The following is a 72089-nucleotide window of genomic DNA, read 5'->3' as shown; positions in this document are numbered from 1 at the left end:
TGTCAACTGTGGTGGCAGTTAAGTTGCAGTTGTTGTATTTGCTACTGCATTACAGGTAGGGACCTAGTTGATGGGGAATAGTTTGTGCAAAACAAGTGCCTGGATGTGGATTCAGGGTAGTGTCCTTCCCACCTGTCACTGGTTTCCCTTGGCTCTCTTGTTGTAATTACAGGATGTCCCCGTGGGACTGTAGTGGTGCCAGTATTTTGTCGTGCCCCGGCTATGGTCAGTACTGGCCATTCCCCCCTGCCGTGCCCCTTTCCCCATGCCACTTCATATATGTGCTAAGTTACATGCATTGTGTAGTAGGTATCCCCCCCTGCTTACAGTCCCCATTATTGCATTGTAATTCCCCATGCGACTTACCCTGCATGTGCGTAGTGTCGTGGTAGTCTGCGCTGTCCAGTCCTTGTATCCCTGTGACGATCTCCTCCGGGATGACGGCTGCGACCATCTCCTCCATGTAGTCCAGAGCCTCCTGTTGTGCTGGACTCCCCCCTCCAGTCTGCATTGCTGCCTTCCTGTTCCTGGCCATTTTCTCTTTGGTCCTACGTTTACAGTCATGCCAGCGTTTCTTACACTCGGTGACTGTCCGGCGTTCTTCAGCCACACTGTTTATCTTGTCCACAATTTCTTTCCAGATGGCCTCTCTCCTACTGAGTGGCAATTTTGAGGATATGAAAAGTTGGTGCTGGTGTTCCGTCACCTCTTTCACCAGGATTTCCTGCTCCTCTGAACTGAAGCGACACTTTCTTTTTTTCTTTAACATGTCCTGGTTCCTGTATGCTTCCTCCTGGCTGGGTCCTGGTCTGCTCTCATCCTCCTGGGGTCTGTTGGTGCATCTGGGATCCATTTTGGGTCTCCTCTCCTGTAAGTGCAGTTTTCGCGCTAAAATGTCACGCAATAGCGTGAAAAAAAACGGCGTTTTCACGATTGCGCTGTCGTAAATCGACCCACAGTGATTTGCGTCCCTTTTACGTGGGTTTCCCTTACGACAGACCGACGCTGTTTGCGTCACAAAATAATGACTCCCACCTGTTGGTTGCGCCGCCGTACGTCAAAGTATAAATTTGACGCCCGAATGGCGCATCCAAATGGCGTTAGACGCCGCAAATTTTTTTTCCGCAAAACTGCGATAGCGCAGTTTTGCGTCAAAAAGTATAAATATGGGCCAATATGTCTATTGATTCCAAACTTTGGAACAAATTTGCTAAAAAAAACATTAAACTTTAAACTGTCGGATGAATCCAAATGCATCTGTGTTCATATAGTAGTTCCCTCGTTGTTCTTAGTGTTAGTTTTAATAGCTTAGAAGTGGTTACATTTTCGTTGTATGCTTTAAATTTTTTCTCATTCATACTGCTATGTTTGAGATGCTGTCGAAGCGTTTCCCTCTTTCACTGTCTCTCCTCTTATTCCCTACACTCCACTCCTGCCCTGGTGGAAATCCCATCTTCACGTGCTGGAATCGAGTTTTGTCCCCCAACTATGTTTTCTGAAAACGCAAACCAGGCTGCAGGTGTACACATTATAGACATTTGAGGCAAAAATAATATCAGTGAACAGTTAAACAGAACTTTAACAAACGTAGGCATTTCATATTTGCAGCACAATAAAGAAAAGAAAGCATCTTTGGTATGGTTAGCTAGATGGCATGAATCATGTTCTTGTTAAGAAAGTGAACTTTAAGAACCTTGTTGAAAACCGGGATAAGGGAGCTGTGAAGTTCTGGGCTCTAGGCCCCCATGGGGGAATGAATGACCACACAGACACTGGTAGGTAGGGTAGAGAACTGGCCACGAGAACGTGAGCTCCGGCCCTTTTATTGAGAGGGTCACCTGATCGGTGACACCTGTGTTGGATGGGTGTAGAGGCCTCGGGAGTGTCTGACAGGACACTACAGGTGCCAGTTCCAATTACATCTGTTGGCTTCATTTGGTAATTTTGTGTACCTACACGAATGTATGTGTTTTCATGTAGCTCATTGTCCAAACCCTCATATGTTGCAACTAGATCCAGTGAAAACTACTTGTACTTGGTAAACTGCAGTTTTCACCAGGGCGAGCACGCAACCGACTGCATGCAGGCTGGCTGCATTTGACACAGGAAAGATTGGGATGATAGGAAGCAGTAAACACAATTTGAGGAAGAGAAGAGGGCAAACACAGATAGACGAGGGTAGGGAGCAGTAATGTAGCTAAGGTGCAATGGGCCTAACACAAGCAAGGAATATTGGCCCATACACGCTGTTTTGGTAGTAAAAACAGCAATATTTTGGGCTAATTGGGCCCATTACACCCTTGGACCCCGGTGTCACTGCACCTGCTGAACTATTGGTAGCTCTGCCCCTGTTATGGAGGGAAAATAGGTCCACTGCGTGGAAAGAAAACACCAGCTGACCCTTGCTGAGAGTTTTTGCTTCGAGCAATTACAAACAGAGCCAGCTGCTTGGTACAGCTTGTGTTGGCCTTGAGACTTTCCAATCGCTTCACAGCTCTATATTTTGTACACATTTTACAGTAAAACTGTGTAAACTGTGCGCATTGTGCGCTGAAACTAGCATGTGACTAGGCGTGGGGGTGTCTACAGTTACAGCCTTTCTCCAGCGGAACTGCCGCAAAACGTTGCTTAAAACTTTCACTTTAAGGGACGTTTCAACTTTTTATCAGCGAGGTCATTTATCTCAGCAATAGCAGCAGATTTTCCATCGTATTTAAATTGTTGTTTCATCTTCATTGTGTGGCCTTCTTTTGCTTCTAATTTTTGCAAATAGTGTGTCCACTGTCTCCTTCTGCTGCTGTGTCCTTGAAACTTTTCTTGTTGAAGAACCTCTTGAAGTGCAGATTTTGTGTTTATTTCTCCAGACAAGTTACCTTAAAAAAAAATTCACTTTGAAAAGGGGGGCTGGACTTCGATGGACGGGGCTTGTGCTGAGACCTGACAAAGAGTCATTTCTCCTCTCTACTGAAGTGTTGGGGGCCCTAGGCCCTCATGCTACCGAAATAGGGTGACACGGATACCTAGTGTGGGTTCACATAACTGGCCCTGGGAACTTGCGCCCAGACCTTTTTAGTAGCAGGGTCACCTGACTGGTGACGCCTGTGATGGATGGGTGTGGGGTGAGTGTGGAAACCAGCCCTCAACAGTGTGGCTGGTAGAAACACTAGAACGTGTCCAGCAGGGCACTACACCTACCACAACATCTTCACTGCTCAAAAAAAATTACAAATGCTTGCTAAGGGTGCTACCGATGTCTTATGGGTTTTTAAAAATCCTGTAATGGACATCCATAGATGAACTGGAAACCCACTTAGTGCAGGGTTTTCCAGCTTGCCTTCCCTTCCACCTACTGATATGTCTCTTCACAGGGTGACCATGTGAAGGGAGAAGATTTTGTGTGAAATTTAGTGGCACAGTGTGAGTTGGTAGGTCTGTTTCTGTATTTGACGACAGCATTCATTGGTCCTCTCTGCTGCCTGCATCCTTCTGGCCAAACTCACCATATCAGCAGTAGCAGGTATGAGCTGTGCATTCTCCACATACAGCGGTAAACCTGGAAATGTTTTTAAGGCATGGGCAAAGTGAGAAATCGCCCATGACCCCCAAGTCCCATGCGACTTTTCTCTCTATTTTAGCTCTGTCCATTCCATGTCTCTACAGGGAGTGCAGAATTATTAGGCAAATGAGTATTTTGACCACATCATCCTCTTTATGCATGTTGTCTTACTCCAAGCTGTATAGGCTCGAAAGCCTACTACCAATTAAGCATATTAGGTAATGTGCATCTCTGTAATGAGAAGGGGTGTGGTCTAATGACATCAACACCCTATATCAGGTGTGCATAATTATTAGGCAACTTCCTTTCCTTTGGCAAAATGGGTCAAAAGAAGAACTTGACAGGCTCAGAAAAGTAAAAAATAGTGAGATATCTTGCAGAGGGATGCAGCACTCTTAAAATTGCAAAGCTTCTGAAGCGTGATCATCGAACAATCAAGCGTTTCATTCAAAATAGTCAACAGGGTCGCAAGAAGCGTGTGGAAAACCCAAGGCGCAAAATAACTGCCCATGAACTGAGAAAAGTCAAGCTTGCAGCTGCCACGATGCCACTTGCCACCAGTTTGGCCATATTTCAGAGCTGCAACATCACTGGAGTGCCCAAAAGCACAAGGTGTGCAATACTCAGAGACATGGCCAAGGTAAGAAAGGCTGAAAGACGACCACCACTGAACAAGACACACAAGCTGAAACGTCAAGACTGGGCCAAGAAATATCTCAAGACTGATTTTTCTAAGGTTTTATGGACTGATGAAATGAGAGTGAGTCTTGATGGGCCAGATGGATGGGCCCGTGGCTGGATTGGTAAAGGGCAGAGAGCTCCAGTCCGACTCAGACGCCAGCAAGGTGGAGGTGGAGTACTGGTTTGGGCTGGTATCATCAAAGATGAGCTTGTGGGGCCTTTTCGGGTTGAGGATGGAGTCAAGCTCAACTCCCAGTCCTACTGCCAGTTCCTGGAAGACACCTTCTTCAAGCAGTGGTACAGGAAGAAGTCTGCATCCTTCAAGAAAAACATGATTTTCATGCAGGACAATGCTCCATCACACGCGTCCAAGTACTCCACAGCGTGGCTGGCAAGAAAGGGTATAAAAGAAGGAAATCTAATGACATGGCCTCCTTGTTCACCTGATCTGAACCCCATTGAGAACCTGTGGTCCATCATCAAATGTGAGATTTACAAGGAGGGAAAACAGTACACCTCTCTGAACAGTGTCTGGGAGGCTGTGGTTGCTGCTGCACGCAATGTTGATGGTGAACAGATCAAAACACTGACAGAATCCATGGATGGCAGGCTTTTGAGTGTCCTTGCAAAGAAAGGTGGCTATATTGGTCACTGATTTGTTTTTGTTTTGTTTTTGAATGTCAGAAATGTATATTTGTGAATGTTGAGATGTTATATTGGTTTCACTGGTAATAATAAATAATTGAAATGGGTATATATTTATTTTTGTTAAGTTGCCTAATAATTATGCACAGTAATAGTCACCTGCACACACAGATATCCCCCTAACATAGCTAAAACTAAAAACAAACTAAAAACTACTTCCAAAAATATTCAGCTTTGATATTAATGAGTTTTTTGGGTTCATTGAGAACATGGTTGTTGTTCAATAATAAAATTAATCCTCAAAAATACAACTTGCCTAATAATTCTGCACTCCCTGTATTTGAATCTCTGTCCCTCTGGGGCTACCTCTAACTCTCAATATGTCTTTCTACTCTGTGTCATTTTATTAATTTCAGGGGTCCTGAGTAAGGCATATTTCAACTGTTTTTGTGTGACCCTGTTAAAGTTTACCAAATAATTTAGTAATGATTTCCGTCACACTGGCTTAAATTAGCAGGAAATGGGCAATACAATTTGAATTCATTCCTTACAGGGACTCCCAAATATTCCTTGCCCGGGGCCCCTAAAACCCTTAAAATGACACTGGGGAAAGTCTGCAATGCTGAGCAAGGTTTGTATACCAGTGGCTGTGCTAGACTGACAAATATACAGCTGTCAGTGCCTAGTCCAAACAAAACTACGGGCCCTTAAGCCTTCAATGACTGTATTTTCCAGGATGGGAAGAAATTGCTCTCACATTTAGAGGTCCACCTCCCACACTGCAGACATCATAGCCAACTCCATTTGTGAGCTATCATTTCCATTAGGGGTGAGTGGGAGCTCTGCTGGCAAAGCTAAAAGAGTTTTTGGAACTCTGTGCTCTGCGTGGAGTGCAGAGTTATCCAAAAAACTCCATCAGCCTCACCAGCGGAACGGAGTTCAGCCGGTGCATGTTGCAGCCGAGTATGGGCTTCACAGCACAAGTGCACCACCGTTGCGTCTTTATTTTTGATTCAACGGTGGTGCAAACAGCGCTTTACACAGCTCCACATTTAGAAACTGACGCATTTGGCCCAATGCGTCAGTTTGTAAAGCCTTGTGTAACATTATACCTGCAAAGTAGGTGTTCCCTCATGAAAAGCCATGCAGACGTGACGCAGTGAAATTGACATTTCACTGCCTCATTCTGCGACTTCACTGCGTCACAATTGTAATGCCTGCTCAGAGCAGGCATTAAACTGACACAGGGCTTTTCTATATGAGAGCCTTCCTCGCATTGCTGGAGTAGCGTGATTTGTTTTATGCTAATCTGGCAATGCATCAGTTTAGCGCCACAGATGTTTCAGAATTTCTGATGCATCAGTTTAAATTTGCGCCAGGGAGCTGTTTATTGTACATAAAGCGCATGCAGGGTGTCATGAGGGGGTCGTAGGGCACCACAACAAATCTGGTGCTTCAGAGCCGAGGCGTCAGATTATTGTAAATTAGACCTTAAATGTTGGAAGGAGGGTCGGGAACAGAGTTGGGAGAGGCTGCAGGCCAATAGTGCTAGTGCCTAAATGTTGCTTTCTGACCTGCCAACTTGAGACTCCTCAATGTCCAGAATACGAGATTGTAAACCACCAGGTGCAGCTTATTTGTCCTTAAGAACAAAGATTAACACGGTTACATGGACTACAATTAGGTATAGCCAGAGATAAAAAGCATTCAGTATGCCTGCCTCTGTCCTTTTTACTATAACAATTCAGTAGCAGGAACAGAGTAGGCAATGTTTTACTTTCTGTAGTTTACACTCATTGCCCTACCTTATTGTAGACCTTATCACTGTGCCCCTATTCTGTTGGTTATAAGTGTATATGATGGCCTCTGGGAGGACACTATAGGCTGCTCATCAAAAAGAGGTTGTGGGTGCCTTTGCCCGCATATCTGCCTAGAAGAGAGGCTGTGTCTGCTTTTGAATTATCTGTGACAGCCCATGATTCCAATTGCCCTTCTCAGTGCTCCTGCTTAGGTGTATCTCAACCTTGCACAATGTACGCGGCAGCAGTCATAACAGGAGAGCAATTGGGACTGTCTCTCTTCAAATTTTAATCTGATCTTGCAGGGTTTATGGACACTGTAGGAAAGTACCATCTTGCCTGGCATGCTACCCCCATCTTTACATGTATGTAACTTTGTTTTTTCCTGCCTCACTGGGATCCTGCTAGCCAGCATCCCAATGTTCATAGTTTGTGGGCTGAATGTGTGTACCTGTGTAGTGACTAACTGTGTCACTGAGGCTCTGCTAATCAGAACCTCAGTTCTTATGCTCTCTCTGCCTTTAAAATTGTCACTATAGGCTAGTGACCATTTTTACCAATTCTAATTGGCACACTGGAACACCCTTATAATTCCCTAGTATATGGTACCTAGGGACCCAGGGTATTGGGGTTCCAGGAGATCCCTATGGGCTGCAGCATTTCTTTTGCCACCCATAGGGAGCTCAGACAAATCTTACACAGGACTGCCACTGCAGCCTGAGTGAAATAATGCACATGTTATTTCACAGCCATTGTCACTGCACTTAAGTAACTTATAAGTCACCTATATGTCTAGCCTTCACTTGCTGAATGTTAGGTGCAAGGTTACTAAGTGTGAGGGCACCCTTGCACTAGCAAAGTTCAGGGCAATTTCCCTGGACTTTGTGAATGCGGAGACACCGTTACACGCGTGCACTACATATAGGTCAATACCTATATTTAGCTTCACAATGGTAACTCCGAATATGGCCATGTAACATGTCTAAGATCATGGAATTGTTCCCCCATGCCAAATCTGGTATTGGGGTGCCAATCCCATGCATCCCCAGGGCTCCACTATGGACCCCGGGTACTGCCAAACCAGCTCTCTGGGGTTTTCTCTGCAGCTACCGCTGCTGCCACCCCACAGACAGGGTTCTGCCCTCCTGGGGTCTGGGCAGCCCAGTCCCTGGAAGGCAGAACAAAGGATTTCCTCTGAGAGAGGGTGTTACACCCTCTCCCTTTGGAAATAGGTGTTAAAAGGCTGGGTAGGGGTAGCCTCTCCAAGCCTCTGGAAATGCTTTGAAGGGTACAGATGGTGCCCTCCTTGCATAATCCGGTTTGTGGAATCACCAGTCCCTGCTCTGGCACAAAACTTGACAAAGGAAAGGGGAGTGACCACTCCCCTGTCCATCACCACCCCAGGGGTGGTGCCAGGAGCTCCTCCAGTGTGTTCCAGACCTCTGCCATCTTGAATCCAGAGGTGTGAGGGCAATCTGGAGGCCTCTAAGTGCCCAGTGCCAGCAGGTGACGTCAGGGCCCCTCTGATAGGTGCTTACCTGACTAGGTGGCCAATCCTCCTCTGAGGACTATTTAGGGTCTTTCCAGTGGCCTTTTCCTCAGATAACGACTTGCAAGAATTCACCAGAGTTCCTCTGCACCTCTCTCTTCGACTTCTGCCAAGGATCGACTGCTGACTGCTCCAGGACACCTGCAAAACTGCAACAAAGTAGCAAGAAGACTACCAGCGACATTGTAGCACCTAATCCTGCCAGCTTTCTCAACTGTTTCCTCGTGGTGCATGCTTTGGAGGCTGCCTGCCTTCATCCTGCACTGGATGCCACAAAGAAATCTCCTGTGGGTAGATGGAATCTTCCCCCTGCTCCAGCAGGCAGCAAACTTCAGCGTCACCAGTACACTAGGACCCCTCTCATCCTGACGAGCATGGCCCCTGGAACACAGGTGGTGGACATAAGTGGCCCAGACTGTCCAGTGGTCCAACTGTCCAAATTTGGAGGAGGTGAGTCCTTGCCTTCCCTCTCCAGACAGTAATCCTGTACACCATGTGAACTCCAGCTACTAGGGCTTCTGTGCACCTTTCCAAGGAATCCTTTGTGCACAGCCAAGCTCAGGTCCCCAGCACTCTGTCCTGCATTGCTCAACTCCCTGAGTTGACCTCTGGCTTTGTGGTACCCTCTTTTGTAGTGTTGAGATGACAGCTGTGCTCAGTTTTCTTGAACCCATGTTCAAGGACTTCTGCGGGTGCTACCTGCTTGTACGTGGGTTTCTACATTGCTGAGGGTCCCCTCTGTCTCCTCTACCAAGTGATGACACTCTCGTCCTTCCAGGTCCGGGCAGCACCCTTTTTCTTCAACATGACTCTTGCAGCTAGCAAGGCTTGTTTGCAGTCTTTTGCCAAAGAAACAACTCTGCTTCCTCCAGCACTCTGTAGGACATCTTCTGCATGAAGGAGAAGTTCCTAGAACCTTTCGTTGTTGCAGAATCTTCAGCTTCTTCCATGCGGAGGCAGCCATTTTGCACTTTCATCCGGGGTTTAGTGGGCTCCTGCCCCCCCTGGACACTTTCACAACTCTTGGACTTGGTCCCCTTCCTTTGCAGGTCCTCAGGTCCAGGAATCCGTCTTCAGTGCTTTGCAGTCTGGTGTGGTCTTTGCAAAATCCACTATCACAAGTTTAGTGTGCTTCTGGGGAAATAGTAGTACTTTACTCCTACTTTCCAGGGTCTTGGGGTGGGGTATCTTGGACACCCTTAGTGTTTTCTTACACTCCCAGTGACCTTCTACACACAACACTAGCCTAGGGGTCCATTCGTGGTTCACATTCCACTTTCTTAGTATATTATTTGTGTTGCCCCTAGGCCTATTGCATCCTATTGTATTCTAGTGTGTGCACTATTTTCTAACTGTTTTACTTACCTGATTTTGGTTTGTGTGTATATTATGTGTATTTTACTTACCTCCTAAGGGAGTATATCCTCTAAGATATTTTTGGCACATTGTCACTAAAATAAAGTACCTTTATTTTTAGTAACCCTAAGTATTGTCTTTCTTATGATGTAGTACCTATATGATATAAGTGGTATAGTAGGAGCTTTGCATGTCTACTAGTTCAGCCTAAGCTGCTCTGCTATAGCTACCTCTATCAGCCTAAGCTGCTAGAACACCACTAATCTACTAATAAGGGGTAACTGGACCTGGCACAAGATGAAAATACCATCAGGTACCCACTATAAGCCAGGCCAGCCTCCTACAGACACACAGGAGTAATGTGTGCCTCTTCTGTGTGCACAATTGGCGTATACACTATCGGGCAGCCCCAGACAGAATGCACTAAGTGTACTGTTGTTTACCCTTTGTAGCTCTGGATTGTCACGCCTTATGTCATGCTGGATCATGTTTCCTTGAACCAGGCTCTTATGATCTGAAGGCTTAATTGCTATAATGTATTATTCCTAGGCTTATTTTACAATCCCTTCTGGAATCCGCATGTGGAATAGATCTAGGAGGCAAATGTGCATTGATAAGTTATTGGTATTTGTATATTGCCCAATCTTCCTTTGGTATGGTAGTACAACACTTTCAGTATTATATGGTTTACCTTTCAGTACTTTTGGGGTTACCTATGCAGATCATCACCTGTGTTGGCTTGTGAGGAATGTCTTTTCTGCAGTGTGAATTGGTGTATTATTGCGTGATGGCTTCAATTAGTTGTGATTGAATAGTGATTTTCCATGGGTGGCCTGTACCACATCGCTTATGCATCCTCAAAAAATTGCTGCCATGCCTATTGTCTGGCAGAAATATGTAAGTCAGACAGCAACAACAAGAGCTCCAAGAAGCCATTAAACACATCTGGGTTATGTTTATTTACTCTTTGTTTTGGGGGGATTTATAAAGTGCAAATCTATCCCCAGTGGGAGCTGATATAGCAACAGAATTAGTAGCCAACATGTAAGGTATGGAGCAATGTAGGTACAAGCACTCAGGCAACATGTGTAAACATATAGATCAAGCACAGGAACTGAGTGGAGTGAGAAGCAGGGAGAAGGGATACAGTCTGCAATGGTAATCCTTCTGAACGGAGCAAGTATTAGGTGCAAAGGGAGGTAATTTCAGAGCCTCAGTGCATAGGCCAACAATTCAAATTAGTGTATGTGCTCTTCGTGAGTGTTTTATATTTCAAGCTTAGACAAGATGTATTACCAGTGGCGCACGTACCATCATATATGTTGACTATAGATACAAGACACTTAAAGAGCGTTTCATAGAACAGAAAAAACTAACTTTGAATTTGATTTTTCTCAGTAATGTAATCTGGAACTGTGCTGTTTGTGATGGTTCTGGAAAGACACAGATCACTCTATGCGAAAAAACTGAGATTTAGCAGAGATGAAGGGTGAGGGGAGAAGTAATCTAAACTCATATGGTTTAGCCGTTCTTGAGTGAGGGTCTTAGGCCCATATTTATACTTTTTTAGCGCCGCATTTGCTCCGTTTTTTTACGGTAAAGCAGCACAAACTTACAAAATACAATTGTATTTTGTAAGTTGGAGCCGCTTTTGCGTCAAAAAATGACGCAAATGCGGCGCTACAAAGTATAAATATGGGCCCTATTGTCTCTTTCGTTTGAGCACAAGCTCAGTCAGTGCTAGAGTTTCAAGAACACTGCAAACACCCATTCACCTGGAAACAAAGAGAAAAGGGCTCTGTGCTTACCCATAAGAAATGTATGGGATCTTGGTATTTTACTAACATAATTAAGTTACACACTTCAGAATTACAGAGGAGAAGGGAGTCCCACAGCACTATTGTTTTAATTAAATGTGATTTCTAGTCGCTAGCAATTTCCAACCTACCTAATTAATATTTATGTGATAGATAGAATTGCAAGCCACTAGGAATCTTTTTTCGAACCTCTTATTAATTCATAGGTCAGTTCACAAACTAAAACACTGGAAGAAAAAACACTTGTCACAAATTGCAACTAGTATTTTGCTACTAGTTCTACATACATCTGTCCGAATGTTTGTGAAAATGAAAGTTTTAAGCAACTTGGTGTGGCAGTTCCACTGGAGAAAGGATTCAGTCACGTGTTGGTTTCAGTGCGCAATGCACACAGTTTACACAACTGCTACTGTAAAATGTATACAAAATATGGAACTATGAAGCGTTTGGAAAGTGTCAAGGCCAAGCTGTACCAAGCACCCGCCACAGTGTGAAATGGCTTGCCTCAGCAGCTCGCAGCAAGGGCAGCTGGTATTTTTATTTCCATACAGGGAGGATATTTGACCTCCCTATCCTCTTCTATTTGTGTTTGCTCTACTCTCTTTTTCAAATGTTGTTTTCTGCCCTCACATCCTTCCAACCCGTTCAGCGTAAAATTGCAGCCAGCCTGCGTGCTCGCACTGGTGAAAATTGTAGTTTACCAGCTACAAGGACTTTCAACTAGATTTAGACATCACACGTGGAAAAGAAAGAAGTTCTTGTAGCTACATAAAATTACAAAATGAAGCCAGCATATTTACTTGGAACTGGCACCATCATCCCGGTATTCAAAAGGCCATTTGTATCTACCCAGCCAAAATATATCCTTTCCTAGCGTAGTACCAGTTTTGTCACTCGATTCAACTGCACACTGGAAACCCTAGTGACCTATGTGTATGTATTTGTTTTAAAGCTTTGAGTTATGCGTACTATGTTCTTTTCATTCTAGCAATGTCTCATTCAAGTTTTCCTCTTTCTATCAAATACGCAAAAATAAAAATGGAAAGGTGAATTAAAAAAATATACTTCACTTTATTTGGTATAGAGAAAGATGTAAAGTTATTTGTAACACAATAGCGACCCTTTCTATTTTACCATAATTTTGTATTAAAAGCTGTGCCTTTTTACTCTAACATTCCGAACTATTCCGCAGTCCAATGGCTGCTCATGGAAAGTTCAAGTTGGATAAATATTTCAATGGTGTGCTATGAGTAGCTGGCGCCTTAATGTGAAATCTGAAATAAGGTACTCTCTAAAACAATCTCAAGATAAATAACCCAATGACAGGGCCTGATGTACTAATTACTGGTAGCTAAGGGCCAGATGTAGCAAGCTTTTTGCACGTAGCTAATGCCAGAAAGGAAATATAAGAAAACACTCTCCTAAGAGTCTTGATCATCCAGAAACAGGTGAAAACATGATTAACTTGAAAGCCAAGTGATAGGTTTTTGTCAATCAGTACTCCAAGGTTCTTTGTAGAATCTGTTTGAGTGGGTAATGTGCCTAACATGTCTGACCACCAAAAATGGGTCCAAATGGATGTTTCACTGCAAAAGATCAAGACCTCCATCTTGTCACCATTAAGTCTAAGATAGTTTTTTCTCATCCAGCTGACCACTGCCTGCATGCAGTTATTAAATTTGGTGACAGTTTCCTCCATGTCCTTAGAGGTAGAAACAATTATTTGTGTGTCATTGGCATAGGACAAAGCGTGAAACCCAAAAGACCTTATAAGTTTTGTCAGTGGGAAACAATATGTAAAAAATGAAGGACTCAATGAAGTGCCCTGAGGAACCCCACATGGTAGAATGATGGAATCCAAACAGAACTGGTCCACAACAACTGCCTGAGATTCATCACTCAAAAAGTATGCCAAGAGCCTCAGTGCTGACTCTGTGACCCTCAAATCCTGCAGACACTCAACCAGCAGGGTTGGAAATATGTTATCAAAGGCTACAGACAGATCCAGAAGGATCAAAGCCTCAGCCTGCCTTGCATCTAACATGGATCTAATGTCATTGACTTCTACTACCAATGCAGTCTCGGTCCCATGGTTGCTTCTGAACCAAAGCTGATAGGGATCCAACAATTTATGTTGTTCTAGATAAGCCATCAGCTGGGCATTGAGAGTGTTTTTCCAAAGATTTTGAGGGCAGCAGGGAGATAGATTGATAGTTTTTCAAATCGGAGGGGTCCTGATTAGGTTTTTTAAGAAAAGGAACAACAGTTTTTTTCCAAGGTTAAGAGTAACAACCAGAGATAATAACCTTATTCAAGGTTACTGTAAGATGTGGGACAATTATGTTTGCTCCTAACTGCAGAATTTTGGGAGAACAATGTTCAACAGAGGAGCCTGATTTCACACTGAGGCGATAACGCTCCATCAAATTATGTGTAAGAGGGGTAAAATTAAGGAGTAGAGCTGTGGGACACTTTCTAGCAATCATAGCCTCTGATAGAGATTAAGGACCAGATGTATGACCCTCAGGTTTTGCGACTTTCAATTTGCGATTTGCAGCGACTCGAAAATTGTGAACCACCATCATTAATGTACACAAGTGTCTGAGACACTGTTTGCGATTCTCAAATGAGTCGCAGGGGACCTGCCTCTTTAATGTTTATGAGGCGGCTGAGGCAGGCCACAATTTGTGGCCCATTGGGAATGGCGGGTACACACAGGGATGGTGCCTGCTGGGGTCAGCAGACCACCATGTCCATGACAGCTTTTTAAATAAAGCAGTTATTTTCCTAAATGCATCCAGTTTTCTCTAAAAGAAAACGGGATGCAATTGAAAAATAAAAATGACATTTTTCTTTTCATTTTTTTAGAGTGAGCAATGGTCCGTAGGACTACTACTTGCTCTGAAAAAATGTTGGCGCACCCATTCACAAAAAGGAAGGAGTGTACCAACATTTTTTCAGAGCAGGTAGTGGTCCTTAGGGACCCCTTCCTGGTTACGAATGGATTACCACCTCCTTCACGGAATCAGTAAAGTATGAATGTTTTTCAACTACATTCCTGGTCACAAAACATTCCTACATAGCAGTGCGACGTGTTATCAAGAAGGGACGCCCATTCAAGCCACTTCCTAATAGTCAGTAATAGGCTTACTGACTCACAAAATAGGGTTGGTATATAGGAAAAGTGCATTTTACCAGCTGCACAACTGCTGTGATAAAAATGTATGTATATTGTTTTAACTCATTTTTATGGTCTAGCAAAACTCTTGTGGAATTGTGAATGGTAAAAAGGAGTAGATGAGTTCTGAATATACTCGATTAGTAGGAATGCATATTGTGGTCATTGTTTTTGAGAGGAAGTGCGGAACAGATAGGTACTGTGGTGAGTAGATGCTTAATTCTTATTTTCAAAGAAATGTTACCATCTCATGAGACTCTTTCAGTAGAAGGGTGTAGGAGATCTTTGAATACACTTTAGGATGCACAATTGATACCGTAGAAATGAGTATTGCTAGAGATGATATCTATCAGAGTGTGCTTACTCCCATCAACTTTGTAAGAGTTGTGAGCAGAGTATAGTCTCTTTCCATCCTCTATTATGCACACCCTTCATCAGAGAGAGAGGGGTGTTAGCAGGGAGGAGAGTCCCTGGACAGAGCATACAGTGTACACCTGTCATCCAACAGGAAGGTCTCAGCAGAGAGGCTTCTGAAACAGAGTTGTGACAGAAGTGGCCAGTCCATGTACCCAGCCCAATATACACACCTGTCATCTGAGAGAGGTCTGATATGAGAGGCTAGTCCAGGTACATGTCCTACTACGCACAGCCATTATCTGAGACAGAGGTCTGATGGAGGAGGCCAGTCCATGTACACACCCTTCTACACACACCCATTATCTGAGACAGAGGTCTCACTGGAGAGGCCAGTTTCTCTTCACACACCCTACTATGCACACCCATCAACTGAAAGGAAGGTCAGGAAGGAGAGGCTACTCCATGTACACACCCTAATCCCCACACCCACCATCTGAGAGAGAGGTCTAACAGGAGAGGGCAATCCATGTAAACATTCTAATTTGCACATCTGTCCTCTCAGAGAGATGTCTGAGCAGAAAGGCTAGTCTCTCTTCCCACATCTTTCTCCTGAAAGGGAAATCGGATAGGAGAGCAAGCCAAACATGTCTACTATCACCAAAATCCAATAGTGAAATTAAGCAAAAATTATGTAATCTTCTTCTTCTAAAAAGACATCCATATGAACCAAGCAGAATCCTTATTTAGGGTGTGCTTCCCATCCTGGACCTCTCATAAGTGTCTCACAGGCGTCTTGCAAGACTGTAAAAATAGTTCCTTTATATGTTCTATAGGACTGTACACAATTTAGTTTTCTATCTCAAACAACATGTCTAATGTTCTATTTTGTTCAAAATTAAAGTAAAGCACTGTAATTAACTTAATTCTAAATGTACGATATGATCTCATGAGTGAGTTGCGAGAGCCAAACAAGAATACAGCCCTCTCAGAGTCTATGCAGGAGATTGTGCTTCCAGGTCTTGCAAGCGTCGCGTAAGAGCCATCACTTTAAAAAAAAAATATATATGTCCAACCATGTTTTATTCACTACTCTATAACAGATTAGCATTAAATAAATTAAATTACTAGTGTCAGAAGGGGGGCGTGGCCACGGACGTCAAGATGGCGGTCGCACTCTAAGAGTGCTTAGGACCCCTCCGTCATCCGTCCGGAACCGGCCACCTCAGCTAATCCTTCGAGTCCCCGGTCGTGGTGTGGGGGCTGCCTGGGTGCTTCCCGGCTCCCGTTGGTCCGACTCCGAGGCTCGGGGAGGCCGAGGCGGCGCCGGAGGAGAGGCGGCCCCGGGCGCCGGATCGCACCTCGTAGGGGGGCCGCCCGGCGCTTCAGGCTGGGGCGGATCTCCTGCGGCTGCGGAGGTCGCGGCGGGGGGTGCCTTCCCCCCTTGGCGCGCCTGGAGAAGCCGCAGCTGTTTGCGGCCGCGCGGGGAGGAGTGAGGCTGGGACCGCGAGGGTCTGCGGCCGGCACACAAGAGGATGAGCGAGGTCCCGGGGCCCGGACCGCGGGGTGCCCGTGGACCGGATTAAAAAGGACATCGCCCGGAGCAGTGCTGCCTGACGAAGGGGAGAAAGAAGTGGTCGCACCCCTGAGGCCGGAGCCCCTGGGGTCCCACAAGGACCTTGCTGCACGGCGCCGCCGGCCTGGCCGGGCACGGACCGGGATGAGAGATGCCCGCTCGGCGGGAGGCGCTACCAGACCGGCGCCTGGAGTACAGAGCGCCCGGGTCCGGCTCACCACAACGCTGCAGGCGAACATAAAGAACTGCCTAAACACATGGATGAGGAAGAAAGTAAGGGGTGGAAGGGAGATTACACTGTTCTAAGACCAAGAGAGACTCTGCCCCAGCCCGATTAAAGTGAGAATGCTAGAGAGGAGCGGGGAGTCGCAGGAGACCGAGGTGACCGGGGCACGGGCACTGGAGGGGGCTGCCTGGTGATTTGCGCCCAACGAGGCACCGGTTACCCCAGACTGGCCTCGAGGCGGTGCCCACCGAGGGTGCAGAGACAATAGTGGGGACATCTAAGGAGGGACCGAGGCGCCTGAGAGGCCCAACGGCTCACCAACCCACCCTGGCCTGCAACTGGAGGAGGGGGAGGCCTCCCGCCGACCATCTTGGTCTTGGAGCCGCCGTGTGATAGCACGATTAACTCCAATCCTCTTGTGGACTGGCTGGAGACCCTGGTGCCCCCCCCGGGGGGGTCACCCAGCCGGGGGACCGGGTTCCGCCCCCGGGGGTGATCAACAAGACTCGGAGCTGCCTCAGACAGAAGGGACGCGAGATCCTAGCCGGGACCGGGCCTCACCCTCGCGGGGGGGTAGCTGTGCCTGCTCTGCAACGCTGACAACATGGGAAAGGACAGAGCCCCCAAACAAACACAACCATCCCAGCAGAAAATTGACCAGTTCACCACTCCGACGGCTCCCCGAACCGGAGGCGATGCCCCACCCACTGATCAGGCAGCAGAAGGGGTCAACACCATCCTGCTTGCAATTCAAACCTCACAACGTGCTGTGGAATCCAAAATTGGACAGGTGAGAGAAGAGATGGGCTGAGGCAAGACCTCAGAAATGCGGTGGGCCGAATCACAGAGATGGAGACCCGTGTCTCGCAAACCGAGGATGACCTGGCCGATCTAAGATCCAAGGTGGCCCAGCTGCAAACGCGGACCGGAGAACTCCATCGTAGAGCGGAGGATGCTGAGAACCGCTCCAGGCGCAACAACCTGCGCGTCGTTGGCGTGCCGGAGGGAGCTGAGGATGGCAGGGCCGCTGAATTCCTGGAAAAATGGATTAAATCCTGGATGCCAGAGAACTCTCTTCACCATGGTTTGCGATAGAGCGAGCGCACAGGGCCCTGGTCCGAGGCCCCCACCGGGGGGCCCCGGCGACCCCTGATTGCATGCTTCCTCAACTTTAGAGACCGTGATGCCATCCTCAGGGAAGCCAGACGCTCCCCCACCCTCCTTTGGGACAGTCAGAAGATCTTAATTTTCCCAGACTACACACGTGAAGTCCAAACTAAACGTCGATCGTACGAACAAGTGAAACAGAAGCTGAGAGCGATGCAACTCTCATATATGCTCCTCTTCCCGGCACGCCTGAAGGTGATCCTGGCTGATAAAGCACATTTCTTCGACTCGCCAGAGGAGGCATAGGACTGGCTGACGGAAGAGGGTCTGGGAAATCGCAAAGGCCCGACTGGTCCGCCCAAGGACTCCAAGGGGACGCGTCCGAGTGTGCAAGTGGACGCGAGGAGGGGTCGGAAACGTACCAGATCCAGGCGTGGTAGACCCAGAAGTCCCAGCATCCGAACAGAAGGGGAAGCATGCGTGACCCAGGATCCCCCGCCGGTGGGGGGTCCGACCGACTGCCCGGGAGACCGGGCCACGAGAGAGGAGAGGACAGATGGTCGTCTGAGCCAGTCCCCGACCTTGGTTGATGGAGATCCCAAGCATACTGAACTCCAGCTCACTGGGACCTGCCGGCGGTGCCAGGTGGCGCCCCGCCCCGGTAGAACAGAGGTATGCAGGGGTCGCTACTCTGTTGTACACCCCGTGACTTTATTAAGGGTGTGGGTTTCCTGCTAATTTAATTGCAATTGATCCGACATACAGGAGGGGTCCACCACTCCACTCAGTGGCAGCCTACATGGCTGTATTGCCCCGGTTGGGCTCTAGGGCGACAGATGCTTCAAGGGTAGAAGTATGGGGTGGGGGGAAGTTGGGATGTTTAAAGCTCACGTTAGGGCTTAGTGTAGTGGTTAGGATAAATTACCGTAACAGCACCGACACATATAGTTTAGATCCTTCTCAATCAGTATGTCCATCACTGGATCCCAGTTCGAGTCCTTGTTTCCCAACACGCAGATATGGCACGGGTGGATTCCCCACTGACACAGATTCTATCTTGGAACGTTAATGGACTCCTAGATAAAATCAAAAGATCCGCAGTGTTTAGCACGCTGCGCAGATACGCCCCCACAGTCGTCCTTCTGCAGGAGACCCACCTACTTGGAACCAAATGCCCCATCCTGGCTCGTGGAGGTTTTGACAAGGTCTTTCACGCAGGCTTCGCAAGGGGCTCTAGGGGGGTGGCCATCCTATTCCACCGCTCACTGCCAATAGTAGTTGCCTCCACCACTTCGGACCCACAGGGTAGATTCGTAACAGTGACCGGTACGTTACACGGTTCAACGGTTAACTTTGTATGTGCATACGCTCCCCCAACCGGCTTCGACACTTTCTTACTAAATCTACGCCGGACGCTCATTGCCCTCCCGCAGGGACTCGCACTCATAGGGGGAGATTTTAATTCGGTCTTAGATCCCAAACTAGATGTGTCCGGACCTGTCTCCTCCGCCCGAGCGGGGAGAGCATCCGTCATGGGCGGGTGGATGATAAAGATTGTGTGAGGTGTGGAGGACATGGCACCCCAGGGCACGACAGTACACCCACACCTCAGCGACCCACCACTCACAGGCAAGAATTGACCTGGTGTTTATGCCTGCTTTGGACATCTCTAGAGTCACCAGCTCTGAGATACTGGCCCGAGGAGTCTCAGACCACTCTCCAATACGCATCCAATTGGGGAGCGTAACCCCCAATCAGCAGCCTACGTGGCGCATGAATGCATGGTATTTACAGGATGATGACTACACCCGGGAAATAAGGGACCACCTAACCCAATATTTTGACCATAACCTGGGGTCAGTACAGTCTCCGGGCACGATCTGGGCAGCATGTAAGGCCACACTTAGAGGCTACGCGAAGCATCGCATTCGCGCCCGAGAGAGAGCTTGGGACCGACAGGTGACAGCCCTCGAGGCCAGAGCCCTTGCACTGGAGCGCTCTATGACCACTGCTGCATCAGTTTCAGTTCTGAGGCGCCTAACGGTAATTAGGGAGGAAATAAAGCAACTGGTACTCGAGGCCGCAAAGCATGCTTGGAGGGCATCGGCGGCTCGCGTGTATGGATGGGGTGATAAAAACAGCAAGCTCCTTCACTGGTTGGCCACGCGCCCACTAGCCAACAGAGTTATCCCCGAGGTAGTGGATGAGGCAGGCCTGGTCGTGAGAACCCCCAGTGGAATTGCGGGGAGCTTTGCTTCCTACTATGCTCATTTATACGCAGTACGTCACCGCCCGCTAGTTGAAAGGGAGTCCCCTCTCCTGGACGACATTACACTCCCTAGCATCCCGCATACTACTAGGGTGACCCTGGATGAAGCCATAAACCTGATCGAAATTACAGCAGCCATAGCTGATCTGACGTCAGGTAAAACACCCGGACCGGACGGGTTTCCGGCTGAGCTCTACAAAAGATGTGGGGACATCTTATGCCCCCACCTACTTAACATGTTCAACGAGGCAGAGAAGACCAGCCGCTTCCGCGCTGGGATGGACCAAGCCACAATAGTGGTGATCCCAAAGACTCAGCCACCCTCACACGAACTTTCAGCCTATAGACCAATCTCCCTGCTGAACGCAGAGATTAAGGTACTATCAACGCTACTTGCTACAAGACTGAAAGCGGTGCTCCCCACACTGATACACCCAGATCAATGTGGTTTTATGCCCTCCCGCAGCACCAGGCATTGCATTAGGAGACTACAGGTCGCACTGGCTCAGCGAGACACTCTGGCTGAATCCCCCCTCGCTCTACTCTTAATAGATTTTGAAAAAGCCTTCGACACAGTGGACTGGTCATATCTAGAACAAGTCTTAAGAGGGAACGGATTCGGACCCAAATTTCGAGGCCTTGTAAAATTGCTCTACTCCAACCCAACCGCCCATATTCAGGTAAACGGGGTGACCTCCGATCCGTTCCCTATCTGTCGCAGGACCCATCAGGGATGTCCGTTGTCGCCGCTGCTCTTCGCCCTCGCGATTGAGCCGCTGGCCAAACTATTGAGAGAGGGCCCACTGGTAACGGGCTGGATGTGGCCCACGGGCCCGGAAGACCGAGTAGCATTGTACGCAGATGACGTCCTCCTTTACCTTTCTAACCCAGCGAAGAGTGGCCCTTGTGTCTTAGAACTTCTGGACCTCTTCTCGCAAGCCTCGGGTCTAACCCTAAATCCCAGTAAATCCCTGCTGATCCCCTTACACCCATCTAGAGACTGCATAAACTGGCAGGAAAACATCCCAATCCGTCGTAACAGTTTTAAATATCTAGGAGTCCACATAATTCTGCTCCCCGAACTGACATGGGAACTCAACATCACACCGCTTCCTAGGAAGGCTAAAAAAGACCTTCAGCGCTGGCGAGATTTACCACTCAACACACTGGGTAGAGTTGCACTATACAAGATGATGATACTCCCCAGCTTCCTATACCAGTTGCAAAATTTCCCACACCCAATCCCCCGGAAGTGGTTTAACGAAATCGAGTCGACTGCACGCCAATTTCTATGGCACGGCTCCCGATCTAAATTATCCCTTGCTACATGTCAAAGGGACATTAGTGAAGGGGGTATGGGAATGTCCAATATTTATTTCTACTATTTGGTCATGTGCCTACTGGTGATTAACGACTGGCTGTCGGGAGACTGGACGGACCCCGCGTATAGACTGGAGCTCCAGTCGCTGGGATACAACGGGTTTTCGATGCTCTGTACGGAGGAGCGATTCCACATACCATCCCTGAGATTACTAGGCTGGTATTGTCGGGGTGGCGAGCGGCACAGAAGACCACGGGGTGGTGGCCTCGACTAACTCAGCTGACACCTCTTTGGCAGGGGAGATGGCTGAGGGAAGTTTCCACGCTGGAGGGGTTCCGGAGATGGGACATTATAGGAATATCCACACTGGGTGACATTTGGGGGGAATCACAAATCCGGTCCTTCGAGGAGCTTCAGAAAACACACTCTCTAAATAAGACCCAATTTCATAAGTATTTGCAACTTAGGCATGCCTTATTAGTACACCTACATCCCGGGGTTAGCATCCCAGAACACAGCCCACTCGAGGCGAAGATTATGATGGGACACCTAAACAAAGGAGGGATCTCTCAGATATACCGAACTATCCTTGCAAATACAACCCCCCCCTTGAGAAGCTTCACCAGAAATGGGAGGGCTGGGTGGGCCCCATAGAAGACCTAGATTGGAGAGAAGCACTAATAGCCCCCCGGAACCTGGCCATATCCACACGATTTCAGCTCCTACAAACCCTCTACCTACACTCAGCTTACCTCACCCCTAAAAGGCTCCACCAAGCTAACCTCCACCCCACAGACGAATGCCCCCGTTGCTTTCAACCAGGAGCCGACTTCTTCCACATGATTTGGTCCTGCCCAATTATAGAGTCATACTGGGGGGCAGTCTTGGAGGAGATCTCCGAGGTCCTACAGACTGAGATAGAGATATCCCTGATTCCAATTTTGTTAGGAGCCATGGGCGAGACGGGGCTAAGCAGAGCGAATCGAACCTTCCTGGGGGTGGCCTGCTTGGTGGCGAAGAGAGACATCATGTCAGACTGGAAGGCCGTAAAAGCTCCGACCCTCGCCAAATGGAGACGAGGAATGGACTGGTGTGCAAGATGTGAAAAACTTGTATATGAGGTGAGGGGGTGCCCAGACAAGTACAACAGAGTATGGGGGAACTGGGACAGTTTACTGGCCACCTGATTAACCTATGAGAATAGATCTCTTCAGAAACTCTCGGAGACACCCCATGGCTGGTGGGAAGTGGCGTAACTATCTAGCTGCAATCTCTGCCTTGTGATGAGGGAAGGACCAAGCCCACTAAGGGCGGTGTGAAGACGAAGCCGAACTTTATTGATCAATGTGATAGTGGGGACTGCAGAACCTGTGCTCTGGAGATGGGATCATGCCCAGACTCTAACCCCTATCCCAACTACATGGAACTCATGAGGGCCTACAAGATCATTAGGACAAAAACGAACAAGTCGGATGTGACAGGAGTTGTATCCCAAAGATAGTGTCGAGTTGTCGGTATTTGTATTTGTACCTATTGTTATAATGTGTTTTTATTGTTTCTTTTAACCAAAATAAATAAAAAATCTTCATCAACATTTTTTTTTTACTAGAAATTCACTGAAAAAAACAAAGTTTAAAGTAAATTTACAGTTAGGTGTTTTGATTGAAAAAAAAAAACCTTAGAAATTCTTTGAAAAAAACAAAGGTGAAAGTGATGTTATTGTTAGGTGAATTCCTCAGTGACGATAATGTTTTGAACTAAAAAAAAAAAACAGAAATTCATGAGCTTTAGTTAGCAACACTAACTGTAACGTGCGCCCCTCCATGCACTGCTTATGAGCTCATATATGACATAATTCAAGACATGTCCTATGATATCAGTTACAACATCAATGATGACATCTCAAATTACATCATTGATTACATCACTAATGACATCACTGATGACATATTCAAACTTTCTTTTCCTGAATACAGGTGTCCAAATTACTATAGCATTACAAGTCTGATGGAAAGTATAAAATAGCTCAGGACAAGGTCAGGTATCATTTTTACAAACACAGAAACAGATCCCTTAGTTGTTGAAAGCAGTCATTATGTGTAACATTGACCTTATGTCATAAACGTTACACGAAGGATACTATTATCATATTAACAATCAACCACAAATATATAAGAAACCCTCATTACACAAGTGGTTCAATATGTATACAACTGGTTAAAGATAGCTAAAATAGTTGTTAGAAATGGGGTCTTTGGTTGACAGTCAGGTTATCCCCTGTTCAAGCGAGGACCCTCACTCTAGTCAGGGTAAAAGAGAATCACCCTCAGCTAACCCCGGCTTACCCCCTTGGTAGCTTGGCAGAGCAGTAGGCTTAACTTCAGAGTGCTAGGTGTAAAGTATTTGTACCAACACACACACAGTAACTTAATGAAAACACTACAAAATTACACAGGTTTTGAAAAATAGGAAATATTTATCTAAACAAAACAAGACCAAAATGACAAAACTCCACGATACACAAGTCAAGTTATTAATAAAAATGCAAAAAGAGTCTTTAAGTAGTTTTAAACACACACTAACGCTGTTAGCGTGAAAAAGTACCTTGGGCGCGTCAAAAATAACCCCGCACGGGCGAATGCGCGTTGATTTCACTCACAAGCGGGTCTGTGTTTCATTTCTCTTTTCGCCGGGTTGGTGCGCGTCGTTTCATCTCTCCGCAAGAGAGCGATGCATCGATCCAGTCAGCACTCTCGGTTCCGGGCAGGCCTTGCATTGTTTTTCCACGTACAGCAGTAGTTGAGTCGGAAATCCAGCCCCACGATGATCCGAAAACCCTGCACCGATGGTTGTGATTTTCCAGCCTCCGTCAGCGAAGCTGCGCGCCATTTCTTCTGCTCCGTGCGTCAATTCTTCAGTCGCATTCCCTGCGAGCGTCGTTTCTCAGCTGCGGAGCCGGCGGCGCGTCGTTTCTTCAGCCGCAGATCGGAGTGGCTCATCAAAAGCATTGCGTAACAACCACTGTGTCATGAGACACTCATCAAGAACATCATCAGATTTATGTCCACAGAAAGTACATTTTGAGAAGCAAGACACACTTCCTATGGGTATGCGACAAGGCACTAAAAGTAGAGGAAAATAGTTTGTGCACAGCTGAAAATTGGTCTGAATGACAGTGACCAATTCTTGTCCAGTTTCTCCAATACTGATTGTCCAAAGTATTGCATCATTTGTTCACGACACAGTTGGACTGGTGGGAGCTCCATCAGTTCTTTTTGTTGAGATGGGGCAGCCATTTTTGATCAGAAATAGCAACACGAAATACCACCAATTAATGCCAAAACTATCGGGAATCCCTCAAGAACACTTGAGTAAAGTGAGTGCATGGCAGAAATTATAACTCCAAATATAGGGGGTTATTCCAACTTTGGAGGAAGTGGTAATCCGTCCCAAAAGTGACAGTAAAGTGGCGGATATACCACCAGCCGTATTACGAGTCCATTATATCCTATGGAACTCGTAATACGGCTGGTGGTAAATCCGTCACATTTGGGACGGATTACCACCTCCTCCAAATTTGGAATAACCCCCATAGTCTGAAAGGTAGACACAAATCGTGAACCTATAGCCTAAAAAAAAGTGTAAAATACCAGCGGTGTTGGACTCAATGAAAATGCAACTGAACAATTCACCAACATGTTTTGGAAAGTTTGTATTTGAAAAGGACTGTATCTCTGCAGGTGACATTGCTACTTGTGGGTCATAGATATCAAGGACTAATGTGAGCACCACCTGTTTTTTAAACAATTTTGCTTCAAGTCTGCTCAGCTTGTCGAAACGGACATTACAAGAAGCAATGTGAGGCCACAAATCTGCTACTTTTATCTCATACATAGGTGAAAAGAGAACTTTCCCACAACAAGTCACAATTTGAGAAACAGAAATCACATAAACGACACCTGGTCTCATCCCACAGCAACCTTGATCACTCAGCATCAAGTAACTCCCTTTCAAAAGTAACTAAAACACTGGGTAAATCAAAGGGATGGAAAAACGCTTCAAATAGCAAGCTAAATTTGCAACTGACACGTTACATGCTCTGTGTAAGGCCATCTCTTTACAAATCATGGAATGGCTTACAGAAGTTTTACATTTACTTTCGTTAAGAAAAACCTCTTTGTCGCCATTCAGGCATTTGTAGTCAAAGGGCAACTCCCACACCTCATGGATGTAACTGTCGCCTAACTGCTCAACAGGAACATTTTTAAACACAAAGTGAATTGAATATCAACATTCCAACAAAGTGAATTGGAATGTTGATATTGGCAAATTCATCACTCTATATATTACCCACACTAACAATGGTATTTCAGCTACAGTGAAGGCATTTTTTCTAATTTCTCAATGTTAAGCATGATGTAACTAGCTTATTCCTTAGCCATTATCTATTGTCTTTGTGTAAGATTAAATGCGGCAAATAACTCCTTAAGGTTAATGTGCCTCCAAGACATGCAGCCGTTTTTCAGAACTTGTAATGTCCAACCAAACTGCATAATGGATCTAAGCTGAATCTGTCCATGGTGTAAAAGTGATATATCATTTTCATTAATGTCAAAAGCAGAAGATACATTGTTGTTTAATGTAAATGCAGTTAGAAAATGTATTCATACCATTCTCGTCAATGGCTAAAGCTTTCAATAAGTTCTCTTTATCTGCTTGCCTCCAACGTGCAGCAATGTCCCTTTCTGAAAACTTCCATATTTTATGATATATTGTACATATTGTACATAAGAAATGTTTTGAGCATGGTTTTCTGGGACCTAGCAAGAAATCCTTTAAGTTAACATCTTCAGAAAAGAGCAAAAGGTATTCTTTTACAGCTATTAAGGAGGATGTTTGTAACCATTGCTGACAAAATTTACCTGCTCTGTATGTAGTAGCAATACATGTGTGCTGTGTGATGACATATCGAGGGTCCAGTCTGCTTACTCTAAAACTGCACTCCACGTAGAGTTAATAAAATGTGCATGACAACCATTTGTGTCCACTGGCCACAATAACCACCCTTTGGGACCTGAAGGTGATGAATTAAAGGTACTATACCAAAGCCAACCATTGAGCTGTTCTTCAATATCTGGCAATTTTCAATTTAGCTGATGAGGGAATACAGGGCACATTAATTTCCTTTACTTTTGCTAACCCTAGGCAAGTTGTCTGCGTACGGTTTCTTTAAAAACATAATTGGGGATGTGGCCAAGATAGCGGGTGGCTGGGACATTTTTCCCTGGGCTCTGTCCTGGCAGCCACATTGATCCCCCTCGATCCTCCTACCGAGGCTGGTGACAGACCATCCCAGCATCCCATATGCCACAACTCCATCGTGGGGCCCCCTTGGAAGCTAGCCGAAGCTAATACCTGTGGCAAGACACTCTATGGCACTGCATGGTCGCCTCCTGAGCAAGATGGCAGATGCGGATTGCTGGGACAGGGCTGCTTGGTCACGAGAGGCCACTGCCTGAGCTGCGCCCACTGCCCCGGAGACATACTTCCGCACTGTCTTCTATGCAGCCCGTGCATTGCAGCTTCAAGGAGGGCGGTGACCTCGTGGACCATGTTGTGCAGATCCCCTGGCATTGTGGGCCCAGCCAGAAAGCTCTCCCACCTACTGCTGCCTCCTGCAGCGGGGTGGCTGAACAGTGAGAGGCCCGCGGGGGCAGATCAAGACCTACTCGGCATCGGCTGGCCTGCAACACAGCTGACCTGCACCCCCGGGCAGAAACCCTAGATGGTGCACAACCTCACCAGATGGTGACGGTTCTGCCTCAAAACAGGAACCTGCAGGCCCACTTCTGGGGAGGCCTTGACCAGAGTGACCACCTGAAAGAGGCCTTGAGATGTTCTCCCCATGAGGACTGAAAGGTAGGCCTTGCACAGCGCACCCTCATGCTAGCCCTGGCAGATGCAGGGCCCCCCGATTGGAACAGAAGAGTTCCCCCAAACCAGTCACCAGGATGTGGTCCACAAGGGACCTGGAAGAGCAGGTCTGTGCACCCCCTGCTGGCTATGACGACTGCTTGTGCCCTCCTCTTGGTGGCAGGGGAGTTGGCCCCAGTGGAGCCGCACACACCTAAGCTCAAAGGACAATCATCTGCCTCCTGGGATACAGAAGTGGGCTAAAGCATATTAAGGGCCCTTCACAAGGTTCGTAGCTCTGACCTCTGTGAGGCTCCAGAAGGTGAAGGGGGAGCCACACCTGGGAACTCAGCAGGTCGGCACTCCCAGAACAGCTCAGTTCCCGCATGAGCCCTGACTGAGGGTCCCAGATGGGCAAGACAACACTCAGCAGCAGGGATCACATAACCCCTCCTGTATTGATTTTGCTGGAGCCTGGGTGCCATCGCTGGAGGCTGACGTCCTTGTGGGGGTCGCTGCTTTAACCACGCTGCCAGGTATCATACTTGGAGCCTAGGAGAAGGGAGTCCCTCAGTGGTCTGCATCCAGGACAACTACGAGGCCACTGCTGCGGGCACGATGCGATTCAAGTAGCCACCTCCCCTATGGAGAAGGCCAGAAGTGAGACAGGGAGGAAACTGAGGACCCCTCAGACTGAGAAGTAGGCCCAGCTTTCACCTCTCGGGGGCTCATCAGATCTTTGCTGTGCATGGCCTGGGAGCACCCTGGACTGCTCACGGCCCTACACCCCACTGGAAGAACAGAGTTGCACAGGGGAGACTACCGATGGTGGCAGCAAGGGCCAAGAAGGACCGTTCCCTCAAGAAGATGCTCATTAGGCCTGTTGGAAAAGTGGCAGACGTCCACTCCTCACAGGCCATTCAGGACCCACTGACAGGGAACGATGACGGAGAGGGTCATGTAACTCACTCATTCCTCGAAGCTCTCTTGGCTTCCCTCAAATGGTCAAAAGAGACCTCTCCCAGGACCTGAAGTCGGTCCGTTCTGATCTAGCTGAGATGGCTGACAGCATTTCTACACTACAGAATAATGCAACCAGCTGAGATGAAGAGATTGACCAACTCCAGCAAGAGATTATCTGCCTAAAAGAATAGTATATTGACCTCCAAGCGCACAAAGAGGATCTCAAGAACAGATTTAGAAGCAGTAACATCCACATAAGGGGGCGCCAATTGCTGCGGAAGGAATTGATCTGAGAGCCTACATCAACGCCCTTTGTGCCTAGACACTCAAATCCCCAGACATGCATATTCAGCTCATTAGAGCCCACAGGGTGGGTCTACCTCACCCAGCAAACTCTCAGCCAGCTGATATCCTGGTGTGTGTCTATGATTTTCAACTAAAAGAGCAAATCATATGCAAAGCCCAAGGGCAACACCTTAATTCTGTATCAGGACCTCTCAACACTTAACCCCCAAAAGAGAAGTGTTTTTCATCTCGTCACAGATCATCTCCAAGAAAAGGGTGACTCCTATTCCTGGGGCCATCCATTTCAAATCATATTTCACTGGGAGGGCAGACTTCACAAGATCCGCTCTGTGTCTGCCACATGTAAACTCTTGGGACTTGATCACGACTAAATGCTACGGATCACCCCAGCTCCACAAACCGTAGAACATCCAGATGCTTCAGATGGCAGAGGAACTCACTGCTGCCAAGGGATCATCTACTGGACCCTGAGACTATCACACAAGAATGTTGTGCGGTACTGGAGATACTTACCAGTGACACAGATAAGATGGAGATAGCCTGAAGCAGTGGAACTGGATGATTAATGCCTGCGAGGCGATAGGGGGTCCACTGTAGGAGTGTGTGAGTGGGGGGACCAGAAGACTGGCTCTGCCCACAGAGTCTGACGTTGAGAACCCACTGGAGGAGTGACAGCTTACAATTGGGCTACTACCCACCTAGGGACATTGCTGTTGTTTATATTTTTTATGTTGTTGAGGGGGTTACTCACGAAGGATAGAGGGTCACTACTCACATTTCAGGATCATACGTGACAGGTTCACACAGTCCAAAAGCACATAGAGGGTACTGATGATGCCGATTAGGATAACACTCACCACATTTAGCACAAATTCCTACCACCATGCCTGATACATTACGGATCATCACCCTTAACGTGAAGGGCCTAAATACCTGGACAAGAGACAAACTCCTACCTCGAATACACTAGAGCAGATACTTGCTTATTACAGTAGAAATATTTGGTTTCAGGTGACTGGCACCATCTTAAGTCCAGAGCCTTCCTGCAGCAGTTTCACTCCTTGATGGCCACTAAGACTACCAGGGTAGCTATTGTGATCTCTAGATCATTTGAGGGAAGATTAAACACAAACTTACTGAAATTAAGAGTAGGCTGCTGGTCGATCAAGAAGATGTCAGTGAGTACTCCACTGTCCTGGAATCTCTATATGCTCCTAACGAGGGCCGGGGGCCCTTCCTCTGTATACCATAGCCCAAGCCATGACTCCTGGGGAAAGATTGATTCTACTGGGGGAATGTAAACTTGGGGTTCCAAAATAGCATGGATCGTTTTGCCCTTCACCATGGGGGGATGGGCAGATCTCTGGTGTGGGTATTCAGTGGTTGTGGAACTTGGGGCTACACGATCCCTGGAGAGCCTCTCACCCGCTGTCTCTGGACTATACATTTTATTCCCATGCACACAAAACCTACGCCTACCTGGAACATTTCCTAGGGTCTACTGATTTAATGGGTATGTTAGCTGCAGTAGATATAGAGCCACACTCCCTATCATATTATGCAGTGGTGACCCTTAACCTGGCATATCCCTCCAAAACCCAGACATACCAACCATGGCGCTTGCAGGTGACCCTCCTTCAGAGACCTGAGGTGGTTAAGAAAATTGAGATGGCCATACACGATTACATGATAAGCAACACAACGGACACTCCCATTTCACTACATTGGGATGCCTGTAAGGCGGAAGCGGTCGGGAGGAGTGGCAGCATCTCCAAAAGCAGGCTCTGAATTCCGCGGTGCCCATACTAGCATGTGAATTACAGGGTATTTCTCAAATAGACTTCTTTTTTACACACTGTCTTGTATTTGGAAGGAAAACGTTTAGAGAAAGACAAAGGGCAATAACACTTGTTATGCTATTCTGTGTTCTCCCAAGTCTCCTGATAAAAATGGTACCTCACTTGTGTGGGTAGGCCTAATGCTTGCGACAGGAAACGCCACATGGACACATTTACATGGAAATCTAACATGTTCTTTGCGGACTCCCTAGCTGTAGATTTTGGCGTCTAGCTCAGCCAGCACCTAGGGAAACCTACCAAACCCATGCATTTTTTAAAACTAGACATCTAGGGGAATCCAGGATGGGGTGACTTGTGGGTCTCTCACCAGGTTCTGTTACCCAGAATCCTTTGCAAACCTCAAAATGTGGCCAAAACAAACACCTTTTCATCACATTTTGGTGACAGAAAGCTCTGGAATCATAGAGGAGCCACAAATGTCCTTCCACCCAGCGTTCCCCCAAGTATCCTGATAAAAATGGTACCTCACTTGTGTGGGTATGCTTAGCCCCCGCCACAGGAAATGCCCCAAAACACAACGTGGACACATCACATTTTCCTAAAGAAAACAACTGTTTTTTGGAAAGTGCCTAGCTGTGGATTTTAGCCTCTAGCTCAGCCGACACCTAAGGAAACCTACCAAACCTGTGCATTTTTTAAAACTAGACATCTAGGGGAATCCAAGATGGGGTGACTTGTGGGTCTCTCACCAGGTTCTGTTACCCAGAATCCTTTGCAAACCTCAAAATTTGGCCCCCAAAAAAACTTTGCCTCAAATTTTGGTGACAGAAAGTTCTGGAATGTGAAAGGAGCCACAAATTTCCTTCCACCCAGCGTTCCCCCAAGTATCCTGATAAAAATGGTACCTCACTTGTGTGGGTAGGCTTAGCGCCCGCCACAGGAAATGCCCCAAAACACAACATGGATACATCACATTTTCCCAAAGAAAACAACTGTTTTTTGGAAAGTGCATAGCTGTGGATTTCAGCCTCTAGCTCAGCCGACACCTAAGGAAACCTACCACACATGTGCAATTTTTAAACCTAGACACCTAGGGGAATCCAAGATGGGGTGACTTGTGGGTCTCTCACCAGGTTCTGTTACCCAGAATCCTTTGCAAACCTCAAAATTTGGCCCCAAAAAAACTTTTCCCCTTACATTTCCGTGACAGAAAGTTCTGGAATGTGAGAGGAGCCACAAATTTCCACTCACCCAGCGTTCCCCCAGGTCTCCCAATAAAAATGGTACCTCACTTGTGTGGGTAGGCCTAGTGCACATGACAGGAAATGCCCCTAAACACAACATAAACACATCACATTTTCCCAAAGAAAATAGAGCTGTTTTTTGCAAAGCGCCAAACTGTGGATTTTGGCCTCTAGCTCAGCCGGCACCTAAGGAAACCTACCAAACCTGTGCATTTTTTAAAACTAGACACCTCGGGGAATCCAAGATGGGGTGACTTGTGGGGCTCTCATCAGGTTCTGTTTCCCAGAATCCTTTGCAAACCTCAAAATGTGGCCCCAAAAAACTTTTTCCTCACATTCTGGTGACCGAAAGTTCTGGAATCTGAGAGGAGCCACAAATTTTCATCCGCCCAGAGTTCCCCCAAGTCTTCCGATAAAAATGATACCTCACTTGTGTGGGTAGGCCTAGCGCCTGCAACAGGAAATGTCCCAAAACACAATGTGGACACATCACATTTTCCCAAAGAAAACAGAGCTGTTTTTTGGAAAGTGCCTAGCTGTGGATTTTGGTCTCTAGCTCAGCCGACACCTAGGGAAACCTACCCAACCTGTGCATTTTTTAAAACTAGACTCCTAGGGGAATCCAAGTGGGGTGACCTGTGGGGCTCTGACTAGGTTCTGCTACCCAGAATCCTTTGCAAACGTAAAAATTTGGCCAAAAAACAAATTTTCCTCACATTTCGGTGACAGAAAGTTCCGGAATGTGAAAGGAGCCACAAATTTCCTTCCACCCAGCATTCCCCCAAATATCCTGATAAAAATGGTACCTCACTTGTGTGGGTAGGCTTAGCGCCTGCAACAGGAAATGTCCCAAAACACAATGTGGACACATCACATTTTCCCAAAGAAAGCAGAGCTGTTTTTTGGAAAGTGCCCAGCTGTGGATTTTAGACTCTAGCTCAGCCGACACCTAAGGAAACCTACCAAACCTGTGCATTTTTTAAAACTAGACACCTAAGGGAATCCAAGATGGGGTGACTTATGGGTCTCTCGCCAGGTTCTGTTACCCAGAATCCTTAGCAAACCTCAAAATTTGGCCCAAAAAAACTTTTCCCTTACATTTCGGTGACAGAAAGTTCTGGAATGTGAGAGGAGCCACAAGTTTCCTTTCACCCAGCGTTCCCCCAGGTCTCCCACTAAAAATGGTACCTCACTTGTGTGGGTAGGCCTATTTCTCGTGACAGGAAATGCCCCAAAACACAACATGGACACATCACATTTTCCCAAAGAAAATAGAGCTGTTTTTTGCAAAGCGCCAAACTGTGGATTTTGGCCTTTAGCTCAGCCGTCACCTAAGGAAACCTACCAAACCTGTGCATTTTTTAAAACTAGACACCTCGGGGAATCCAAGATGGGATGACTTGTGGGGCTCTCATCAGGTTCTGTTACCCAGAATCCTTTGCAAACCTCAAGATGTGGCCAAAAAAACGCTTTTTCCTCACATTCCGGTGACAGAAAGTTCTTAAATCTTCGAGGAGCCACAAATTTTCCTCCACCCAGAGTTCCCCCAAGTCTTCCGATAAAAATTATACCTCACTTGTGTGGGTAGGCCTAGCGCCTGCAACAGGAAATGTCCCACGACACAATGTGGACATATCACATTTTCACAAAGAAAACAGAGCTGTTTTTTGGAAAGTGCCTAGCTGTGGATTTTGGTCTCTAGCTCAGCCGACACCTAGGGAAACCTACCCAACCTGTGCATTTTTTAAAACTAGACTCCAAGGGGAATCCAAGTGGGGTGACCTGTGGGGCTCTGATTAGGTTCTGATACCCAGAATCCTTTGCAAACGTAAAAATTTGGCCAAAAAACAAATTTTCCTCACATTTCGGTGACAGAAAGTTCCGGAATGTGAAAGGAGCCACAAATTTCCTTCCACCCAGCATTCCCCCAAATATCCTGATAAAAATGGTACCTCACTTGTGTGGGTAGGCTTAGCGCCTGCAACAGGAAATGTCCCAAAACACAATGTGGACACATCACATTTTCCCAAAGAAAGCAGAGCTGTTTTTTGGAAAGTGCCCAGCTGTGGATTTTAGACTCTAGCTCAGCCGACACCTAAGGAAACCTACCAAACCTGTGCATTTTTTAAAACTAGACACCTAAGGGAATCCAAGATGGGGTGACTTATGGGTCTCTCGCCAGGTTCTGTTACCCAGAATCCTTAGCAAACCTCAAAATTTGGCCCAAAAAAACTTTTCCCTTACATTTCGGTGACAGAAAGTTCTGGAATGTGAGAGGAGCCACAAGTTTCCTTTCACCCAGCGTTCCCCCAGGTCTCCCACTAAAAATGGTACCTCACTTGTGTGGGTAGGCCTATTTCTCGTGACAGGAAATGCCCCAAAACACAACATGGACACATCACATTTTCCCAAAGAAAATAGAGCTGTTTTTTGCAAAGCGCCAAACTGTGGATTTTGGCCTTTAGCTCAGCCGTCACCTAAGGAAACCTACCAAACCTGTGCATTTTTTAAAACTAGACACCTCGGGGAATCCAAGATGGGATGACTTGTGGGGCTCTCATCAGGTTCTGTTACCCAGAATCCTTTGCAAACCTCAAGATGTGGCCAAAAAAACGCTTTTTCCTCACATTCCGGTGACAGAAAGTTCTTAAATCTTCGAGGAGCCACAAATTTTCCTCCACCCAGAGTTCCCCCAAGTCTTCCGATAAAAATTATACCTCACTTGTGTGGGTAGGCCTAGCGCCTGCAACAGGAAATGTCCCACGACACAATGTGGACATATCACATTTTCACAAAGAAAACAGAGCTGTTTTTTGGAAAGTGCCTAGCTGTGGATTTTGGTCTCTAGCTCAGCCGACACCTAGGGAAACCTACCAAACCTGTGCATTTTTTAAAACTAGACTCCTAGGGGAATCCAAGTGGGGTGACCTGTGGGGCTCTGACTAGGTTCTGCTACCCAGAATCCTTTGCAAACGTCAAAATTTGGCCAAAAAACAAATTTTCCTCACATTTCGGTGACAGAAAGTTCCGGAATGTGAAAGGAGCCACAAATTTCCTTCCACCCAGCATTCCCCCAAATATCCTGATAAAAATGGTACCTCACTTGTGTGGGTAGGCTTAGCGCCTGCAACAGGAAATGTCCCAAAACACAATGTGGACACATCACATTTTCCCAAAGAAAACAGAGCTGTTTTTTGGAAAGTGCCCAGATGTGGATTTTAGCCTCTAGCTCAGCCAACACCTAAGGAAACCTACCAAACCTGTGCCTTTTTTAAAACTAGACACCTAGTGGAATCCAAGATGGGGTGACTTATGGGTCTCTCGCCAGGTTCTGTTACCCAGAATCCTTAGCAAACCTCAAAATTTGGCCCAAAAAAACTTTTCCCTTACATTTCGGTGACAGAAAGTTCTGGAATGTGAGAGGAGCCACAAGTTTCCTTTCACCCAGTGTTCCCCCAGGTCTCCCAATAAAAATGGTACCTCACTTGTGTGGGTAGGCCTATTTCTCGTGACAGGAAATGCCCCAAAACACAACATGGACACATCACATTTTCCCAAAGAAAATAGAGCTGTTTTTTGCAAAGCGCCAAACTGTGGATTTTGGCCTCTAGCTCAGCCGTCACCTAAGTAAACCTACCAAACCTGTGCATTTTTTAAAACTAGACACCTCGGGGAATCCAAGATGGGATGACTTGTGGAGCTCTCATCAGGTTCTGTTACCCAGAATCCTTTGCAAACCTCAAGATGTGGCCAAAAAAACGCTTTTTCCTCACATTCCGGTGACAGAAAGTTCTGGAATCTGAGAGGAGCCACAAATTTTCCTCCACCCAGAGTTCCCCCAAAAATTCCGATAAAAATGGTATCTCACTTGTGTGGGTATGCCTAGCGCCTGCAACAGGAAATGCCCCAAAACACAATGTGGACACATCACATTTTCCCAAAGAAAACAGAGCTGTTTTTGGAAAGTGCCTAGCTGTGGATTTTGGTCTCTAGCTGAGCCGGCACCTAGGGAAATATACCAACCCTGTGCATTTTTGAAAACTAGACACCTAAGAGAATCCAAGATGGGATGACTTGTGGGGCTCTCATCAGGTTCTGATACCCAGAATCCTTTGCAAACGTCAAAATTTGGCCCAAAAAAACATTTTCCTCACATTTCGGTGACAGAAAGTTTCGGAATGTGAAAGGAGCCACAAATTTTCTTCCACCCAGCGTTCCCCCAAGTATCCTGATAAAAATGGTACCTCACTTGTGTGGGTAGGCTTAGTGCCCGCCACAGGAAATGCCCCAAAACACAACATGGACACATCACATTTTCCCAAAGAAAATAGAGCTGTTTTTTGCAAAGCGCCAAACTGTGGATTTTGGCCTCTAGCTCAGCCGTCACCTAAGGAAACCTAGCAAACCTGTGCATTTTTTAAAACTAGACACCTCGGGGAATCCAAGATGGGATGACTTGTGGGGCTCTCATCAGGTTCTGTTACCCAGAATCCTTTGCAAACCTCAAGATGTGGCCAAAAAAACACTTTTTCCTCACATTCCGGTGACAGAAAGTTCTGGAATCTGAGAGGAGCCACAAATTTTCCTCCACCCAGAGTTCCCCCAAGTCTTCCGATAAAAATGGTATCTCACTTGTGTGGGTATGCCTAGCGCCTGCGACAGGAAATGCCCCAAAACACAATGTGGACACATCACATTTTCCCAAAGACAACAGAGCTGTTTTTTGGAAAGTGCCTAGCTGTGGATTTTGGTCTCTAGCTCAGCCGGCACCTAGGGAAATATACCAACCCTGTGCATTTTTGAAAACTAGACACCTAAGGGAATCCAAGTGGGGTGACTTGTGGGGCTCTACCCAGCTTCTGCTACCCAGAGTCCTTTGCAAACCTCACAATGTGGCCAAAAAAACACTTTTTCCTCACATTTCGGTGACAGAAAGTTCTGTAATTTGAAAGGAGCCACAAATTTCATTCCACCCAGCGTTTCCCAAAGTCTCCCGATAAAAATGGTACCTTACTTGTGTGGATAGGCCTAGTGCCCGCGAAAGGAAATGCCCCAAAACACTATCTGGACCCAATAAAATTATCAAATACAAAACTTCCTGTTTTTGCAGGGGGGCACCTATGTTTTTGGTCCTGGTCTCAGCAGCCATCTAGGAAAACTTACCAAACCCAGATATTTCGGAAAACTAGACACCCGAGGGAATCCAGGGAGGTGTGACTTGCATGGATCCCCCAGTGTTTTCTTACCCAGAATCCTCAGCAAACCTCACTTTTAGCTAACAAAACAAAATGTTCCCACATTTCTGTGTGGGATCACCGTACCGGGACAAATGTCCTACAACCCTACGTTCCCCTCAGTCTCCTGGTAAAAATTACACCTCACTTGTGTAGGTGGGCCAAATGCCTGTGACAGGGAAGAGCCAAAAACATGTCAAAATTGAGGGCGAACCAAAGCAGGTCCAAAAGGGTAGTTTGAAAAAAATAATTTGTAGGCTGACAAGTGAGGCAGAATTTTTATCAGTATAGATTAGACAATGTTGGGTGGTAGTAAATTTGTAGATTCCTGCAGATTCCAGAAGGTTCCATCACAAAAATGTGGGAAAAATGTGTGATTTCCAGCAAAGTTGGAGTTTTGCTGGCATTGTGGGTAAGAAAATGGTTTGGGGTTCATGTGAAGCACACCACCCTGGACTCACCCAGATGTTTAGTATTCAGATATGTCTAGGTCTTGTGGATTTTTCTACATGGCAGCGTCCCAAAGCCCTCACCATTCCAAGTGGGACGATTTGGAGAGTTGGCCAAGCTCTCATTGTCAAAATGTAAAACTAAAACCCCAAATAATCAAATTTCCTCTTGCTTGCCATGGGATAAGTTGTTTTATCGTGCAGGGAGGAGAGCTGAAAGGCTGTTACCCCCTTCAATTAGGGCTGGGACATAACCATGCCCATACTGGTTTGTAGCCACCACCACACTATTTTTTTAAATAACCTGGCATCTAGCAGACTTTCTGCTCCCCCGGGGTGTGGATCGGGGGAATTGCCCCATCTGCCCACTATTGGGCAGAACAACTTTGGCCCCATTTATTTGGGGTTGGGGTATCCTGAGATGGAGAGGCTTCGATACCTGCAGGTACGACACTGGATCTCCCACCCTGATGTGGGGGCAGGGGCTGGGCGACCGCTTATGCTTTTTGAAAAGTGGCTCATAACAAAAGTGACAAGGGAATGATCATGGATCTTAACAATTTCTTACTATGCACTTCCTCATTACCCACCACTCCAGGGCAGAAATGCTGAGAGGCGGAGCTGGGCAGGCACCTGACATTCTAAGGAACGGGAGAGATATAGTATAAGTTACATCATACAGCACACAATTTTTCCAGCATCGAAATGGCCACTAAGATTCTCACATACTGGTACCATTCACCTCTCTGATTACAGAGGTACTCCTCCTCCTATAGTGTGGACTGTTGGTATCAATGTGGGTCTCACGGCACTCTTCTTCACATTCAATGGGACTGTCTTAAGATTGCACAATTCTGGGATCAGATCCTTCCAGACACATACATGGATATGCAACTTCCTAGATTCCCGGCATATACTGTCCTGGGGCAGTCCAATCCACTCACCTAGCCTCTCAAGTCTCGCAAGGGCCGACACATAGGCTTGGCTTTGGGAGTGGCCCACCAAACCATTTTTGCGCACTGGGGCACTCCCACACTCCCTACACACTCTGCCTGGCTACAAAGTCTATGCCATATCTTATCCAGGGAAAAACTATTAATGGTACTAACTTCTCAAAGCGATTCTCACAGAGAAAAATGGGAATCATTCATCGTTCTTATGTCCACAGAATTCAGAGAATTGACTTGTCCCAAATATCTGCAACTCTTACACCTAATGGGCGTGGCAATGCCTACACAATAATCTCTGAGGAAGACCCTACATAATATTGGAATGACCCTGATACTGGGCAGGCATCTGTGAGTATCGAGGGGGCAGGGTAGGGGGATCAGTTGGGAATAGTTTTCATATGTATTCCTGTATTTAGGAGCTCTAGTATTGTGCTTCTAATGTCTTCTTTTACAATCTGTGAGCCTTGATACCTGTTGGACCTGGCCCTTTTTGCAGGGTCATCCCCAACCTTTTTGCCACCCTATTTCTATTTGGTCTTGGCTTTAGGACTCTGGGCAATTTACCACCGATAACCAGTGCCAAAAGCATAGGCTCTCTGTCCCAACTGTATTTGTGATCGGTGTATCCATGACTGGCATATTTGATCTACTAGTAAGTCCCTTGTAAAGTGCATTAGAGAGGCCCATGGCCTGTAAATTCAAAACTACTTGTGGGCCAGCAGCACTGATTATGCCACCCATATGAGTAGCTCTGTAAACATGGCTCTGACCTGCCACTGCAGTGTCTGTGTGTGCAGTTTCCAAACTGCCAACTCGACCTGGCAAATATACCCACTTGCTAGGCCCAAACCTACCCTTTTTATTTATCTAAGCCACCCCAAGGAAGGCCCTATGTAGCCCCTTTGGCAGGGTGCAGTGTATGTTAAAGGTGGGACATGTACTGATGTGTTTTTCATGTCCTAACAGTGAAATACTGCCAAATTCATTTTTCACTGTTGCAAGGCCTTTCTCTCTCACAGGTTGACATGGGAGCTGCCTTTAAATTTATTTTAAGTGGAGTTTCGGTATGGGAGCAGATAGAAATCTGGAGTATGGGGTCTCTGAACTCACAATTTTAAAATACATCTTTTGGTAAAGCTGTTTTTTTTAATTGTCTGTTTGAAAATGCCTCTTTTAGAAAGTGTGCATTTTCATGTTTAAACCATTCTGTGACTCTGCCTGCTTGTGTATTCCATGTCTGGGTCAGACTTAAGGTTGGGCTCTGAATCTCACTAGACAGTGACACAAAGGGACCTCGGGTGCAGCCTTCATATCTTGATGAGCCATCTAGGCTAGAGTGGAGGGAGGAATGGCCACCTACACCTGAATGGGCTGTGCCTGCATTCAGATAATGCAGTCTCCAACCCCCTGTTGTGAGTCTGGAGCCAGGCCTGGGCAAGGCAGGATATTGTAAACAACAGATACTTTCCTTTTAAGTTTTCCTATTTCAAAGACAGGAAGGGGTATAGGTATTGGACCCAAACCCCAGACTTTAGATTACTTATGGATTCAAAAGGAACCTCTGTCAAGGAGAAGAGCAGAAGAGCTGGAGGAGGAGTACTGATCCTTTACCTGTGACTGTGCTTTGCTGGGTTGGCCTGCAAGTGCTACTTCTGCCTGAAAGAAGACACAGACTGGACTTTGCGGTATATTCCTGCTTGTGAAGTATCTCAGAGGGCTTGGACTGAGCTTGCCTCCTGTTTTGAAGTCTCAGGGCCATCAAAGGCTTCCTCTGCTAGCACCTTGACTCTCTGCTGAGACTCCTGCCCAGCAAGGTGTTGCCCTATCCAGTCCCTGGGCACTTGAAAGGTGAAGCAGGCAGAACAAGGACTGAAATCTGCACCTAGGGAGCCGTGCAGGGAAAATTTTGATGCACCACCTATAACGCAGCTGTAAAAATAACGCGCTAGCCGCCTTGAGGCTCATTTCAATGCATCACCTACATCGTGGCTGGAGAAAGGACACAACACCCGCTTGAGGCTGCTGATAACACAAACCCCACGCAGCACGTGGAGACAGATTTCTCACGCAACATCGCTGGGTGTGAAACTCATCGTGAACCTGTGTGGATCCGAGGTGCTCCATCCAGAAATTGACGCATCGACAGCCCAACCAACGAAGAAACGATGCACTGCCTCACTTGCAAGTAAGGAATGGACGCATCACTGTCTTTTCCGATGCACGCTCACCCGTGGGGCTTTATTTTTTTACATAAACCAGGTACTTTGTGTGAAAGCAAAGTTCCCATTGTATTCTGTGGAGTAAGACTCTTTACTTTCAAAAGTCATATCTTGACTTGTGTATGTTGAGTTTTTGTAGTTTTGGTCTTGTTTGATTTAGATAAATATTTCCTATTTTTCTAAACTGGTGTGGTGTCCATTTTGTGGTGTTTTCACTGTATTACTGTGTGTGCTGGTACAAATACTTTACACATTGCCTTTGAAATGAGCCTGACTGCTTGTGCCAAGCTTCCAAGGGGGTGAGCAGGGGCTATCTAAGTGTATATCTCCATTGCCCTAACTAGAGTGAGGGTCCCTGCTAGGACAGAGTGCAAACTGACTCCTAACCAGAGACCCCATTTCTAACAATACTAGTAAAACAGATTTAAACCATACAAATATCATCAGCAACTGAATTAAACAAGCTGTAGATAAAGCCTACATGCCTTTTATTGGGTAATCTTTCATTCCTCAAACACTTTTTAGATTAATTGATTTCTTCCAATATTCATAGCTTTCCATGGCCAACTGGGAAACAAAGGGTCTGAATACATTAATATGGTATCAGTTAGCAATATTTTCCTTGCTTTTGTATGTGGTAATTTAAAATAATATGATGCAGCATTTTTAACATCATGACCAGTAAAATAAGTAAACTTTTCTAAATATGTTTTAGAACTCCCCAATGGTGGAGTCGGACAATGCTCTTATTGTTTATAGTTGACAACTGCTCTTGGAATGTTAGCTCAATAAAAATAATATGTCCATAATAATGATAACATACTATTCCTCCATAAATTGCAGTATTCATCTAAACAACTTTCTAATACAGGATAGTATTCAAGCTCAGAAAGCATAGAATGAACTGTTTTTTACATTCCAGTCATCAGAAATAACACCAGGTGTAATAATATAACTCATTGACACTTTAAACACATTTGGAATTTGGATAATTTCTGCAGGGTTAAATGTATCAAAGGGTACGTTATCCCAAACAATCCCATCTGAAACTATAACAGTTGTAATATTCATAAGGGACAAGTCTCTTCGCATTTTGTGTGAGCAGAGGCAAGGTTTCAAAGCCCCATACACCAATTCAACAGCAGAGCGTTCAGATAATCAAAAAGCGCACACCTTTTTATACAGGTACTGTAGCTGATGCTGAAGAATGTGAGGAGAAATCACCAATGTCAGCAAAGTAACCAGAAGCAGTCTGTGCAAAAACTGGAGCCAGTGCAGGTCAAAGAGAACTGGAAGATGTATTCACAGGTGGTTCATCATAAAGGATTCCACAAGTTTGTGTTGCATTGCTAAATTGCACTTTTTGTTTGGGAACCCACAAAAGTTCATTCTCCACCCTCGCCAACCTCAGTGAAATCATTTCAGCATTATTAAGTGCTTGAAAAGGCATATCCTGAATGGTAGTGAGAGGGGTAAGGTAGATATCCAGGAATCCTCACAGTCTACTGTGCATGATCGGCCACATGATTCAGTAGTGGTAAAATGACAGTTCTGTTACTGTGTATTCCTAGATCTGGAGCCGGTGCTTGGTATGATGGGCCAAACTACTCATGCACAGGTATCTTTTCTCAAACCAGATCCCCAACTTTAGGAATCTAACCTGTGGATGGTGGTAAATCCCCCATTCCGAAAGTGGTGGCATGCGCTGCTGAATTTTCATCACAGCATTACTGTATTTCCAGTCAAACAGTGACCCGTTCATATATGCCAGAAGGTGTCTGCTTCCACTGCTCTTGGGCCTTCAAGATCTGGGACGTACATGGGGTTCCCGAACAGGACTTCATAAGGGGTTCGTCCCTCCAAAGACCTTCTAGGAAGATTGTTTAGTGCTCTCTCGACTCCATACAGGTGATGAAGCCAACTACGACCTGAACCTAGTACCCTAGCTATTAAGGATTGCTTTAAGTTTCTGTTCTTCCGCTGCACTACGAAAATTTCACTCTGGATCATGGGGAGACGAGAAATGCACCCCAATACCCATCATTGCGATTGTGTCCCTGCAAAATCAGGGCCCTGGTCCGAATGGAATGCTGCAACTGCTTATGTCCCAATAAAAACTTGCAAATCTTTAATAAGAGTCTGGGTGCCAGCCAATCGCTGTGGCCATACCATAGGAATCTGGAGCATGAGTCTACAGCAAGTAGAATATATTTGTATGCACCATCTGGTTGTAAGGGACCATAGTGGTCCAGGTGCACACACTGCAAAGGCTTGTTAGAAATTAGGAGGGGTGTCTGCGGTGGGTGTTTTATGATGGACCCTTTAATATGTTGGCAAATGCCACAAGTTAGGACATACTGCTTTGTCTATTTGTATGGACCAGGCTAACAATAATGTTTCTGTAATAGTGAGTGGGTAGCCGTCGCACCAGCATGGGCAGAAGCAACACCCTCATGTGGAGCTTTAATCATATTTAGTGTGTGGTCTTGGTTGGGGATCACACAATAACCCTCCCCTGGTATTGTAGCAAAGGCAGTGTTTTGGGCACTTAAATGGTAGGATTAGTTTGCAGCATATGCTTTCGGTAAGAGATTGCCATCAGCCAAAGCCTTCACGACAACCAAAATGTCATCATCTACCCTCATATGAGAATGAGTTATTGCATCAAGAGAAGCTGAAGCAACTGCAGAGTTTGCTGCTTTGTCAACCATGGAATTTCCTATGTGTATTCCATTACGTTTATCACCCAATGTATGTAGTACATGAGCCTGTGACAGCTTGTCCTTAAGATCTGCCACCTTCCCCAACAGAAATCTGTGTTTTATGGTTTTCATTTTGAATCTCTGAACCCATTAAGGCACAGTAGTGTAAGTATTCATTGAAGGACTGGACAAAATAGTATGAATCACACACAATCATTGTAGAAAGTTCTGGATCCATTTTTTACAGTGCCAAAATCAAAGCTTTTAGTTTTGCAAGTTGTGCTGTGCAGTCCCCTAGAATCTGCGTGTAGATATGCTGAGGGAGGATTTTACCATCTCTCAATACCCCACAAAGGCTGTGCAAGTCACGGAGTAATGGTGTTAAGTTCCTACAGCTGGTTGGACTGAACCATCTGTGCAAATGATGATTGTGTACTAAGCAAGATGCAGAATGTTGGTACACATGGAGTATCAGGAATTACTGGGTCTGTAGTTTTGGGTCACAAACATAATCGGCATCAGTGGCAGTCAAGGAGGTAGCCCATTGTATCCAATGTGAATATTATGCTTTTGCATTCGGGACGCTTGCTTTTGTGACAGCCTCGAGGACTTGTATTGGAGTAACAACTATAATCTGTTTCCCTCGGGCTAGTGGTCTCTCCTTTAAGACAGCCATTTGGACAGCAAAATGTTGCTCTACATTAAAGTATAGATGTGATTTGTAGGCTATCAGTACAGTGTCACCTTCATTGGATGTGACATATATGAATCCGATGGCATCCGGAATGAGCCGGATTACCAAATTTGTTTTGTTTTCTCGTGTGTGCAAATGTTTTGCTTCTAGCATGTCAACATGTAATGATCTGAGAATCTGTATATGTTGTGGTGTCTAATGTTTGCTTGAAAAATCAGGATGAATTAGGTCATAAAGTGGCTTGATTCACTGTGCTTAGTATGGAATGTACGTTATCCAAAATTAAAGAAACCAAGCAATAATTGCAGTTTCTTGATGGTGTTGGGTGGTTGTAACTGCACACATTTCTCTAAGAATTGTGGTGCCAGGCTTCTACCCTCATTTGATAGTTTGTATAATAAAAATAGGACACTAAGAAAAGCAATTTTTATTTTCTTGAAATTGAACTTGTAGACTTGTACGGTGAATCCCAATGCAATGCAATCCACCTTGGCTAAGTTTGTGTTGAGGTCATCTGTTAGATAGATGTCATCCACACAGGAAAACACCTCAGATTTAATATCATGTAATATTGATGTTACACAGCAGAGAACAGTCCTGGACTGTTCTTATATATTGACGGAGATTCCAAAATCTGCATTGTAAAACCAATGTAGCGAATCCTTGATACTTAAATCCTGGTTCTCAGGCACTAGATTCTGGCAGAAAAAAAGATTGGACATATCCATTGTTGTTTTTTAGTTTTTGCACACTGTGTTGTTGATTAGTACTGTACTGTTTGAGTTTTTTATCGCAAAAGCACGAATGTGACTGTTTAAGTATCTATGTTTTAAGACTATTCTATATAAATGATCCAACTTAGCTACAGGAAACAAGGGGTTAGTCATAGGCGATACACATGGTTCATTTGCTCCCTAGTACTCAAGTTGTGAGAGAATTTCCCTCACTGGGCCTTTAGCTTCATGTTTAATAGGATTTTGAGGTTGTATTTGCTGGTTGGACCGTAATGGACTAACACGGTAAGGGGACTCCCTATCCCAACCCACAAGGCTGCGGTACAGCACTGGTGCCTGCACCAAGGTCCAATCTGCGGCATAGGATTCTTTTTCTGTGTCTGGAACCAGGACTGAGAAAGAAGGCAAAATGACATCTTCCACCTGTGGGAGCGTATGGACAAATTCTGGTGGCCAATTCTTTTCTGCCAATAGAATGTCATAGATCAGTATTAATCTCCCCCACTTGCAAGGTGCACTTAATGTCGCCCTCAATTTGAATTTTTTATTTGTAAACCCTGTCAGGTGGGGAGATAGGCCTGTATGCTGTTTCAACATCACACAAATCTTAAGTTGCTGTCACATCCAGAAGCTCTTGAATATTCTGGGGAACTGTTGCGACCTCTGCTGCGCTATCTAGCAGAGTCACTGCCCATGTCTTGTTCTTCAGTAATGTTCTCAGTATGTGTGGCATATTTGTCCGACATTGCTGCAACTTCTTTCTTTTTGAATTTCTCTTCTTTCTTAATCGTTATTTCTGAAGATCATTGGGAGTCCTTTTTCGGTTTCACATACTCGTTTAAATGTTCTACTCCCCTCCTCTCTCAGTTCTGTTGTTGGGTGAGTCCTAAAAGGAACAAGATGGGTGTGTATCATTTTACTGATATCTGTCAGGAGTTTTTAAAGTGTTGCGATTTCAAAGATTATAGCATTTCACTGAGGTCTCCAAATGTGGGGATTCTTCCCTTTGTTTTACTTTTTCTTTTTATCCAAGCATTTTTTAGAACCCTCTTGTGCCTGCTTCATATTATCCTTACCGAATTTACCCTGTAATTGTGGTTTACCTGGTCTGGCTCCCAGACTATCCCGACCTATAGTTGTATAAGTCTTGGTGATATTCTTTGGCAGCTTGCATTTCTAATCTTGTGGAGGAACATTCTGGAGCCACTGACATACCGCCAAAGCTACTGCTTCTCCTTCAACATTACTTAATATGATTGAGGTGACTGCGGCAAAATTGTCCATTAATTTCACCCCCAAATCCATGGCAGGCACCATCCCTCGTTGATCCTGAATCTGTTTTAACACTCCCGGAGGGTTTGCAAGTGTTGGTGTACCATGTGTGGTAGTGTAAATTGCAGCAAATACTGTTCCCCAAGTGGCAGTTATCTACAGAGGGAACCATCTCAAACGGCAAGCACATTGTGAAAATTCTATATATATCCTTGAGTCCTGTATGTGGAAACCCTGCTTCCAAGTGTTTATTTTTTCTTCATGTTTGGTGGGAACCTACCTTACCCTTTATTGAATGCACGGTCATCAGGTTTATTCAGGTTGTAGCCAAATGTGGTGCTGCTGGAGCAGCCCTCGCAGGGACGGTATTTAAAGTCTGCATTTCTTATGGAATTAAGGGTCTATGTATATCTACTAAATTATTATATAAGCAGCGTACATCCACTGCTGGCATATTTTGTAGATTGGTATGTGGTGTACATGTGGCCAGTTCTGGGCATGTAGGTCCATCATTACTTAATTTTGAATAACTTGTGGAAGGGCACCTTCGGACCTATTCTGGTGTTCTTGATAAGACAGTGGTATTTCTAACTATGCATATACTCTATATTGTGCAGGTGCATTTGTTATTGTGTAATCATGAAAATTGTTGTGTTCGCATCTTCTGCCGGAAAGGTGGCCCATGAATAAAACATTTCTGTTCTAAACGCTTTGTGTGTCTCTACTACAAATGTTACATCCCCACCCTCATCAGTGAGCCCATGATTTAATAAATGTTGTGTGAGAGGTAGTCTCATATTTACTGGCATTATCACCTGCTGAGGGTCGGCCAGTTCTTCCTGGTCATCTCCTTCAGCACTGCCATGCCCTTCCACTCCAGCTACCAACTCTGGTGGGATAAGGGATGCCACCAGCTCCCTCAATATATATAACTCCTCCTGGACATCAGGCCCTCCTCTGGTCTTCATGGCTGTCCTAAGGTTTGTGGCCAATTTTTCTTTTGCGCTGTGCTTATAATCATGCCACCTTATCCTGCACTCTAGAATAGTCCTCTGTTTGTGTTACGCAGTTGATTTTTTCCACTATAGATTTCCAAATGGTCTCCTTCCTCTCTAAGGGCAATTCTGAGATGACAATAAGGAAATGTTCATTCTTTGTCACCTCAATTATTAAAATCTGGTTCTCATCCTCACTGCAATTGGACTTCCTCTTTCTCTTCCCCTGGGATGATGGCAAGCCTTCAGGGTTGGGGTTGTTACCCTTCTGGCTCCCTGGGGCTCCTTCCATGCTTGTCAGTATTGTGGAGGATTGCTGTGTTGAATGCATCACATTTTCAAGCACTCCCACATCGCAAAGCATTCCTGCCTGATGCAATATTGATTTGCAGCACCTACAGGTGCTTTATGGCACAAAACTCAGCTTTACATGACATAGGGCATACTTGCGTAGCGTTACAGTTGAGTCAAAATTTCTTATGCATCTTTGGTCCTTGCACCATGGTGCGTCATACCATAAATAAAGCATATCGACTCCAAAGTCCAAAACTTTCCCTACTTTTGCTGATGTTTGAGTGCAAATAGTAAATTTGAACCCTCTATAGTCCAACACTTTCCCTACTGCTGCTCAGATTGGAGTGGGAATAGTACATCTGACCCACTCCAAAGTCCAACACTTTTCCTACTTTATTCTGTTCTGTTACTAAGATTGGAGTGGGAACAGTTAGTCTGACTCCTACGTAGTTCAAAACCTTTCCTACTATTGCTTACTTAGGGTTGTTCATATATATTCTTTTAATTGTTTTTATTGTATTTTATATTTTATAATCAAGAATGTTCCTTTTAAATTTTATTTTTAATATAACTTGTTATATGTTTTTGTTTTATATATGATGTTTTCTTTTTGGTATTAGTAATTACTAACTTTAAAGTGATTTATTTATAATAATTGTTTGCATTTATTTTACTTTTTGTAACATTTATTTTTAGTTTTTAAATTTATTTTTATGTTTGAATATTATTATTTGCTTTTATTTATATTATCGCTTACATTTTTATTAAAGTAAATACAATGATTTCTAAAGTAAATTAAACATGCTTGCCTGTTTTTCAACAATATTCTGATCCTCTATATTTTTGTCTCATGTTTTTGCAAGGAAATGCCACAACACAATGCAGATTTTTCTGACACAACATAGCATTGTGTCAGATCTCATAAACATGCCCCTTAGTATCTACTACATAGAGTGTTTTTCCTGTTAGAAACTTTTTCTACAGGACTAAAAAATTGAGTAGACCATGATGAATACAACTCAACTGTTCCTTGCACACAGAGGGCCTGATTATGAGTCTGACCGTCTCAAGACCGCCAGACTTGAGGTGTCGGTCCAACTGCCACATTATGACCCGGGTGGTCCGACCGTCAGGGGACCGCCGTCTCCACCAGGATCTCTGATTCAGATGGGATGGCATCGATCTTGGTTGGGATCAGCCAGGGCGGTGCTGAAGGCAGCGCCACCCTGCTGATTACAACCTTGTTCTCCGCCAGCCTTTTCACGGCAGTCTGACCGCCATAAAAAGGCTGGTGGAGAAAAAGAACAGCGGTCCCCCTGCCCAGCACCCTGTGCAGACAGTGCGTATTTCAAGGGCGCTGGTGCACCCTGTGTGTGGCAGGATTGCCGCTGGCTCAATTATGAGCCGGGAACAATGCTGCCACACCATTTGCACTGGGCCCGTCAGTTGTAATGGGGCCTGTGGAGAGACTGCCAGCACTGTGGCGGTCTCCACATTGGGAGCTTGGTGATCGGATGTTTCTGACCGACAAACTCTTAATGACTTCCAGAGTTACTGTTCAATACAAAGATTTATAACATGCTAAATACCTCGAGACATCTATGGTGCTTTAGGTGTAAATGCATTTTGCACACACTGACACCATCACATGGCCCTAGGCTGTACAAAATTAAGTACACCACTACTATTGCAGTCATCTGCCACTACGTAAAGTGTAAAACAATCGAGTACACTCATTGAACATTGTCATCAGTGATGTCATCAATGATGTAATTTGAGATGTCATCAGTGATTTCATCAGTAATGTCATAAATTATGTCAATATGCATGCCATGGGTGATGTCATATGTGAGGTCATAAGCAGTGCATGGTGGGGTGCAAGCTTTAACTGGTGAATATAACTTTACTTTAACCTTTGTGTTTTTGCAGTAAATTTCTAAGGTTTTTTTGTTAATCAAAAACAGATATTTTTATTACACCTAACTATACCATTACTATAGCCTTTTTTCAGTGAAAAAAAATATATATGTATACATTCATGTGTTTGTGTATATATAAATATATATATATATTTCATATATACATATATATATATATATATATATATATATATATATACATCCATATATATATGTGTGTGTGTGTGTGTGTGTGTCTAAGTCAAAAGCTCTTGCAAATCGGCCACATCCATATTTCTCAATTTATGTGTGAAAGTCTTACACAAGTGGAATGATTGTGTATGATTGTGTATGTTCCTGTATAGTGAGCATATTCTCTGTTGAAATGGCTTTGTGAAGTAAAAAACACAGAAGGAAAAATTACTGGAAGGTTCACTCAGACTCTTGCTTGAGAATACTTACAAGAACTTGTTTCTATCACACTTCTGAATGACAACAAATTGTGGTTCATTTTTGCTTTTCTAACTCCTGAATCATTCTGAAATATGTGTACAGTTCATTAACAGGTATGTAAATTTGGTTGTGTGTTGCAAAAAATGACATACTACAGACTTTCCTTTCTCAGTCCCTGTACTGTACCAAGGCTGTCACATAGTTCACTTTAAAAACTCCTCTCAGTTTTCAGTCAGAGAAAGAAAAGTAAACACCAATCCCCATATTTTAAAAGAATAAGTAGTACTTTGTCAAAAGATATAGCCCGACTTTTAGTGGCACAGTAAATGTGACAGAATAAATAAAAAACATAAAGGCATCTTTATTTATTGTGCTTTCGCAACCCAACAGAAATTGGCCGGGGACTGATCAGTGGGTTGCAACCTTCAGTTTGGGAAATGCTAGAGTCGGATACATCTAAATTATTGTTGTTAAATTAGAATACATTTTTTAGCTAATAACAAACTACATATAATAATTGAGTAATTGTCACTTTAATTATTTGATGTTTTTAATTAATTGATAATTGGTTGGTTAGTTAAATTCTATATTGAATTTTATTACATAGGCTTAAATTGTTTTAATTTTAGTTATTTTATTTAATAATTAATTTAATATTAATATTGTTCCTTTTTATAATTGTTTTTGTTCATTTTATTGTATAAAGTAACTTAATTTGTTTTATCCACAATGAATACATTCATCATTTTTTTTTTTTTTAGATTTTGTGGTCAATATTTAAATGTATTACATAACAAATATGACTGGGGATAGTACATTTGGCACCTCCAAAGTCCAACAATTTTCCTACCTTTGTTTAGATTGGAGTGGGAATAATAAGTCTGACCCCTTGCTTACACTGGAGTGGGAATGGTACATTTTGCCCAAAGTGCAGCTCTTTCTCTACTGTTGTTTAGATTGGAGTAGGAATAGTAAGTATCACCCTTCCAAAGTCCAACACTTTCCGTGCTGTTTCTTAGATTGGTGGGGAAGTAGTAAATCTAACCACTCTAAAGTCACAACACTTTCCCCATTTTTGCTGATGTTGGTGTGGGAATAGTAAATTTGAACCCACTAAAGTCTGACACTTTCCCTACTGCTGCTCAGATTGGAGTGGGAATAGTACATCTGACCTGCTCCAAAGTCCAGCACTTTCTCTACTTTTGCTTCTCTTCTGCTGCTAAGGTTGGAGTGGGGAGAGTAAGTCTAACTCCTACATAGTCCATTGCTTACTGAGGATTGTTAATATTTATTTTTTTATTTTAGTTTTAGGAATGTTCTTTTTTAATCATATTTTTAATATAACTTATTATATGTTTTTGTTATATGTATATTTTTTCTTATGTTTTTAGTAATTACTAACTTTGAAGAGATTTATTTTAAATAATTGTTTACATTTATTTTACTTTTTTAAGTATATACGTTTAGTTTTTAATTGTATTTTTATGTTTGAATATTATTATTATTTGCTTTTATTTATATTATCATTTAAATTCTAATTTCTTAACTAAATGAAATATAATACTATCAAAGTAAATTAAATATGCTTACCTGTTTTTAATGATATTCCGATCTTCTATTTGTTGTCTTGATATTTTTGCAGGTTAGTACAACCTATGTAAAGATGTTATTTTGGTTCCCGATATTTTTTGCTCGATGTCTGTGTGTTGTGCTATTTTTGTTCTAGATATTGTACCATACACCCATATAGATAGCCTGGCAACTCAGCGCCTGCAAATGATGGGTGTATTGCCACTGGGTGACAGGACCTGTAACCACAAGGATTGGTTTGACACATAATCCAATTCGTTCCTTATCTGAAAAGAAAAACTAATCGTGACCATCAGATCAATTTATTTCCATACATTCATTGCAGAATAGCACCGCATGTCTTTTTTTCCTGAATGGCCAACAGTGGGCATGTTATAATTAGTGAACCATACTGACTGATAATGCATGCAGCAAAGGAAACATTAAAAACCTCTCGTGAGTCAATCGGTGTTTGCCACAACCGATTCATCTGACCAAATGTTCCTATTCTTTCCTTTTGTTTTGCAAGCAAATTCAGAGGTCAACATCTTATACTTTCAAATCGTCCTTAACGTGTGTTAAACGCACACTGTTTTCTGCCTTTTGTGACGCATTGGAAAGCCTGATACGTCTGGCCCAAGTCTCTGGCGCCGCCAGAATCTTCCCCTATTGACCCGACCCTGCTGTGTTATTATTTTCCCCATCGCAGAGTCTGCTGTATACAGCAATGTCTAAGCAGTGATGCAGTCTTACCCCATCAGAGTGCCTTGACACAGCATGGCTCATCTTCTACTACTATGATTCTCCTTTACAGGGGCTTTGAACTCTAACTATAATGCATTATTGTGCTTCCACCACAGCAGAATATTCCAACAGTGTCTGTACCCTGTTAAAGTGGCTGCAGATTCCCTTAACTAACACTCTATCAAAAGCACAAGTGGAAATGTCTGGAAAAAATGAAAGAGATCTGAAGGGAACTATTATCTCATTTACAAATAAGAAGCGAAGGCATCCAGCATCTAAAATCAATGTTTCGACTGCTAGAGAGAAGGGTAGTGGGACTAGACAGGCGAAGGGCGCCAGTTTAGCCATGCCATGAGGCATGAGGTGTCTACGGTCGCCTGGGTAGAGAACAGAGCACACGGCAGCCTTCAGCATGGACCACGAACCCTGCTGAAAGGTGTCCTCTGCCTGCTAATTGGGCACATGTGAAACATCCCGTTTTAAAATGTTTTACTTTTGTTGAGGTTCCTTTCCTGTTATCAGCAGCATTACTGTCTGTATTGTTATATCGCTCGTTCGGTGTATATGTTGTGCCGCAGGCCACATCTTTAATCGATTGCAAAGGTTCTTCTTTTATCGCTTATTTATTGTTAGTGGCGCGATTGTGTAACTATGCAGTGCTGCATTCACATTTTGGCTAGGTCTGCTCTACCCAAAAGCTTATAAGCAAGTAATAAATCCAAACACTCGATGCTAATGCTTTGGCATATATACCCCCATACAGTGCGTCTTAGCTGCAACTACATCACACTGTTGTGCAGCCATCACATGCCAAAGACTGTACAGATGGCACTGTATCGCAATCCATAAGGCATACCGCACATACAGGTCATCCAGGTTAGGCTACATGTAAAGGAAAGGACAATGGGCGACGGCAGTGGGCAGTGACCCACATGCAGTGTCCTTAGTGAACAAGCATCATTGTAGTACCTCTCTCTGGATCTTGATGGTCTTTGAATTATGTCTCTCCCTAAATATGCACAGATTCGGTGTGTTGTGTACCAGACCCTTTCACTGGGGGAAATACACATGTACAGGGGTTGCATTCACACACAGAAGTTCAAGGGATCTATTTCAGGGATGAGGTCCACTCATAGCAGTATGTTGCACAAAGGATTTTGATCCATACAGCAAAAACAGAGATGTGCTACACACACATGCACATTTGAGGTATAGTGGTTCCTACACATACAAGAACGTGGGGTAGAAAGAGTAGGGCATCACCTCCTACCCCCAGGCTATTACCCACCCTGGCCGCCTGAGGCTACCCTATCTACTAGAAAATCCAGCTTACTTAGGCAATAGTTTCTTCTTTACATACAAAATACGTAACACTTGGCAGTGGCAAGGACTGAGAGATTTACCTAAGCCAAATTCTCATCTCCCTCACTGGGCAAAACACCATGCGGCTGGACTGCCAAGATCATGATCCTAAATATCCACTAATGGCCAAAACAGACCGACAACGTCATAGGGTGTTGTTTGGAGACTAGCCCACAAAAATGTTTTTAAGCCTCAAGTAGCAACCCAGAATTCCTGTCATCTCTTGTCAACCACTCTTGTGTCAGAATAGCTCTACTGCCCATATGTCCTATTCTCGAGCAGTCCCCTGAATCCTGACCCAATCCATGAGGGTGGGACCCCCAGGGAATAGTGCCACCGGAGGTGTAAAGCACCAACCCCTCTGAGGCTTTCTTGCTGCTTGTACTTCAGGCAGTTTCATGTTTAAACCAACACCCTCTCTAAATACATTCTAGCACACAACTCTGCGCACACTAACCTACCAGTGGACTTTTACACAGTTGACTGAATAACCACAGATTATTTTCTGGCTTGTAGGTGAACTTTATTCTGTTAGTATAGCATAAACTGCTTACCTCCTTTTAAATAGCAACTGCTTTACTAAAACATTCCACTGGATATGTATAGCAAACAATCTATTGCCTAACCAGATTCAGTGTTCCATTATACATCGCATTATATTAGGGCATAACATAATCCCCCGCAATAACAAAAATATATGTCGAAACATCTGAAAAATAACAACTCTTGACAATTTAATACAATGTATACCACAGAATTAAAATTGCCTAGAACATATTCTTGTATGTAAAACAATTGTTTACCAAAACAGGGCATAATCTTTCCCACTTCTTTCATTGTAAAAATGTCCATTAACGGTTTATTGTCTGTGTGCACTTCAATGTACAAACAAACATCTTGACATGTTTGATTCTCCACCAACAAACTAAAGCTTTTTTACCCTTGAAAGTTCTTGATGCAAACTTCACCACTGGTTCAACACTTTTGTTCTCGTACATCAACATTACCCCTATTCCATATGGGCTTTCACCAGTTATTATATTAACCCCTTAGCTGCTGGGCCTTTCCCCCCCCAGTGCTGAGCCCTTTTTTGGCTATTTGGGGTAGTTCGCGCTTAGGGCTTCATAACTTTTTGTCCACATAAGCTAACCACGCCAAATTTGCGTCTTTTTTTTCCAACATCCTAGGGATTCTAATGGTACCCAGAGTTGGTGGTTTCCCCTGGAGGAGACCAAGAAAATAGCCAAAATACAGTGAAAATTTTGTTTTTTCCAAAAAAATGGGAAAAAAGGGCTGCCGAAGAAGGCTTGTGGTTTTTTCCCTGAAAATGCCATCAACCAAGGGTTTCTGGTGCTGAAATCACTATCTTCCCACCTTTCAGGAACGGGCAGACTTGAATCAGAAAACCGAATTTTTCAACACAAATTTGGCATTTTACTGGGACATACCCCATTTCTACTATATTTGGTGCTTTCAGCCTCCTTCCAGTTAGTGACAGGAATGGGTGTGAAACCAATGCTGGATCCCGGAATGCTAAACATTTCTGAAAACTAGACAAAATTCTGAATTCAGCAAGGGGTCATTTGTGTAGATCCTACAAGGTTTTCCTACAGAAAATAACAGCTGAAATAAAAAAATATTGAAATTGAGCTGAAAACAACAGCCATTTTTCTTTATGTTTTACTCTGTAACTTTTTCCTGCGATGTCAGATTTCTGAAAGCAATATAGCGTTTTGTCTGCTGGACTCTTCTGGTTGCGGGGATATAAAGGGCTTGTAGGTTCATCAAGAACCCTAGGTACCCAGAGCCAATAAATAAGCTGCACCCTGCAGTTGGTTTTCATTCTATACTGGGTATACAGCAATTCATTTGCTGAAATATGAAGAGTGAAAAAGAGGTATCAAGAAAACCTTTGCATTTCCAAAATGGGATCAAGATAAGGTTTTGAGGAGCAGTGGTTATTTGCACATCGCTGAATTCCGAGGTGCCCATACTAGCATGTGAATTGCAGGGCATTTCTCAAATAGACGTCTTTTTTACACACTCTCTTATATTTGGAAGGAAAAAATGTAGAGAAAGATAAGGGGCAATAACACTTGTTTTGCTATTCTGTGTTCCCCCAAGTCTCCCGATAAAAATGATACCTCACTTGTGTGGGTAGGCCTAGTGCCCGCGACAGGAAATGCCCCAAAACACAACATGGACACATCCTATTTTTTTTATAGAAAACACAGCTGTTTTTTCCAAAGTGCCTACCTGTAGATTTTGGCCTCTAGCTCAGCCGGCACATAGGGAAACCTACCAAACCTGTGCATTTCTGAAAACGAGAGACCTAGGGGAATCCAAGGAGGGGTGACTTGCGGGGCTCGGACCAGGTTCTGTTACCCAGAATCCTTTGCAAACCTCAAAAAGTGGCTAAAAAAACAAGTTTTCCTCAGATTTCGGTGACAGAAAGTTCTGGAATCTGAGAGGAGCCACAAATTTCCTTCCACCCGGCGTTCCCCCAAGTCTCCCGATAAAAATGATACCTCACTTGTGTGGGTAGGCCTAGCGCCCGCGACAGGAAACGCCCCAAAGCGCAACGTGGACACATCAAAATTTTTGGAAGAAAACAGAGGTGTTTTTTGAGAAGTGCCTACCTGTAGATTTTGGCCTCTAGCTCAGCCGGCACCTAGGGAAACCTACCAAACCTGTGCATTTCTGAAAACTAGAGACCTAGGGCAATCCAAGGAGGGGTGACTCGCGGGGCTCGGACCAGGTTCTGTTACCCAGAATCCTTTGCAAACCTCAAAAAGTGGCTAAAAAAACAAGTTTTCCTCAGATTTCGGTGACAGAAAGTTCTGGAATCTGAGAGGAGCCACAAATTTCCTTCCACCCGGCGTTCCCCCAAGTCTCCCGATAAAAATGATACCTCACTTGTGTGGGTAGGCCTAGCGCCCGCGACAGGAAACGCCCCAAAGCGCAACGTGGACACATCAAAATTTTTGGAAGAAAACAGAGGTGTTTTTTGAGAAGTGCCTACCTGTAGATTTTGGCCTCTAGCTCAGCCGGCACCTAGGGAAACCTACCAAACCTGTGCATTTCTGAAAACTAGAGACCTAGGGCAATACAAGGAGGGGTGACTCGCGGGGCTCGGACCAGGTTCTGTTACCCAGAATCCTTTGCAAACCTCAAAAAGTGGCTAAAAAAACAAGTTTTCCTCAGATTTCGGTGACAGAAAGTTCTGGAATCTGAGAGGAGCCACAAATTTCCTTCCACCCGGCGTTCCCCCAAGTCTCCCGATAAAAATGATACCTCACTTGTGTGGGTAGGCCTAGCGCCCGCGAAAGGAAACGCCCCAAAGCGCAACGTGGACACATCAAAATTTTTGGAAGAAAACAGAGGTGTTTTTTGAGAAGTGCCTACCTGTAGATTTTGGCCTCTAGCTCAGCCGGCACCTAGGGAAACCTACCAAACCTGTGCATTTCTGAAAACTAGAGACCTAGGGCAATCCAAGGAGGGGTGACTCGCGGGGCTCGGACCAGGTTCTGTTACCCACAATCCTTTGCAAACCTCAAAAAGTGGCTAAAAAAACAAGTTTTCCTCACATTTCGGTGACAGAAAGTTCTGGAATCTGAGAGGAGCCACAAATTTTCTTCCACCCGGCGTTCCCCCAAGTCTCCCGATAAAAATGATACCTCACTTGTGTGGGTAGGCCTAGCGCCCGCGACAGGAAACGCCCCAAAGCGCAACGTGGACACATCCAAATTTTTGAAAGAAAACAGAGGTGTTTTTTGAGAAGTGCCTACCTGTAGATTTTGGCCTCTAGCTCAGCCGGCACATAGGGAAACCTACCAAACCTGTGCATTTCTGAAAACTAGAGACCTAGGGGAATCCAAGGAGGGGTGACTTGCGGGGCTCGGACCAGGTTCTGTTACCCAGAATCCTTTGCAAACCTCAAAAAGTGGCCAAAAAAACAAGTTTTCCTCACATTTCGGTGACAGAAAGTTCTGGAATCTGAGAGGAGCCACAAATTTCCTTCCACCCGGCGTTCCCCTAAGTCTCCCGATAAAAATGATACCTCACTTGTGTGGGTAGGCCTAGCGCCCGCGACAGGAAATGCCCCAAAACAGAACGTGGACACATCACATTTTTTCATAGAAAACAGTGCCTACCTGTGGATTTTGGCCTCTAGCTCAGCCGGCACCTGGGGAAACCTAGCAAACCAGCACATTTTTGTAAACTAGAAACCCAGGGGAATCCAAGATGAGGTGACTTGTGGGGCTCGGACCAGGTTCTGTTACCCAGAATCCTTTGCAAACCTCAAAATGTGGCTAAAATACCACGTTTTCCACACATTTCGGTGACAGAAAGTTCTGGAATCTGAGGGGAGCCACAAATTTCCTTCCACCCAGCGTTCCCCTAAGTCTCCCGATAAATATGATACCTCACTTGTGTGGTTAGGCCTGGTGCCTGCGACAGGAATAGATCACACAACGGTCAATGTTGGTCCTTACGTGAGGCAGCTGTTGACCCTGGGGTGATCCATTCCTGACACAGGCACTAGGTGTAGGCACTCAAGTGGGGTAGTGTTTTTATCAGGACAGGTGAGGAGTCACTGGGTGGTAGGAATGTTGTGGATCCCAGCATATTCCTGTAGTTTGTGTGACAGAAATGCGAGAAAAATAGAGTTTTTTCTCAACATTTCAGCTTTGCAGGGTATTCTGGGTAAGAAAACTTTGGGGAATCCACACAAGTCACACCTCTGTGGACTCCCCCGAATGTCTAGTTTCCAGAAATGTTTGGGTTTAGTGTGTTTCTCTATATGGCCGCCGAATCCAGGACCAAAAACACAGGTGCCTGCCTTACAAAACCAGTTTGTTTTGCCATAGACAATTTTGATGTCTCCACAATATGATTTGGGTGGTGGAATTTGGGGCTGAACTAAATTGGTGAGCTCCCAAGAGAGCACTCTCTCTCTGCTTGCCGCCGCATTCACCTGCTCTCTGGGTTGGCCTAACCCACTATTACCCAGTTGCACGAACAGCTTGCGAAGGGACAGCAGGACTGTCCTCATCACCTCCCTCATAATGTACTGGAAGAGGAGTTTTCGAATGGGACTCCTCTGACTGAAAAATCACTCCCAGAGTCTGCGCCATTGTCCTATCCCTCAGATGCTGTCTCAGTATCTGATGTCTCAGTCTCTGATCCTATGTCAGAGCGGTCCTCTATAACCCGAGTGCAGGCAGCAGTCATCCATCAAGATGCCATCTCTGCTATTGGCTAAACTGTTGCTCTAAAACACTAGCCTACGTAGACAGTCACAAAATCGATGGTGTGTGTGAGATACGTGCAACAGTAGAGGCCACCTTACCTGCGCTTCTTCCCTCAATCAGCACGTACTTTCAAGACACTCAAAAAACACCTTGTCACATACCATTCGTCACAGTCTTTAGCACCTCCTGCGCCCAGTCCAACAATCATTATTGGTGCTCCCACTCCCTCCTCCTCGGATTCCCTCATTACCACCCAGCAAAAGTGCCCTTCATCTCTCCATAGACTTTACTAATGTACTCAGCTATTTACATAAAATACAGATGTGCTCTTTGCAGTAGGCATATAAACCTTCTGCGCTTCTTTATGGCACTAAAACTGCCACTAGACAAGTCGGACCCTTTTCCCCCCAGGGAAACCACACACATATTGACAAAAGTGATGTATATATGACAGCCAACCACCTGAAACTCAACTCAAGCAAAACCGAAATAATCCTCTTTGGCCCTCACCAAAAAAACCTGGGACCCCCCATGGTGGCCCATCACGCTAGGCCCTGCACCCACCCCCGCCAACTACGCCCGCAACCTCAGCATCATCCTAGACTCCTCCCTCTCTATGACCCAACAAATCAACGCTCTTACCTCCTCATGCTTCAACAAACTCCGTATACTGAAAAACATTAAAATGGATCCCCACAGAGACCAGAAAAACTGTCACTCACGCACTCATCAGCAGCAGGCTTGATTACAGAAACGCCCTCTACGCCGGCACCACTCTAAAACTCAAGTGCAAACTACACGCATCCAGAACTCAGCAGCACGACTCATCCTCGACCTCCACCGACACGAACACATCTCTCCACACCTCAAATCCCTCCACTGGCTCCCCATTGACAAAAGGATCACCTTCAAGATCCTCATCCTCACACACAAATCACTCCACAACACAGGCCCTGCCTACCTCAACGAGAGTCACCTTCCACACCCCCACACGAAACGTCCGTTCAGCTGACCTCTCTCTCGCCTCTGACCCCCGCATCAAACACACCACCACCGGGGGCAGATCCTTCTCCTACATTGCACCCAAAACATGGAACGCACTCACAACCCACATTCGCAAGACCCAAAACCTACTTCTTTTCAGGAAGGGCCTCAAAACCTGGCTTTTTGAACAGTGAACCTCCTAGCCCCTTTCCCTCCCCCCCGTCCCCCCCCAGCGCCTTGAGACCCTCACAGGTGAGTAGCGCGCTTTATAAATCTCTTTGATACAGATCTACCTATATATATATATATATAAATATATATCTACATAGATATATCTATAGATATATCCATGTACCTAGATATATCTATCTACATAGATATATATATATAGATATATACATATATTTTTTTTTAGTTGTTGTATGGTTTCCTTGGGGGCCAAAATGGCCCCCAGGGAAACCCTACAACATCTAAAAAAAAAAATGCCCCCACAGGGGGTCACCCTGCCCACGGGCGACCCCCTGTCATTTCATTTTTTTTATTTTTTTTTATTTTTTTTGAAAAAAAAAAAAATCCCCTGGGGGGGGGGGGCGCGATCGCGCCCCCCCCCTCCCCAGGGGGCACCTACCTTTTTATTTTTTTAGGAAAATTATCCGGGGGGGGGGCGGCCTGTTTTCCGGGGGGGGGGGCTGCCCCCCAAAAGTGAAATCCCTGGTGTCTAGTGGGGTTTCCAGCTGTGCTGCGATCGGGGGCCAGGAAACACTTTCAGGAAGGCCTTGTAAGAAAGGGAAGACTCTCCCCTTTCTTACGAGGCCTTCCCGAACGTGAAAAAGGCCGTTTTCCCCATGAAAGCAGGAAGCGGCCGCAAGGCTGCTTCCTGCTTTCATGGGGAAAACACCTTTGCAACGTCAGCGCGCCTCGCGGCGCGCTGACGTCACAAAGGGGCGGGTGGGGGGCGGGGGGAGACACGGTAGCTTCCGTGTCTCCCGGGGGGGGAAAAAAAATAAAAAATAAATCCTCGGGTGCGACGCACCCGAGGATTTATTAATGCCCTTCCTGGTGTCGGCCACTGGTCGTGACCCGCACCAGGGAGGGTGTGTGGGCGTCGGCCAGTGGCCGACGCCCGCATTTAAGAGGTTAACACTTTTTAAGGTGTTTAAATCCCATGAGTGATTCTCAACAACCTTCTGACCAATCAAATTTGGCATTTCTCTTCATTTGCGCTCTCATCTATCTACTGTCATCTGCAAAGGGGTCAACAAATCTTGCATAATACTCCACCATGATCAACAATTAACATAAATGTTCCCTGATTTTTTGGGATGCGGCACTCACAATGGCTTCCATTACCTTCAAATTCAGTTTCATACCTTGGTCTGAAATCGTGTGTCCATGGTACTGCATATGCCTGACAGCAATCTTGCACCTTCCTTTACTGATAGTCAAATCAGCACATTTCAGTTTTTTAACACACTTCTCATCGTATGCACTATCAGTAATTCACCAAACAAGTTTATCATCATGGAAGTGCAACAGGCTTACAAACAACCTCTGCCTTGCTCCCTTCAAAATCACAAGGGTGAATGCCAACCCCAACAGGACAGTTAAGAATGGGTAAGCATCCTCAGATTTGATGAATTATTTTAGATGCCAAGACTGAGGCTAAGCAACTGATGACAAGTGTTAGATCAGTCGTTCAGAAACCCTTTACCTCCCCCACTGTGGCCAATAATTCAACATTATTAAGTAGGTGATGTGAATCTACACAAATATTGTCTCTCAGGTCCACCTAAATCCTAACATTACCCTTAGGCTTCAGTGCCAAGATTATCAGACTTAACCAATCAGATGATGCAATTGGCTCAAAGATCCCTTCTTCTCGTGACCTACACAACTCCTCCTGCAAAACATTTCTTACGGCCAATGGCACATTCCTGAGTTTATGCATTTGAAGAATCACCCAATCTTTTATAAGTGTTAGACAGTTGAATCTCTTAAAATGTCTTAGTTTCTCAGAGAACACCTTTGAAAGTTATAATACAGCACCCAATTGTGTGACAACACAGATGACAGGAATGCAAGCAGCTGTAATTTGCGTTACTTGTGTTTTTGGTACTATTCTTTATTGCAATATGCATCATCACTTCCAAAATGGACACAAGGACACATTTTGTGCAAAAATATAGCGATAAGTGGCATATTGACATTTTGCATAAGTATGCATAATTTCCCCAAACTTCTGCATAGTTCTGATAAAGCAAACTACGCTAATGTCATACACTATTAATCAGCCTGATTAGGGTTGAGGACAAAGGTTTCTTTTGGTCCTGCCATTCTAATAACCTTTTCTTTCACTAACCACATAAATCTTAACACACTTTCTGTCTTTTCAATGTCATCTCTGTCTCAATACACGCTAGAAGGAGCAATTTGACTCTACAGTAAACTTCTGAATTAACCTCCTCCTTTCTCAATTCTAAACTTCAAATATCTTCAAAGGTTCTGTAATCATGAGAGTATATGGCAAATACAATCATGCTCCATTCCGAATTTCTTACTAAGCAATTCAGCTTCACATCATGGTGGCCGATAATCATCACCTGCATTCTAGACCTGACAGGACACATTACCATTTAGTGTACCATCCATCACTACTAACACTTAGGGCCTCATTACGAGTTTGGTGGTCGGTGGACTGCCATGGTAGCGTGGCGGTGTGACCACTGCAACTTTGGCAGTCAGACTGCTGGATTACGAGTTTGGCAGTTGGACTGCCAGAAGACTGCCAGCGGACTGCTGACACTGCCATAGTCGATGCTGCTGGGACCCGGACAGTCCTGACCTCGGTGGCCAATGTTGGAGATCCAGGCATTGGGACCACCATGGCCATTACGGCCGGCAGGACCGACAAGCTTTCAATGGCGATCCCACTGCCATTGAAAGCTTGGTGGTCAGGAAGGTAATGGGCCTGAAACGGGGGACCACAAGAGGTATGGCCCCAAGGAGGGTGTTCAGGGGCGCACTGTGTCCTGTGCACGACATGGTGCATGGGTACAGTGTGCCAGTCGTGCTGAAAGGTATGGATGCATAGCTGGCAGTAGCTCCATTATACTGCCCCCTGCCTTGCCCTGCCAGTCACGCCAGCCCCTTGGGGAACTTCCAAACTGGCTGTCTTGGGAACGTCGGCCTGGCGCCATTCAAAAGGCTGCCACCATGGCAGTCTGGCGGTCTAACCGCCAAACCCACAATGGGGCCCTTAATCTTCATCACTGCAACTACTGCCATTTAGTTGTAACATAATGTGCATTCATCATTAGGGCATCTTTGCAGTAGGTAGCAGGTGTTTATTGTTCCAGAAGTAATGTTGGTCTGCAAGTTGTTTTAATAGAAAATTAAGCACTAAATAGTGCGCTATAAAAATATTGCAGCAAATGGATTAATGACCAACATATTCACAAGGTGTCTAGTATATGATACGAAGAGTACCCATGGCTGTAAGACAAGGGGCCTGATTTAGAGTTTGGCAGACAGGTTACTCCATCACAAACGTGACGGATATTATAGAACCGTAATACTGCTGACAGAATATCTGTCAAATTTGTGATGGAGTAACCCTCTACGCTAAACTCTAAATCAAGCCCATAGTGCGCCCCCTAGGGCTGTAGTACTAGTTGTGCCACCCTGTGTGGGACAATGTGCAAAATGGCCCCCAGCCTGTCACTGCAGCTTATACGAGCAGTTTTAAACTGCTAATTCAGCTTTGCCATTTAAACTAATGGTAAATCCCCACATCCCTTAACAATATATGTAGGTCTCCCCTAAGTAAGGTTTATGGAGCCCTGAGGCATGAAGCATTATATTATTACGTAGGACATGTGCTTTTATTTTTTCCTGACAGCAACATTTCCAAGTTGTCATTTTGTTGTGGAAAAGTCAGTAGCCCCACTGGCTAACACAGAGATACTGGCTGCCCTCCTAGTCTGGCTAACCTCTGAATATGACTACTAAAAAGGGCAGTTCAAGGTATCAAATTAATCATGGTATTAAAACTGACTTGATGCAGAAGTCAAACTTAATGTCACTTTAAAAAAAGTAAACTTTTAGAAAGTTGCTACCATGTAGCCTAGTTGTCCATTGGCCTCACATAGTTACTAGCCACCAGACTGCTTTCTGTCTGACTGAGAAGTTGCGTGAATGACTCCCAGGCTTAGGAACAATGGTAGCCTGCTACAGAAGGAGGTGTTATCTCCCCCTTGCAGGAAGCCACTCAGGTTGAGGGCCCAAAATTTGAGCTTCAAAGGAGAAACCACCTTTGATGGAAAAATGGTGATCAAACTCCTGAGGGGTTGCCCCTCTGTTCAAGTAGACAGGCTGGTGGCAGGAAGACAGAGGGGAGACCAGTGGCCAAATAAATTTTCCTGTGGTCATGTAGTCAACAGGCCACCTCTAGGGTGGGCAACCAATATCCTAACATCCAAGGAAGAGTTCAGACATCTTGGGAGTGGGCAGAATAGTGCACACTGGGACTCCTACATGCTATACATAACTAGAAGTCATCACAGCGCGGATATGATCCTGATAGCCTATAGGCTATTAACAGCATGACCCCTTGCATGGCACTTTCTGGGCAAAAATATGGTACCCCTAAGAGCCCTAAACCTTAGATCGCTATGGAACTGGAGAAAGGGAACTGGAAGATTGCCTTGCTGACCCCTGGACCTGGAAAAGAGAGGCTGCACCATCCACTGGACTGCACCTGCCGCACCTTGGGCTAAATGAGAAAGAACTGTGCCTGTGTCTCCTGGTTTGAGGAAAAGTCAGTCCCAAGCCCCAGACCAAGGAAGTGACTCCAAGAATCAGTCAGCTGACCCCCTGGAACCAGCACCAGGTCATCAAAGCTTAAGTAGCTCAAGTCGGCAAGACAGTAACCACTTCTGGAGAATCGCCAGCCAGTGACTTGGCAACCCAAGAGAATTGCCAACTCAAGAGACTAATTCTTGACAGTCAAAAGTTGCACCTGAGTATGCCAGACCGAGGTCCGTTTCAGTCCAGATTGATTGCCCAAGTGGGACACTAGCCTCCAACAAAGGATACTGCTGGACCCGCTGTGACAAGAGACCTGTAGATCAGCAGCAGCTGGCCTTATACTGGCTCAAAGAGAACTTCGAGAGACCCCGACCTCTGTGGTGAAAGTCACCACACCTGACCAGTGGACTGAGGAGTAATCTCAAGGACACCCCATTGACTGCACAGCACCAACAGCATCTTGATCCTCCTCCATCACCTGCATCCTCAGCATCAGGACCACTCTATTAAAGTCTACCGCGGTTGTGGTGTAAATTTCAGAAGTGGAGTGAAGAATGCTTTAGTGACCTGATTACTGTCCAAATACTTCTTAGTGGCCCCACTTACTTCTCTCTCCTGGATTTGGTTGCCGTAGTCGGGTCAGAGTAGCTGAACACAGCTCTTTTGAACTTTTCAAATGTTTCCCAACTTCACAGTTACCAATGCTTGTTTGTAGTTGTGACTTTCATGTTTTCTTTTAAAATCTATATTTCTGGAACCCTCCGTGGATTTTGATAATCTTGGTCTCTAAAGATTCAGAAAAATACAATCTATTGTTCTATAAACTGGTGTTGGATTTCTTTTGTGCTGTGTGACTTTCTTATTTCATTGTTTGGTGCCTATAAATGCTTTACACTAGTTCTTTTGTTTAAGCAGTGCTGCTCAGAACCACAGCTACCCAGGGCTGAGTTAAAGGTTTTACAAACAATCCTAACTGGACCCAAGAAAGCTTTTGTTACTGTATTATACGGTGAGGCCGCCCAGCCATACCATATAATACACTCAGATATTCAGAGGGTTGATCCGGCTTTTTCAGAATCTGAACACATGACCTGCACACCACATCAGATGCCAACAAAAAACACACAACTGACTAAGCCATATGGCAGATAAAGGGGGACTTTTGTAAAAGAGAAATCGTTGTGAAAAACACCTTCATAAATTATGGCCATCTTTCCACGCATAAGACCTTCTTAAACCAAGACAAATGTTAGTAAACCAGACCCTATGAACGTTCAAAGCTTACTATAGGTAACTGAACCAAATTAGGGACTAGTATGAGGAAGTTACATAATAACTATCATTGTGATTAATTAATTAGGGTTTCCATCTTCCCACTCCGATTCACTTTCACACAAGGCAGTGTTTTTTTTAATAAAAGCACTTTGTTATTTTCCAGCAAAACATATGAACAAGGACATCACATGTATATTGCAGGCTTATTCACCAGTCGAACGAGCTGTTATAACTCTTCCCATCACACATTTATATGCATCATCCAACATCCAAATAACAAGGCTTATACAATCCACCACCTTCTAGTCATCTAGACCATTTTAATATGGTAATGAAAACCCCTTATCACATCTCCCAGGTACTTCCAAATGTTCTCCTATTTCTTTAGACATCCTCTTCTCTCATATATTGAGTTTTTAGCACTCATGCACAAATCCATTTCTCTTCTCCTTGTGGGCAAATTGAGTACCACATAACTGTCCCAATGTCTAGCTACGTCTCTGTGATTTCTACCACCAGTTCCATTTTGTACGATATAGTTTTATACTAGGACAGTATTGTTGCCCCCTCATCCCTAATACACCACTGTGGCATCTAGGTCAAATTGGTCTTCCAGAAACCCTCTCAATTCAATTCACTGTGTTTCTGGACAACCCCATAGTGTATGATGGACTGTACCCATTTTTTTCAGCATTGTGCACATCAGTTTGGGGAGTAAACCCATACAAACAGTCAGGCCCTGCTGTAGTATATTATCTGCAGTACAGAAATGACCATCTTCAATGTTGCCAGTGACATCTATAGGATACTGAACATAGGAGACTCATGCCTATTTGTTCGACACAGTCAACTAGGACTCTCTCAGAAACACCCTAAAATCACCAATGGGCATCAGAGACACAGTTGAAATTGTTCTTCTCATTCCTTACTTGCAATTAATCAAACTAAAAGATACTTGCAAAGACCCAGCCCTGATCAACCAAGGAATTATGCAGGGCTCCACCCTAGCCCCCACTCTCTTCAACCTGTACTTGGAGCCAATGAACTGGATCTTCCAGCAAGCCAACCTAGCATCTTACGTATATGCAGATGACACTCAGCTCTGCATAAACTCTGCGTAAAATCTAATCTCTCAGATATGTCCTACAGCTAAACCAAAATCTAAAGAAAGAAGAAATTCTGGCTATCCCTCAACCACTTAAAGCTCAACCCAAATAAGAGAGAGCTCCTTCTATTCTGTACAAAGTGTAACACCCCACCAACCCAAGACAGGATCACCCACCTGATTGACTAAACCCCACCCCCAAAACCACTGACTACACCACATCCCTGTGAATAGTTCTGGACAAAAACCTGAACATGAGTGCCCATTAATGTGACAGTAAGAAGTGACATGCATAACCTAAGACTCCTCAAAAATGTCAAACTCTTCATCCCAGAGTGTGAACTCAAAAACAGCAGGTGTGTGTTATTGCCAGACTAGACTATGGAAATGCTGTGCACACAGGCACCCTGAGAACACACCCGGCACCACGAAAGCTACTCTCAGTGCAGGAGCCAGATAAGTCTGAGGCGTGAGGCACTTTGATTACATTACTCCCACACTCACCATGCTAAAGTGGCAATCAATCCAAGCATGGTGCATCTTCAAAACTGTGTGCTGTCTATGCAGCTTGGACTCGCTGCTGCTAGAGCCACCCAGATTCAAAAAAGGAATATGTTATGCACACTCTTTCATCAGAAATGCTCCCATAAATACTCTCCTCAGTTTCGTTCAAGAGAGTAGTCAAAATACTACTGCCGCAAAACACCTACGGTCTCATTTATGAAAAGTTAGCGCCTCCTTTGTGTCATTTTTTTTACAAATATAATTACATTTTGTACGTTTCGCCGCTTTTGCATCAAAAAATGATGCAAAGGTGGTGCTAACGTTTAATAAATCAGGCCCCCAGTGCTTACACCTAATTCATCGTGAATTGACTCAGCAGTGTAATAAGATGCCACCCTTATCCACATAAACAGAGAGAAGGCAGAGGTGACGTGGTCTTTCTAAGCTATTCTCTGGAAGAATAGGTGCAATTTGTACATTAGGTAATCAATATACAAACTGCCTTAACCTTATGTTCTCTGTAATAAACACCATGTAATGACTGGTTTCTGTGTCACTGTACTGATACCCCTGTGTCATGCCATGCTCAATAAACTCTCAAAAAATAAATAAAAAATAATATATCCCACCTGTGAATCCCTTCTAAGGCTGTTGATTCCTATAAAGCCATGGCATCCCACAGCAGAGGTTCTTTTTTCACTTTCTTGGTGAAACATATAGCTTTCAGTAGTGTGTGCCACACGATAAAGACCCTAACATAGCCCCCATAACAATAGCGCAAGTAGGAGTGTTGTGCAATAGCCAATCCATGTACTTCTCTTCAGGGTTCGTCCTCGGGTTTATATGCCCAATAATGTTATGCGATTAGCTGTTTCACCAACTAAAACTTTCTGAAGTCTGGTAGAACAGTCCCTCCCTCGAAGACTGTGCATTGTTATTTGGATAGTGCAATTCTAGGAGTAGCACTACCCCACATCAGACGATGCACCTGAGTGACTACCTGCTGAAAAAAGGGCTCTGGGATCCAGAATGGGGCGTTCTGCTCGCACATGCAAAGGGTAGGAAGATCATTCTGAATAGTGGCACTCTCTAACTGAAGATCAGGAAAGTGTATCCCGGTGTGTCACATTGACTTAAAAGCTTTGTAACAGCACATCAAGATTGTAATTAAAGCTCGCCTCCTGGTTGTTGCTAGCCTCGATTCGCAGGTACCAGACACCCCTTTCTTGAATGATTAAACAGCTGTCTGGTAGTTGGGTAGAGGACAGACTAATTCCAGTTTATGGCGAAGCCTGATTGAGTTCCATATTTTTCGATTATGTCATGTCATCTGAGCATTGGTTCATTGGTTTCTGCTACAAACAGACGGATGTCCTCCACACTTTCCCGCCATCGGAAACCCCTCACTTGAGTGTCTTGTCAGAGCCAATTCACCTGTGGCTTTATTGTCAAGGTGAAGCAAGAGGGGATAGTAGGCATCCCTGCTAGATTTCTCTGTATAACCTGAATGTCCCAGACCAATGTCCATTAACTTAATAGCCGCTGGGGCACGTGCATACAGTATGGGGACCCATGCTCTAAAACCATTCCTATGCCCATCATGTTCAGGATCGTGAGCAAGTCAAATATTTTGAGTCCAACAACCAAATCACTAGCAGCCTCCCCAGTGCTTTCACATGATCTTTACTTTTATGGAGAAGTACTGGATTCAGTCTTGTGAACCTTTGCAGGATGAAAGAGGATTCATCCCGGTGAACCAAGTTCGAAATACATGCCTTACACGGATTTTGGCCAGTATATATTTTTTTCAATATTTAATAAAGAAATTGGCAATGAAGATGAAGTGTTCAATCATTTTCTTTTCTTTATATATTAAAGTAATAGTTGTGTGGTACGTCTGATGACATCTCCCCCTCTTTGCTCACCTTCACAAATAATCGTAACAGTCCTGGTCCTAGTAACTTGGACTAATATTTAAGAGTTTCACCGGTATTCTATTCAGTCACAGGGAACACAAATGTCACACTGTGGTTGCTACCGTCTCGATACTTGGGTCCTACTCTAAGAGCATCCTATCCTACCCTGACAATTAAACTTATCATGCATTTCTTTAAACCTATGTTGAAGACACAGAGCCTAGATGAATACAGCTCTGTGTAATATAGTTCAAATTCTGCATTCTTTCCCTCCTTAGTCATTATCCTTTTATCCTTTGCCCCAGGAAGGTTGTAATAGCTCCCATTCATCAAGGTTCCCTGCTACATTTCATTATTTGTAAATATATATATATATATATATATATATATATATATATATATATATATATATATATATATATATATATTGAGATTAGGTGGAGAGCAGTTCCAGTAAGGAGAACCCTGTAACACTAGGTAGCGGGCAGGTAGCCAGTGTGGTGGCAACCTTCCTGTCGGAAGTTCGGCAGAACTTGAAAACCGTTCGCCAAACTCCTAATGAGTCCCAAAGTCTTTTGACATTTATACAGCAAAATCTTTAAGCATAGCCAGTCTTGCCGAGCTGTAAAATGACAAAAGCATTTTACCACTCCAGGCACAGTATAACAGCTCTGGATTTGTAAAATACCATCTAAACCAATCTGTAATGTGCAATAGCAATGCCTGGCATGTATTTTGCTATTATTATAGCTCATCAGAGAGGTTTAGCATTGTCCAGACACAAGGGAGCACCCACTAGAAGTCAAAACAAACCCATTTCAGGGTTAGAGTGATGCACAAATTATGCAAAAAAGGAGAGAGAACTCTGGGTATTTCTTAAGTTGAGAGCAGCTATATTTATTTCGTATTGGCAGTCATCACTAAGTAGTTATAGTTAGGACCATGTTTCCATAGAAAAAGAGTTTTTGACTTGCCAATATCACTGTTTGACGGATCTACATGAAATTTTCCAAAAACAAATGCCCCGATGATTCTTGTTCTGCACAGAAGGTTTCGGGGTGATCCATTAAGCAAGGGCTGAGAAAAAGGGGGAAGGGGTCAAAAAAGTTGCATTTCCTATGTTAATTCCCATAGTACATTTGAGCACGACTACAGCTCGAATCACTGGACAGAATTACACCAAATTAGGCAGAAAGCTAGCTGTTGGTAGGTAGATTGTGCTTTTGCTTATTCGGTGTAAATCTGTTCAGTAGCTTTTGAGATATTAAAGAATATAAATTTGAGAGAGAATGTGTGTGTGTGTGTGTGTATGTATATATATATATATATATATATATATATATATATATATATATATAGACACATGAATGTGCGTTAAGAAATATGTGAATGATAGGATAACAGCAACGGCTGAGGAAGACTGACCTGTTGCCTCTCTTCCTCCCATTCTCCTCTCTCTCTCTCTCTCGCTGTGTGGTTTAGTGTATATATATTTTATATAGAGTTTGTTAGAGCCATACAGTTGATTTTAGCCAGAAATATAAATAGAATGAATGCCTGAGCTCAGTAGTGGCAGTCAGAATAATGGGAATAATTCTACAGGCATTGTGGACTGTTAAAACCAGGAATAGACTAAGTTAAAAAAGCACATAATAGGCAGTCCTAAAGAGACATGTAGAGAACTCAAATTTTTTAAAAGGTACCTTCCTTTATAAGCTATTATAATTACGGCAGTGTTCTCTTAACATATAATTACATTAATAAATTACCACAAAGAATATCATAGACTTCTTAACCGTTTAAGGACCATTTAAAAAAGAGACAGTTTCGGACATTATTGAGTATCTTTTATAAATGAGACTGCTTTGAGATGTTGATTATGTTAGAACAGGTGTTTTAATAAAAAATATTAATGAATATTCATGTATTCTGTGTAATGGATTTGTGTAGAAAATGTAACAATATAGAGAAAAATAATGCACGCATTTGATAATGTGTCCATGTGAGCGGCCGCCAATGTTCATGAAGTATACTTATTAATGGCTTATTAATATGAAATATGGAGCTTATGTTTGATTAATGTAGGGGGAGGAGCTAAAATGGCGGCTGGGACAGTCGCTTGATCTGAGCGCTCCGCTCCCGGCTCAATAGAAACATCCTGAAAGGCGCCCCCCGCGGCCTGGATGCGACGGCCGGGACGGCGGCTCGACCGGGGGAGACCGGGGTGCCCAATTTGAGTCGCAAGTGCCCCTCGGTGCGCGGACGAATCGGGGCTGGGACTTGCGGGCTCGCGCCGAGAGGAAGGAGCTGCATTAGCGGCCCCGATCGCGCCCTGGCCTGGTGCGGTCGCCTCCCGCTTCCGGGCTTGCTCGTGGCCAGAGGGGCCGAAGAGCTGTGGCCAAAGCGGACCACGCAGCAGATTTTGCTGGGCGCCCCGGGGCGTGTGAAGCTGGTGCCGGCCTGAGGGGCTAGGGCGCCATTTTGAATCTTGCCGCAGCAGAAGCCGCGTGTACATGCTGCAGAGAAACGGAGAAGGGGAAGACGCACAGCGGCGGTGGCCCAGCAGGCTGCGGGGGATACCAGGGCAGAGTCTAAGGAACGAGGTGAGGAGTGCACCTGAGAAGGGGGGGAACACCAAAACTAAGCTGTGGGGGAAAACTCTTGGTAAGCCGGACACCCCCCCCACTCCACCTCTTCATTAACATAAGAGGGCAAGATTGATGTGGACTGTGTGCTCCTGTGAGCTCAGACTAATCATCCAGCATGGAATGGACGGCTGGGGCAGACGGCGGGCGCGTGGCCTGCTCTGGATCCCTCTGCGGTGGGCCCCTGCCGCGACTGTCCCTAGCTGCACGAAGCCCATCCGTGGCGCCCGGCGTTCATCCTGAGCTGCGGTCTCTCCCGTGCGGCGCCGCCTCTCCTGGCCCTCAAGCACTCTCCCCCTCTATCTGAGGGAGCCTCTGGCACCAGGCTCTGCCATCACACAGGAGGAAGTGAGTGTTCCCTCCAAGCTTTT

Source organism: Pleurodeles waltl, chromosome 4_1 (assembly GCF_031143425.1).
Source record: "Pleurodeles waltl isolate 20211129_DDA chromosome 4_1, aPleWal1.hap1.20221129, whole genome shotgun sequence".
Classification (NCBI taxonomy): Eukaryota; Metazoa; Chordata; class Amphibia; order Caudata; family Salamandridae; genus Pleurodeles; species Pleurodeles waltl.
The sequence above is the reverse complement of the archived record's forward strand: the minus strand, read 5'-3'. Positions refer to the sequence as shown.